Here is a 72,089-nt window from a genome sequence, read left to right as displayed (position 1 = left end):
CTGTACACTTCCTATGCGGCATGACTTTCTTTGTGAAAGTCATACCGATTTATTCAACCACCATTTCGTTTCTCGGTATGACTTTCTAAGAATGTCATACCGCTTGCTCGAGAATGACTTTCTCAAGAGCTCGGTATGACATTCCATAGGAAAGTCATACCGACCAACCCATACCCATATGACTTTATTCTCTTAAGTCATACCTACTACCACAATTCATCTTCTTCATCTTTTCATTACACACGAACTGCCATTGATACACACACTCGGTTTTCAAGTTTTAACCATAAAACTTGTTGGTTACATCTCTTTCAAGCTTGAATGCTTGCTGGTTACTACGATTAATCAAGAAAACAAGTCGAAGTGCTGTCAAAATTTCGATTACATCGAACCGAGTTCGACTGAGGCACCGAGTTTCACCGTTTCTGACCGAGTTTGAATGCTTTAGTACCGATTCCGTGACCCTGTGACCGTGTATTATCAGTATAGATCGATTTGCACTGATTTTAGTTCGACTGATTTAAAACCCTTGTTTCTTGGATTCGAAATTTAGGGTTTTTGAAGCTTAATGGGGGATTTTTGAATTGTGTGGAGCTTAAGACATTGTTTGGGTATTTGTAAAGCCATTTTGAGATTAATTAAATTTTAATTCGAATTTAACCCTTTAATTCGAATTATCAATTAATTAATTAATTGATATTTAATTATTAATTGAAACTTGCGACAAATTTGAGAATTAATATTTTATTTGAAAAATTCTCGCTTAATTCAATTTTTAATTCAAAAAATGGCTGGTCGTTTCGTGATTGAGGAGACTAATCTGAATGGATTCTTTGACCCGGAAGCAAGTTTGGCTCGTTTTAGATACTGGGTCCGTTTTCTAAATAGTCAGTCGCTCGTCAGCACTGCTATTACAGCTCCTGCAGAACTCCAGATTCAACCTATACAGGATTTCTACTCGTCAGCATTGAATACTACTTTGTTGGATAATCATCGTATGCCTGCAGAAGTACATGGTGGACGTACTATTCATATCAACACTGATGATGTGAATAGAATACTTGGGTTTCCGAGGGAAAATTTTGCTGATCTCCCCACTGAAGCTGAAATCACCCAATTCTTTCAGACAATTTATATCAGGGAGAAATCAACTTGCCTAGGATGTTGAAAGGCAATCTGAAGCCGGAGTGGGATCTTTTCTTCGACACTTTGGCGAAAGTGTTTGCTCCTACCACTCATAAGATCTTTAATGTTATATCTTCATTGCTTCAGAAGATTGGGTTCTGTATTGCTCATAATCGCCCGATCAACTTTGGTAAACTCATACTTCAAGCCATTCTTACAAAGTTGGGACCCCTAAAGAGCAGATCAGTCGAGCAGAATGCAAAAGTCTCATGCTTTTATCCAAGATTTATCATGTTATTTATGAATGATAAAATGACTGATGCTGAGAAGGACCATTACATTAATTCTCCAGTGGCACCAGTTCCTCGTGCCTGCACTAAGTTGATGACTCAGCTGGATAATGAGAATAAGTTTGCAGTTGTTCCTCTTATCACCGCTCCTCATATGCTGCAAATGTTCAACGCTCATCTGCATCCGTATCAGCTTCAAGTGGTTCCTCCTCCACAACAACAACAACAACAACAACAGCCGCAACAACCTCAACCCCTGCAGATTCAACAATTACAACAACAACAGCAATCACCTCAACAATCCCACGAAGAACAATCACCTCACCAATCATCAAACCAATTATCATATCACTCCCCTCTCCATCACCAACACCCTGACCTGTCATTTGAAGATGAAACCCTAGAATATGATTTCTTCGAGAATCAACCATCTTCATCTGAACCACTACCACACCAAACACACTCCCAAATCATACCACAACACGCTAGTGCAAGCCCAAACAGATTCACAGGTTAATATTTTTACTGAGTGCACAGATTTTCAAAATCAATGTCTTATGTATGAAAACTTTTCTGATCACTCTTTCTTTTCTGATCAGGCGGAACTTGGCAGCGTTCAAGTTAATCTGCCTTCACAGGCTTCCGGAGGACAATTTGTTCCTCCACTACCTTCCAACCCATCTCAGGGTCATTGGTAGTTTATACAGGTACAGCAGGAAGAGTGAATACTATGAGGGATGAAAGGCAAACACCAAGCGATACACATGCACGTGAGGCTAGTGAAACAGCTTTGAGTGTACGTGAGGTGAGTGCACACACTGACCCTGCTCTGTTCGAGGAACAAATGGCTAAGCTGAGAGCTGAATTAGCAAAGATGATAGCTGAAAATGAGAAATTGAAGGGTGCACAGTTGGTGACCCTAGCAGAGAAAGCTGATGAAAGGTCATCCAATTCTTACAGGGATGAGCTTAAAGAAGAGATTCATGAGTTAGCTGTCGAAATGCGATCCAATCATGAACTTTACATGGCTAAGTTTGATTCCATCGACAGCAAACTTGATCAACTCCTCAGGAATTCAAAGTCTGATGATCAACCCTCCAGAGAGGATCCCTCAACTAAGGGGGAGAATAGAGGAGACAAAAGAAACAGGGATGACAAAGGCAATAGCTCAAATCAAAGTAACAAGGGGAATACCACTTCTGGGTCTGCCCCTGACAAGGAATATGAAAAGTCTAAAGGCAAAGAACCGTTACATCAGTCCGACAATGTCTTCAACTCTGATAGTTATGATGAATATCCAAATAATATGGATGATGATGACGTCTTCGATGCTACTTACCGTCAAGCAGAAGAAGAAGGTAAATTTGATGAGAGTTATTTGTTTCAGGAAGAAGAACCTGTTGATCTAGAGCATGAGGAGAATGTCCGGAAGTTCAAAGCTGAAAATGAAGCTAGGAAGCGTAAGCTTCGTGATTATCAGAAACTTCTAGAGGACAAGCTGATCACAGAAGAGCAAATCAAGATCGAGAAACAGAAAATCTATGATGTTGCGTGCAAGCAGAAGAATCTTGATATCAAAAGAAAGGAAGGAAAAAGCTGGGACATTGCAAGAAGAATATTTAATGGAGCTCAAAGGGAATCTTTCGATGACAGAAAGTTCTTATCTCTGATTTATGATCTCCGAGAGGTAATCCCTGACGAGGATGTCTTTATGCATGCCTTTTCTTTAGAATTGGAATATGTAACTGTTGCAGTGAAGGGTTTGCTATAAGAATGGGAGCTGATTGTCTATACACAGAGGAATTGTTCATTCAGACTATCTGTTGAATTTCTCAAATCATTCTCTGTATCTGAGCTCTGGGTACTTCGCAACAAAGTCAAGCGTTGCTCCAACCTGAACGAACTCCTTCATGACAAACTGTTGGAATGTGTTATCTTCAACAGTCCTCATGTTGTCAAGAATCCATACTGTGTGAAGTTCGTTCACAAGGAGATCTTCTGCACTATCTATCTCAATGAAGAGGCTTTGCCAAAGTATCCTGCCAAGCGTCTGGCTCTAGCATCCACTTTACTAAGAACCAAGGGCTTCGCTTCTAAAGCCAAGTCTGATGCTGATGATGTAATCTTATCGTACTACACCCGAAGAAATATTTCTCAATACTTTCGGAGGATGAAGGGTGTCACTAAATCTCAGCCATCAGACTTCCGCGAAGATCCTGTGGAATTGGAAGTACTGCATCAACTGGCTCTGGCAAGGGAACAAAAAAAGCGTGGTGAATCCACTACATCTAAAGTGCCAACCAGGGAAGAACCGTCAACTCCTATCCTTCACAATTCTGATATCGAAGAAGGAGAAGTTGATCTTTAGATTCATTAGGGAATTGTAATATATGTTCAGTAAGAACATCCTTTTGTAATCTAATGTAATCTTTTGAATTCTGGTGAATGTTTAATTAAATACCAGAAACTTTTTGCTATTTACAATTCATGTTTAATACATTGTCTTATCAGTTAGTTGAGTTATCCTCTCGATAATTTGCATGTTATATTAACAAACAAATAGGAGGAGATTGAAAGGCACATGTTTAGCCTATTTGTAATGAAAGAGTTACCAACTCAACTCTGATAAGAAAGTAAGGTAATTAGCAAGTACTGTTGAAAGAATCCGTACGAAGAACGTCAAGTGATTTATTGAAATTATATGTCTGAAGAATTTCAGGATGCTGCTGCACACCACTGGAAGAAGTTCATTAATATGTTCAAGCCTCAGTGTACAAATAATCTTTTGTAGCACGTCCAGAAGTCCAGAAGGTATAAAGTTTTAATACTTTATTTATTCAGAAGATTCCATATTATTGTTACTTATGAAGAAGAACTACGAAGACAAAGACTCCACGAACAAGCCACGTCTCAAATGTTTATTTGATAAAGAATATTTGATTCAATTAGATACAGATGAACCAGACAGTACATTTGTGTGTCAGCTACTCAGATTAAGTGTTCTGCATCAACTATAAGTGGCCGTTCAATCAAGACGAAGATCTACAACGTTTAAACAAGCCTGGAGTCCCTGCTGCTGAAGGAATATAATTTTATAAGTATTTATTTAATTATTTCACTTATGAAAATAATTAAATTAGTTGTATAATTTATTTATTAAATTGATTCATCTTCGAATTAATTTAATTTATGAATCTATACAATTAATATAATTAAGTGAGTAATTATTGAATATTTATATAATTATTAAAACTGATTTTATGGACTAAAAGACTCGGTATGACATCCTGATGTTGGTGTAAGGACTAGAAGTGCTACATCAAATGAATGTATATTCTCTGTTTTTCTATCACAATTAGAACCAAAGAAAGTGGATGAAGCACTTGTTGATCCTGATTGGGTTCTTGCATGGCAAGAAGAACTCAATCAATTTGAGAGACAAGAAGTCTGGGCCCTGGTTCCAAGGCCTAAGGGTAAATCTATAATTGGAACTAGATGGGTCTACCGGAACAAGTTAGATGGTGATGGCATTGTTGTGAGAAACAAAGCCAGACTGGTCGCAAAAGGTTATTCCCAAGAAGAATGAATTGATTACGATGAAACCTATGCTCTAGTTGCTCGTCTTGAAGCCATCAGAATATTTCTTGCATTTGCTGCACACTCCAACTTCAAAGTTTATCAGATGGATGTGAAAAGTGCATTTCTGAATGGAAAGCTGGAAGAAGAAGTATATCTGGAACATCCCCCTGGCTTTGAAAATCCAGAGTTTGCTGATTTTGTATACTTCCTGTTTAAAGCTGTCTATGGACTCAAGCAGTCACCAAGGACTTGGTATGACACTCTCTCTGAGTTTTTAATTGAAAATAATTTCACTAGAGGTGTCATAGACAAAACTCTCTTTTACAAATTGCATGATAATTATATGATATTTGTTCAAATATATGTTGATGATATTATATTAGGTTCTACTAACGATAACTTGTGCAAGAGATTTGCTAAGTTAATGCAGAGTAATTATGAGATGAGTATGATGGGTGAGCTATCCTACTTTCTTAGTCTTCAAGTAAGCCAAAAGGAAGATGGAATCTTCATTTGCCAGTCAAAGTATGTCAGAGATCTTCTAAGGAAGTACAATCTAGAAGACTGCTCACCGGCAAAGACACCCATGGCCACTGCCACTAAGCTTGACCAGGATAAATTCTCACTGCTAGTAGACCATATATTATGTTTGCAACATGTTTGTATGCTAGGTTTCAGGCTGATCCTAAAGAATCACATCTTATAGCCGTCAAAAGAATCTTTAGATATCTTAAGGGTACACCTGGTTTAGGTATTTGGTATCCTAAGAATACTGCTTTTGACTTAACCGGCTATACAGATTCTGATTATGCAGGTTGCAGGATTGATAGAAAGAGTACGTCTGGAAGCTGTCAATTTCTAGGACGTCGGTTGGTTTCTTGGTACAGCAAGAAGCAACACTCAGTGTCCACTTCTACTGCTGAAGCTGAGTACATAGCTGCTGGCAGTTGCTGTGCTCAGATTCTCTGGATCAGAAACCAATTGAATGATTATGGTATCTCTGTCGACAAAATTCCAATATTTTGTGACAACACCAGTGCCATAGCCATTTCCAACAATCAAGTGCAACACTCCAGGACCAAACACATAGATATCAGGTATCATTTTATTCAAGAACATGTCATGAATGGTACTGTGGTGTTACATTTCGTACCCACGGCTGATCAGATTGCAGACATCTTCACTAAACCACTTGATGAATCCACTTTCTCTAAGTTGGTTTGTGAGCTAGGGATGTTAAATATGCCATGATTCTCTATGCATATATTTTATATGTATTTTATATATTATTATATATTTTTGTGAATTTTCTGTGTAATTATATCTATTTTATTAGATTTTATATAATTGTTTGTAAATTATGTGATAATTTTCTGTGTAATTATACATGTTCATATATGTCTCTATAATTTTCTAAGTGCTGCATACTCCCCTGTAATATTCTCTATGCATTTAGATAATTATATGTATTTATTTTGTATTTTTTAAAATTAATTAAGCATAAATATTTGATTTTAAGTTAATTCATTTTAATGGATTAAAGTTAAATTCATAAGTATTTATATTTAATTAAAGTTGAATTTTACAAAATATATGTGTAATATATTATATAGAGTTAATTGCAGTTTGTAACCCCTAGGATTGCTCCAAACGCACTTAAGATCCTGAACTATCAAACGTGACATAATGCACCCTGAACTTTACATTCCCGTGCAAGTTGTAACCCATAGTCACTATTCCGTCCAAATATGCCGTTAATTTTAACTGTTTGAGAGGTAACAGTGTGTATATTAGTTTCTAACAGCTACATTACTCCCTGTGACTCCTCAAAGTTTATGTATTATATTTTGAAATTATTTCTGAACACACACAACGATGTAAAAAATATTAAAATAATTTTTAAAATATGTATTTATTTTAAAATTTTAAAATAAGTTACATCGTTTATGTAAAAATAATAATAAATTTTCAGATTCTAAATCTAGATACATATTTTAAAACTTATTTTAAATTTTTTACATCGTTGTGTGTGTTCAGAAATAATTTTAAAATATAATACATAATTTTTGAGGGGTCACAAGAGGTAAAGTAGCTGTTAGAAACTAATATACACACTCTTACCTCTCAAACAGTTAAAGTTAACGGCATACTTGGACGGAATAGTGACTATGGGTTACAACTTGCACAAGAATGTAAAGTTCAGGGTGCATTATGTAACGTTTGATAGTTCAGGATCTTAAGTGCGTTTGGAGCAATCCTAGGGGTTACAAACTGTAATTAACTCTATTATATATTATGTGTAGTAGAATTTTGATTATTTGTGCAAAAGATTTTATTGTTTTTAATTAATCAAAAATCATAATATTCTATTTTATTTTATTAAAAATCTGTTTTAGAAGCGCGGTATGACTTTTTCAGAAAAAGCCATACCGCCTGTAGCTTCTTCTGTACACTTCCTATGCGGCATGACTTTCTTTGTGAAAGTCATACCGATTTATTCAACCACCATTTCGTTTCTCGGTATGACTTTCTAAGAATGTCATACCGCTTGCTCGAGAAATGACTTTCTCAAGAGCTCGGTATGACATTCCATAGGAAAGTCATACCGACCAACCCATACCCATATGACTTTATTCTCTTAAGTCATACCTACTACCACAATTCATCTTCTTCATCTTTTCATTACACACGAACTACCATTGATACACATGTTCGGTGAAATCTACACGCAAGCGTACGCGATCACAAGTAATATATTAAGTTCGATCCCACAGAGACTGGTGAATTAAGAATACGCACCTATGCAACAATGTATGATCAATTATCACTGCTAAGACAATTAACAAGGATTGGGTTCTTTTATACTAATAATTAAAATTACTAATCAAATTCAGAATAGGAAAACACATGGGATTCTAACTTCATTATCGAATTCATCTAGAATTGAAATTACTGATTAACATGCGACTGTTGATCCTAATCAGACAACACGGAAGTAATACATGCCAACTCTCGTTGCACACATATCATACCAATCAAAATCCACAATTAAGATAGAAATCTCATGGACACCAACAAAGCTCAGACCCTATATCTCTATAGCGGTAGTGTAAGCAGAGAGGTTTAATAACAAGTCGTCTATCGTGATTACACAGGGTGATAAAAATAGTTCAAGTCTACCACAAATTATGTTTCATTCACATAATCCTATGTTTACATGGCATAGTTCTAAATTCAATCATCCACTCTCGCTTCAGAAAGAATTAACAAACAACTTAGAAGTTAGCTACGCTCCTAAGAAGAATAAGCACGGCTCATGCAAAGAAATCAACGTATGTCACAAAATCACGTAATTATAATCGTTACTAGACTACATCGATAAATCCATTAGAATCCCATGAAGGCGGTTAGTTCATAATCGAACTAATCGACATCATGGGTTCTAATGAAAGCATGATAAAGAAAAGACGAGAATTAAATAGAATAAAAATGCTTGAATTAATAATAATAAGGATCACACGTTACAGATTTGATGTTCACGATCTCGCTCGAAACTGTCACTTCCTCGCAAGAACGATCCAATACAACTGATAATGTGCTTCGAATAAAACTAAAACTATGATTACGATATTAGACTCTACTCTAACTACGACTATGAGGCTAGGGTTTTTACATATGAGAAATAAAAATGCATTGACTACGTCAACCGGGCCTCGACCGCTGCGAAAATCCATCAGAAAAGCTGTAAAAATCGGCCCGGGGAGTTTCTGCGGAGCGCCACCGCGCTACACTAGCGCGGGCGCGCTAGTTGACCCGAGGATAGCGCGGGCGCGCTGCCCTGTAGCGCGGGCGCGCTACTGTCTGTGACAGTGGCCCCGTTTCTTCGTTTCTTGCTCTTTCTCGCGTGCATGTCCTTCCTCGCTTCTAGTACCACTTCCGTAGGTGATCACGGTTGCATTTAGCATATGCAACAAGCCCTTTAAACCCCTAGATAGCTCTAGTGGACGAGTGTGTTCTCGTGAGGGTTTGTAGAAGATATACCCACAAAATCCCAAGTCTCGGTGAATCCACAATTCTCTATTCTCGCAAAGAATGCACCAAAACCAACCTAAAATGATAGAAAATCACTTCATCACCTCAACTCGTGACCTGCACAGAAAAACAATAAAAACACATCAAAAGACACTACACACTTAAGTACAATCAACCAATTTAAGTGGAAATGAAGGCCTATAAGTGTGTATAAATACCACTTATCACACCCCCAAACTTAAACTGATGCTTGTCCTCAAGCGTCAACGACACTATACAATAATACAATGCAATGCATGAATGCAACTACGTGATGAATGAATAAACTATGAAGTCATTGCCTTGTCAATTTTTAATACCTCAGATTGTGCTAATGTTCTCGATTTTCATCTCTCTCGCTACCAAGTCAATCACTCTTCTATTTACAAGTGTGGAGTGCCCGTGTGTGCAAGCATGCTCTTTTATTGAGACAAGACAAAAACTACTACTCCCACAGAATCCCAATCAAGAATCGTAAAAGTCTAAACTAACACCCCGTCACTCAAGTCCAACTAAAAGCCAAGGTCCCAAAGAATGTCCACACCCTTCTATTTTATTCACTATATTATTATTTTTTTTCTCTTTTTTTTTTTTTTTTTTTCATTGGTGATTAATTGCTTGGTCTAAGGTCAGAGCGCTTCGCAGTGTAAATGCGTTACGAACACCACAAGACTTCACACACCAATTATTCACTTTATTCTAGTGGTTTATTTAACCGTGCAATGGTTGAGATCCCTAAAGATTTATGCACTAGTACCCATGTAGCGAGCGTTGGGTCAACAATCCCAAACCACGAAGGGCTTTAGGTTGTTAGGCACAAAGTCCCCTCAGACTTAATTACTCGAGTACTAATGAGCTCAACCTAGTTAATTCTACCACTTATTTTTTTTGTGAATTTATTTACTACTATATTTTTTTTTTCTTTTTCTATATTATTCTTTTTAGAAAGGTATATCTACTCCTCAGTTCCCCCAAACTTAAGATTTACAGACCTAAGCTGAAGGGTGTTCAATTCAATCCTAGAATTCATGGAATTTCGTCTAAATCCTATCTCAAGAACATATGTGAATTACAATTTCCAACACAAGCAATTTCCAAGTACTAACCTAGCATTGCAATTGAAACTACTAATCAAGAACTACGCACATAATTCATCATAGGCAATTAACTTGGCTTAACTTCATAATTCATGCAAATGCTCGTGATACTAACTATGACAGTTACTATGCAAAATAAAAAAACGTGAGTAAAATAAAAAAACGTGAGAAATAATCAAATCAACATAAAATAAACGTGAACTACATGAACTAACTAACACATGCAATAATAAAAAAAAACTATCTAATAATATGCTCTTCCTTAGATTACCACCCCCAAACTTAAAATTTTCAATGTCCCCATTGAAAGTGATAAAAAGGCTAGAGCACCCACATACCTACTCGGAGTCCGAGTCCTCCCCCTCCTCTGCTGGAGGTGAATCTGGTGGAGGATACTGCATCCCCGCTCCGAATACTGGCCACTGAACTGTGACCCCTTGTGCCTGAAAAGCACTGCCTAGAGCCTGTGTCAAATCAAAAGCAAACCTCTGGTGGATGTCATGCATGGCGTCCATCCGTCTCGCTAATCGGCGATAATGAACATCTCCCATAGGCTCGGAGCTCCTCTCCGTCTGCGACGTACCAGCTCCAGAAGCTCTAGGCTGCTCCCTCCTAACAAACTCGGGACGTCCCCCTGGCATCTCATCATATAAGTACCCGAGACCTCGAGGGTGGGGAACTCCTCCTTCCCACTCCGTCATCCGACTGATCGCCGAATGATCAATAGGTGTCCCTGGCAACTGTAATTGCTCGTTGGATGGCCAACGAACACCACTCGATCGACAGAGCTTGGTAACAATTGTGCCATGGGGAATGGCACCAGTGGTTCCTCCTCGCAAGAACCTCAGAATCCCCTGATGAATAACATGTCCCAGGTCAATATACTTGCCCAAGACAATCCCATAGAGCAGAATCGCTCTCTCCACTATCACCTCATGCCCATGTGACGATGGCATGATGTTGGCACATATGAAGGCGTTCCACGCCTTTGCATACCGGTTCAACGCGGCTGCTGGAAACGAAACATGTGCCGGCAAAGGCGGTGCAGTCATCTTCCAACGTGTATCCGGCACACACATATCATAGACTAGCCGCTCTAAATCAACCGGATCATCATCAAATCGGCGTTTTGCACGCCCAATCCTCTCCACCACCCAATCTTCTTCATCAGGGCGCCTGGCACGCCCCCCAATGACTCTACGGATTGCATCCGCACTGTAATCCACCCGGATTCCCCGAACAACCGTGAATCCATCACGATTCTCCTTGGCATTAGCATAAAATTCTCGAACAATAGCCAAGGGAACCGCCTCCGGAGCCTCGCAAAAAGATTCCCAACCACGTTCTTGAATCATGTTCAAGAGCTCACCATCTTCCGCCGTGGGCAAGAATCCCCTCTCCTTAACTAACGACTTATTCATAAGCCGTTGAAACTCGTTTCTCGCACCATCCGAGGTAAACTCAACCTCGCCCATCGAGGAAGAATCGCTAGATGCGGCGGCTCGGGTGCTTGGTCCTTGTGATCTTCTTGCTCTTTTGGGTGCCATTGGTAGAGATTTAGATTTGTAAGAGGTTTGTGTGTATTGGGTTGGAGAGATTGAATGAAGGTTGTGTGTATGAATGTGTATATATAGGTAGGGTTTAGAGAATTATAATGGGAATTGGAGATATGTTTGTGTTTATATAGGGATTGGAGGGCTGAGTTAGGGTTTTAGAGGGTGTATTTCGGGCTAGGCATGCAAAATTAGGATTGTGGGCTTTTAAAAACGAAAAAAAACTATTTTTGGGGGAAAAATCCGCTGGTCCGGCAGTCAGTAGCGCGGCCGCGCTAAGTATAGCGCGGGCGCGCCGTGCAACTTAGCGCGGTCGCGCCTGACACTAGCGCGGGCGCGCTAGTGTCTGACACCGGAGGCTGAAATTTTTCGATTTTTGTGTTTTTGAGGTTTACAATGGTACAATGTGGTTCCAATGCGTGGGTTGCCTCCCACGAAGCGCTTGTTTAACGTCGTTAGCTCGACGTGAAGTCCAGAATTAATCAGATTCCGATGAAGTATCCTGTGGAGGATACCTCGTTCCATAACCAAACGAATCCCAAGTAACATTGACGTCTAGTGCCAAGAACGCTTCAGCAAGAGAATCCGTTAGTACATCAGCAAAGCGACCAATTCGTTCCTCCAACACGTCAATACGCCTGATTATTCTTCGGTACTGTGCTTCATTCAGTGTTGAATCAGCAGGTGATTGAATTGCAGATTGGTTACTCGCACTGGCAGAGAATAGAGGACAAGTGTCTCCACATGCATTAAAGTTTGAGTCTGAGTGAGCTCTGATTCTGTGCCAATTAGTCATCTGGACTTCCTGAGTGACTTCGACCGCTTCATCCTCCTCCGATTCTTCCTCTTTTGGAATCTTCCACTTTAGATCTTTGTGCTCAGCAGCGGCCAGGTTCTCTATCAGTTCGTAAGCATCATCGAAGTTTTTGTTCCACAAACTTCCTCCAGCTGCTACGTCTAACTCTGCTCTACATTGACTATTAAGACCCCTGTAGAAGTAATTAATTGCCATTCCAGGAGGCATGTCATCTTCCTTGAGGTTTTCGAGAATCTTCTTGAATCGGTCCCAAGCTAGGCAAAGATATTCTCCCGAGAATTGAGAGAATTTGCCTTCAGTGTTTTTGATAGCTGATACTTTGATTAGAGGATAAAACCTTGTACAGAATATTTTCTCCAACTTGTTCCAGCTATTAGTAGTGCTTGCCGAGAGAGAGATAAACCACGATCGTGCTACATCACGTAGCGTGAATGGAAAGAGTCTCAGTTTCACTAGATCCTTAGGTCCGATATTGAAGTCCAATGCAGTAATGAATTTCTCGAAATTCCTTAGATGTAGATTTGGGTCCTCAAGAACAGAACCCCCAAATTGAATGGTATCTTGCAGCTTGAGAATGATTGATGGCTTGATACGAATGCCACTGGCGGATATTGCTGGTTCTATTGTGTCAGCCTGATTATCATTGATTTTCAAACGAGAAAATTCACGGGATGCCCCACCAGCTGCTGTCCTAGCATAATCCATTGTTTCAGAATCAGAAGAAAAAGATGAATCCATTGCTTCTTACGGGTTCGAAACTCGTTAGTAAAAACGCGATCCAAGTACCTGAAATAAAGAAAAGAAGAAAAGTGAGAAGAGAATAGAATCCTAGTCAGTGAATTTTAATGCACACTGATGACAAGTGCATAAACTAATTAATTAACACCGAGTCCCCGGCAGCGGCGCCAAAAACTTGTTCGGTGAAATCTACACGCAAGCGTACGCGATCACAAGTAATATATTAAGTTCGATCCCACAGAGACTGGTGAATTAAGAATACGCACCTATGCAACAATGTATGATCAATTATCACTGCTAAGACAATTAACAAGGATTGGGTTCTTTTATACTAATAATTAAAATTACTAATCAAATTCAGAATAGGAAAACACATGGGATTCTAACTTCATTATCGAATTCATCTAGAATTGAAATTACTGATTAACATGCGACTGTTGATCCTAATCAGACAACACGGAAGTAATACATGCCAACTCTCGTTGCACACATATCATACCAATCAAAATCCACAATTAAGATAGAAATCTCATGGACACCAACAAAGCTCAGACCCTATATCTCTATAGCGGTAGTGTAAGCAGAGAGGTTTAATAACAAGTCGTCTATCGTGATTACACAGGGTGATAAAAATAGTTCAAGTCTACCACAAATTATGTTTCATTCACATAATCCTATGTTTACATGGCATAGTTCTAAATTCAATCATCCACTCTCGCTTCAGAAAGAATTAACAAACAACTTAGAAGTTAGCTACGCTCCTAAGAAGAATAAGCACGGCTCATGCAAAGAAATCAACGTATGTCACAAAATCACGTAATTATAATCGTTACTAGACTACATCGATAAATCCATTAGAATCCCATGAAGGCGGTTAGTTCATAATCGAACTAATCGACATCATGGGTTCTAATGAAAGCATGATAAAGAAAAGACGAGAATTAAATAGAATAAAAATGCTTGAATTAATAATAATAAGGATCACACGTTACAGATTTGATGTTCACGATCTCGCTCGAAACTGTCACTTCCTCGCAAGAACGATCCAATACAACTGATAATGTGCTTCGAATAAAACTAAAACTATGATTACGATATTAGACTCTACTCTAACTACGACTATGAGGCTAGGGTTTTTACATATGAGAAATAAAAATGCATTGACTACGTCAACCGGGCCTCGACCGCTGCGAAAATCCATCAGAAAAGCTGTAAAAATCGGCCCGGGGAGTTTCTGCGGAGCGCCACCGCGCTACACTAGCGCGGGCGCGCTAGTTGACCCGAGGATAGCGCGGGCGCGCTGCCCTGTAGCGCGGGCGCGCTACTGTCTGTGACAGTGGCCCCGTTTCTTCGTTTCTTGCTCTTTCTCGCGTGCATGTCCTTCCTCGCTTCTAGTACCACTTCCGTAGGTGATCACGGTTGCATTTAGCATATGCAACAAGCCCTTTAAACCCCTAGATAGCTCTAGTGGACGAGTGTGTTCTCGTGAGGGTTTGTAGAAGATATACCCACAAAATCCCAAGTCTCGGTGAATCCACAATTCTCTATTCTCGCAAAGAATGCACCAAAACCAACCTAAAATGATAGAAAATCACTTCATCACCTCAACTCGTGACCTGCACAGAAAAACAATAAAAACACATCAAAAGACACTACACACTTAAGTACAATCAACCAATTTAAGTGGAAATGAAGGCCTATAAGTGTGTATAAATACCACTTATCAACACACACTCGGTTTTCAAGTTTTAACCATAAAACTTGCTGGTTACATCTCTTTCAAGCTTGAATGCTTGCTGGTTACTACGATTAATCAAGAAAACAAGTCGAAGTGCTGTCAAAATTTCGATTACATCGAACCGAGTTCGACTGAGTCACCGAGTTTCACCGTTTCTGACCGAGTTTGAACGATTTAGTACCGATTCCGTGACCCTGTGACCGTGTATTATCAGTATAGATCGATTTGCACTGATTTTAGTTCGACTGATTTAAAACCCTTGTTTCTTGGATTCGAAATTTAGGGTTTTTGAAGCTTAATGGGGGATTTTTGAATTGTGTGGAGCTTAAGACATTGTTTGGGTATTTGTAAAGCCATTTTGAGATTAATTAAATTTTAATTCGAATTTAACCCTTTAATTCGAATTATCAATTAATTAATTAATTGATATTTAATTATTAATTGAAATTTGCGAGAAATTTGAGAATTAATATTTTATTTGAAAAATTCTCGCTTAATTCAATTTTTAATTCTAAAAATGGCTGGTCGTTTCGTGATTGAGGAGACTAATCTGAATGGATTCTTTGACCCGGAAGCAAGTTTGGCTCGTTTTAGATACTGGGTCCGTTTTCTAAATAGTCAGTCGCTCGTCAGCACTGCTATTACAGCTCCTGCAGAACTCCATATTCAACCTATACAGGATTTCTACTCGTCAGCATTGAATACTACTTTGTTGGATAATCATCGTATGCCTGCAGAAGTACATGGTGGACGTACTATTCATATCAACACTGATGATGTGAATAGAATACTTGGGTTTTCGAGGGAAAATTTTGTTGATCTCCCCACTGAAGCTGAAATCACCCAATTCTTTCAGACAATTTATATCAGGGAGAAATCAACTTGCCTAGGATGTTGAAAGGCAATCTGAAGCCGGAGTGGGATCTTTTCTTCGACACTTTGGCGAAAGTGTTTGCTCCTACCACTCACAAGAACTTTAATGTTATATCTTCATTGCTTCAGAAGATTGGGTTCTGTATTGCTCATAATCGCCCGATCAACTTTGGTAAACTCATACTTTAAGCCATTCTTACAAAGTTGGGACCCCTAAAGAGCAGATCAGTCGAGCAGAATGCAAAAGTCTCATGCTTTTATCCAAGATTTATCATGTTATTTATGAATGATAAAATGACTGATGCTGAGAAGGACCATTACATCAATTCTCCAGTGGCACCAGTTCCTCGTGCCTGCACTAAGTTGATGACTCAGCTGGATAATGAGAATAAGTTTGCAGCTGTTCCTCTTATCACCGCTCCTCATATGCTGCAAATGTTCAACGCTCATCTGCAGCCGTATCAGCTTCAAGTGGTTCCTCCTCCACAACAACAACAACAACAACAGCCGCAACAACCTCAACCCCTACAGATTCAACAATTACAACAACAACAGCAATCACCTCAACAATCCCAGGAAGAACAATCACCTCACCAATCATCAAACCAATTATCATATCACTCCCCTCTCCATCACCAACACCCTGACCTGTCATTTGAAGATGAAACCCTAGAATATGATTTCTTCGAGAATCAACCATCTTCATCTGAACCACTACCACACCAAACACACTCCCAAATCATACCACAACACGCTAGTGCAAGCCCAAACAGATTCACAGGTTAATATGTTTACTGAGTGCACAGATTTTTAAAATCAATGTCTTATGTATGAAAACTTTTCTGATCACTCTTTCTTTTCTGATCAGGCGGAACTTGGCAGCGTTCAAGTTAATCTGCCTTCACGGGCTTCCGGAGGACAATTTGTTCCTCCACTACCTTTCAACCCATCTCAGGGGACATTGGTAGTTTATAAAGGTACAGCAGGAAGAGTGAATACTATGAGGGATGAAAGGCAAACACCAAGCGATACACATGCACGTGAGGCTAGTGAAACAACTTTGAGTGTACGTGAGGTGAGTGCACACACTGACCCTGCTCTGTTCGAGGAACAAATGGCTAAGCTGAGAGCTGAATTAGCAAAGATGATAGCTGAAAATGAGAAATTGAAGGGTGCACAGTTGGTGACCCTAGCAGAGAAAGCTGATGAAAGGTCATCCAGTTCTTACAGGGATGAGCTTAAAGAAGAGATTCATGAGTTAGCTGTCGAAATGCGATCCAATCATGAACTTTACATGGCTAAGTTTGATTCCATCGACAACAAACTTGATCAACTCCTCAGGAATTCAAAGTCTGATGATCAACCCTCCAGAGAGGATCCCTCAACTAAGGGGGAGAATAGAGGAGACAAAAGAAACAGGGATGACAAAGGCAATAGCTCAAATCAAAGTAACAAGGGGAATACCACTTCTGGGTCTGCCCCTGACAAGGAATATGAAAAGTCTAAAGGCAAAGAACCGTTACATCAGTCCGACAATGTCTTCAACTCTGATAGTTATGATGAATATCCAAATAATATGGATGATGATGACGTCTTCGATGCTACTTACCATCAAGCAGAAGAAGAAGGTAAATTTGATGAGAGTTATTTGTTTCAGGAAGAAGAACCTGTTGATCTAGAGCATGAGGAGAATGTCCGGAAGTTCAAAGCTGAAAATGAAGCTAGGAAACGTAAGCTTCGTGATTATCAGAAACTTCTAGAGGACAAGCTGATCACAGAAGAGCAAATCAAGATCGAGAAACAGAAAATCTATGATGTTGTGTGCAAGCAGAAGAATCTTGATATCAAAAGAAAGGAAGGAAAAAGCTGGGACATTGCAAGAAGAATATTTAATGGACCTCAAAGGGAAACTTTCGATGACAGAAAGTTCTTATCTCTGATCTATGATCTCTGAGAGGTAAACCCTGACGAGGATGTCTTTATGCATGCCTTTTCTTTAGAATTGGAATATGTAACTGTTGCAGTGAAGGGTTTGCTAGAAGAATGGGAGCTGATTGTCTATACACAGAGGAATGGTTCATTCAGACTATCTGTTGAATTTCTCAAATCATTCTCTGTATCTGAGCTCTGGGTACTTCGCAACAAAGTCAAGCGTTGCTCCAACCTGAACGAACTCCTTCATGACAAACTGTTGGAATGTGCTATCTTCAACAGTCCTCAGGTTGTCAAGAATCCATACTGTGTGAAGTTCATTCACAAGGAGATCTTCTGCACTATCTATCTCAATGAAGAGGCTTTGCCAAAGTATCCTGCCAAGCGTCTGGCTCTAGCATCCACTTTACTAAGAACCAAGGGCTTCGCTTCTAAAGCCAAGTCTGATGCTGATGATGTAATCTTATCGTACTACACCCGAAGAAATATTTCTCAATACTTTCGGAGGATGAAGGGTGTCACTAAATCTCAGCCATCAGACTTCCGCGAAGATCCTGTGGAATTGGAAGTACTGCATCAACTGGCTCTGGCAAGGGAACAAAAAAAGCGTGGTGAATCCACTACATCTAAAGTGCCAACCAGGGAAGAACCGTCAACTCCTATCCTTCACAATTCTGATATCGAAGAAGGAGAAGTTGATCTTTAGATTCATTAGGGAATTGTAATATATGTTCAGTAAGAACATCCTTTTGTAATCTAATGTAATCTTTTGAATTCTGGTGAATGTTTAATTAAATACCAGAAACTTTTTGCTATTTACAATTCATGTTTAATCCATTGTCTTATCAGTTAGTTGAGTTATCCTCTCGATAATTTGCATGTTATATTAACAAACAAATAGGGGGAGATTGAAAGGCACATGTTTAGCCTATTTGTAATGAAAGAGTTACCAACTCAACTCTGATAAGAAAGCAAGGTAAATAGCAAGTACTGTTGAAAGAATCCGTACGAAGAACGTCAAATGATTTATTGAAATTATATGTCTGAAGAATTTCAGGATGCTGCTGCACACCACTGGAAGAAGTTCATTAATATGTTCAAGCCTCAGTGTACAAATAATCTTTTGTAGCACGTCCAGAAGTCCAGAAGGTATAAAGTTTTAATACTTTATTTATTCAGAATATTCCATATTATTGTTACTTATGAAGAAGAACTACGAAGACAAAGACTCGACGAACAAGCCACGTCTCAAATGTTTATTTGATAAAGAATATTTGATTCAGTTAGATACAGATGAACCAGACAGTACATTTGTGTGTCAGCTACTCAGATTAAGTGTTCTGCATCAACTATAAGTGGCCGTTCAATCAAGACGAAGATCTACAACGTTTAAACAAGCCTGGAGTCCCTGCTGCTGAAGGAATATAATTTTATAAGTATTTATTTAATTATTTCACTTATCAAAATAATTAAATTAGTTGTATAATTTATTTATTAAATTGATTCATCTTCGAATTAATTTAATTTATGAATCTATACAATTAATATAATTAAGTGAGTAATTATTGAATATTTATATAATTATTAAAACTGATTTTATGGACTAAAAGACTCGGTATGACATTCTTTAAGAAAGTCATACCATGTCCTCCTATATGTCTTTTCCAGCCATGACTTAAAAATGTCATTCTGATGCATTTAACATGGTTTAATCAATCGGTGTGAGTTTCCTTAGGAAAGTCATACCGTGTGCTTGCATATGAAATCCTTTGGTATGACTTAAGAAAGTCATACCGTGTCGTCCAGAATGACATTCTTGTTTTGTCATTATGTCTTGTGTTGTATGACTTATAATGTCATACCCTTTGATGCTTTATGACTTATTAAGTCATACCACTTGATTCCTTATGACTTTGGCTATTTAAGTCATGCCAATTGACCCTTAAAGGTCAAGGAAATAATGTCATACCGTTTGTATCAGTATGACATTCCTTTTATATGTCATTCCTTCCTTCCTTTTGGCATGTCTTTGCTTTGTAATGTCATTCCTAAGCTAGAAAGTCATTCCTTTCAATGGCATACCTAGTTCCAAGTGATTTGCCTATAAATATGGCTTCACTTCTTCATTTGTAAAGTGTTCAAGTATTGTAAAAGCTTTCAAGTTGTTTGTAACTTGCTATTGTTATATCCACAGTTTTATGTGCTTTGATCACTCGGTTGTTTTAATCACTATGTCGAATTTATTCTACGAACTTTAGTGGACATTAAAACGAACCATATTAATTATATAACGACTTAAAACATTGTTATATTAATTAATTAAAATCTGATTAACAAGTTATATTCTAATCAGATTATTCCGCCGCGATTTTTAGTGACGATTGTATTCAACCTCCCCTTCTACAATCGTTTCAGGACCTAACAAAATCTTCTTACAGATTGTCTACAGATGTGTAGAGGTTCGACAAATATAGCCAACATCATGAGGTTTGCTATATTTAGACAAGAGGAATGCCCTATTAGAGCTGATTTTTTTTACAAGATCACTATATTTTTTTATTTATGCATGGCATGTATTTATGATTTTTAGCTAATTGTTTTACATGATTGGAGATGCTTTAACAATGTAAGAGCATCTCCAAAGACGTTGGCTATAATCGTTGGCTAAATTAGACCTGTAAGACATTTTACTTAACAATGTAAGAGCATCTCCAAAGGCGTTGCCTATAATCATTGGCTAAATTGGACATGTAAAACATTATGTAAAATTTGCTTAACGCGTAAGACATTTTGCTTCAATGGTGTTGGCTATATTTGTTAGTTATAATTTAAAAATAGTATGTTATTAATATTTTAAATTGTTAAAATAGAATATATCAGTTTAATATGGTAATAAATAATGTGCAATTTCCTACGGACATGTAGAGGTTCGACAAATTTAGTCATCCATAGGAGGTTGACTAAAATTATAGACAACGGCCGGGTATGGTTGGAGTATGAGTTTTTAGAGAGGTTGGCTAAATTTTTTATTTTTAGTATGCCAACTCACATTTTACCTAAGGATTTTCGATGGTGGGAGATGCTCTAATAATACAAACATTTTCATTAATTATCTAAAAAATCACTTTCATGAAAAAATACATATTATTCTAATATATATATATAATTAAATTATATATAAAAATATAATATTAAATAAAAAATATTATGAGCATAAATATAAAAATATAAGACCTCTTCTAAACAGTTTATATGATAATAATATAAATGTGTAATGAAATTTTTTTACAGTCAAAACCATATTTGTAGTTTCATGGCTGTTAAACGTTATCCATATTCAAATCCTCCCCACCAATCCAAACCCTCCAGAAGAAAAAGTCCAAACCACACACACAGATGACAGGCCAAAGAACAACATAACATGAAGAAATAAAAGTGTAGAATTTTTCTCTAGATATCTCAACTCTTGTTTGTCATATATCACCATTTCTTGATCTCATGGAAACAATCCTATCCCCTCACTCTTTCACTCCACTCTTTACAAACACCAAAACACTCAGTTCTCAATCCTACAAGCCCAACAAGTCAAATTCATTATATTTCTCAAACCCCATTTCTTGTTCAATAAAAAATGACCCTTTTAAGTCTTTGGCAACACCCACAAGTTTGTTTTCCAGTTTGCAAAATGGTTTAGCAGCTTTAGCTATCTCTCTGGCACTCAGTTTTAGCCCTGTTTTACCCTCATTGGCTTCTGAGTTTGATGTACTTAATGATGGGCCACCAAAGGAGACATATGTGGTTGATGATGCTGGAGTTCTTAACAGAGTTACCAAATCTGATTTGAAGAGGTTGTTGTCGGATTTGGAGTCGAGAAAGAATTTTCGGATCAATTTCATTACTGTCCGCAAACTGACAGTAAGTTTAGTATTTTTCGAGATTTTATTAAAAATGTCCGAGTAGTATGTTGATATTGAGGTAGCATGTTACACCTACAATGTACAAAAATGGAAGTGAAAATGGTAACATACAATAGGAATGCTGGATTTTTTTTGTTAATTTTGGTATGTTCCAGGTTGATTTGTAACTTGCAAATTGCAATTAACATTTCGAAGCTAGCAATTGCTTTGGAAAATTTCACATTATTGAGGAAGTGGAATTTTCCACATTTTCCAAAATGTGTTTTAAAATTTATCAAAAGACCAACAAGTGTTTCATCCCTTAGCAGAATGAGGACCAACATTATGATTATAGCTGTTGTCGATGAATCAATTATCAATGCCATGTCACTAGAAATCTAAAATGTAATGGCAATATGTTAAGTCATTGGCTTTCCTAAACCAAACAAGTTTGTTTGATAAAATTCCTCAGACAACCTTCTTTATCTCAAGGTATTATGATCCACGGAAATGAATCAAAAATATGATTTCTATACAATTCTATGAAATTATGATCCCTTAAATTTAGGGAAAATAATGATGTTATCCGGGATTATGATCCCTTGAAACAAACATGGGTGTCAGGAGAAGGATTTTATAGGATAATGTAGTATATCTAACGCTCCCCCTTGACTAGGATGATCTCTGGAGTAATTCGAAACTTCAACCTGAGCTCTCTAGATGTCAGGCGGATGAGATCATACAATATATCTTAACACAGCCGTCTTCTTTAGGAGAAGGACTATTAAAAGATACTTTGGAAAATGGTTTGAGAACTAAAGTGCTATTTATTTTTCTTAGTGAAGGACTAACTCCCAAAAGCCGTAGTGATTCGGGAGCCAGATATATGATTTTTTTGAATTTTGTAGGAATGTAAGTTATAATCAGAAAATTAAATGATATGACCAGGTTCTAGGTAAGAACATAGATTTGCACTATACAAAGGAACCATATGTTAATCACAGAGGATGTCAACATTTACAAAGATTGATTTGGATGTTGGTATTTCTCTTGCTGCATAACTTCATTCGTACATCGTGAAAGCGTTTGTATTCAACTGTCCTGTTATCCAAAGCATTGGTATGCAACTGTACTACTGGTTTTGCACTGTTGATTCGAAAAGTCTTGGTCTTTTACTTGTAGAGCAAAGCTGATGCTTTTGAGTACGCTGACCAAGTATTAGAGCGATGGTATCCTAGCGTCGAAGATGGGAATAATAAGGGTATTGTTGTTCTGGTCACCAGTCAAAAAGAAGGTGCAGTGACAGGTGGCCCAGACTTTGTTAAGGCAGTTGGTGATACAATTCTTGATGCCACCGTATCAGAGAACCTTCCAGGTAATAATACATTTTTTTAATTGATATGGGAACACTAAGCTTTGATGCTATTTTCTATATTGAATCCAGCAAGGTATGCAAAAATTTGATCCTAAGAAATTACACTTACTCAGCCAACAAGAAAGTTCGAGAAAGATCATGAACTTGGATCTAGTTGCACATTTATTCTTAGAGTGTAAACAAATTTACCAAATGTTAGCCTAGTTCTCTTAAAATGGCACGTCTTCCTTTGCAATGGAAAATGTCTACTTGGTTGAGAAATTTAACTGTAAAGGTCGGCCACTGGAAGTTAATATGTAGAACTATTGGTTTTCTGAAAGAAAAAGGAAAATGTATGGTGATTAACTTCTGCGTCGAGTCTATTTTGCCATGTTGATGAAAGAATTGACCAAGATTATTCACCGCTTCTTTAGGCACCCCAATCCCTCTAACTTTACTGGGTCCTTCTTCTTATCGAGACTCTGAAAAGCCCTTTGTGACTGCTCTCCTCTTGGAAAGAGAATTGACCAAAATGGGATATACTGAGACAGCCTAAATCTCCCAAGTCCAGTCAAAAATAAGCCTAATATAGTTGTATTTAACAGTATGCAAAAGCAAAACAATCTGTTGATGTCCCAAAAAATCAAAGCAACAGGTTATTACCTTTTCATCTTACAGTTTGGCAATAGTATACCGAATCTTCAACCGTTTGACAGCTAATGACTCCTTGTTAACTTACACTTTTGAATGATGATGGGCTAACCATTAGTTATAAGACCACCATTCTGTCTCGTCATCTGTAATTTGGTTAAAAAAATAAAATCTTATTCGCAAGAAAAGGGAGGAAGAGTTTTAACACATCATTTAGCATTTTCACAAACTAAAATATAAAATTTGTATTAGAGTTAGCAACTGATCACAAGTTTTTTTTAAGTACTTCATTAGAAGTATTGCTTGAATACGTTACCTTTGTTATTGATTCTGAGCTACCTAACTGCAGTACTAGCCGTGGATGAGAAGTACAATGAAGCAGTTTACAGTAGCGCTAAACGGCTAGTAGCTGCCATTGATGGGCTTCCAGACCCTGGTGGCCCTGCTCTTAAAGACAGCAAGCGAGAATCCAATTTCAAAACAAAGGAGGAGACTGAAGAGAAACGGGGACAATTTAGTCTTGTTGTTGGAGGTCTGTTAGTGATTGCTTTTGTTGTTCCAATGGCGCAATACTATGCTTATGTTTCTCGGAAGTAATATTTTTCGAATTTATGTTATTGATAACTACATATTGTATAAAATGCTGTACAAATTTTAACAGTTTGTTGACACGGAACTGGGATCCAGATGATAAACATAGTTTTGGATTTCATGTGAGCTTAAGTTATATCAAGCTGCTTGTTTATATATGGCCTTTTGTCTGTACTCTAAAACTATTGATGAATGATGATTTCAATTACTTTCCAGTGAACTATCATTTATCAATTTTACTGCAGATAATTGTAATAGCTACAGTTCCCTGTAATACTTTGAAAACCACTAACACAATCAATTCCCTCTGTTAAAAATTTGCTTCGCCAATCAACTAAAATATCACTTTGGGGTAACAGATAGTGATAACAGTATAGATCAATTCGTTAGAACTTAAGCTTAATGAGGAAAGGCATTTTGTCTGCGAAGGGCGGATCAGAAAATTTCCCAGTGAGTATTTGTGATGAGACATGTAGATTTGCAGCATCTGTGTAATGAATCCCGTCCCAGTTGACATATTCAGTGTTATCGCTGCATTCTGTTGTGTTAACTGAATTCCCATTCAAAACTTTGGTTTGACCACAGGCGATGCGACTATCATAGTTTAATGGAGGTCCACCATATCCACAACAAGTTTCCAGGGGTTGTGTAAATCCTGCAAATATCAGACTTCCATATCAGTATTAACACACAATTAAGCATAGCTGTCATGTGTGTGCGTGTATTTGGTGTTTTCTCTGCAGTGTTTATGTCGAAGTCATTAACTTTTGAATCAGTACAGAAATCAGCACATTATTTTCCAGACATGTATAAATCCTAAAGCAAACAGCTCGATGGTCTTCGTAGTTAAATATAGTTAAGAAATCACCAACCGTATTTTGAGTAGTTTGCAATGAGGTTAGACTTAATTGTGAAAATGTCGACAAATGTGACAGTTGCATCTGTATATTGCATCCTTAATTTTGTGCAAAGTGCATGAAGCTGCAGGTTGAATAGTTTAGAAGCTTGATTATGTGTGGCGACGCATCCTAGCTCGTCAAGCTTCAATGGATCTGTTCCGAATTTTGCAATATTCTGTGGTAAGCAACCTAGCGGACCTGTATTATGAATCCAAAAAGTTCTTGCCCCTTCATCGTATAGTTTCTGAGCAATAAAAAGAACCACAACTTTAACAGAATTTCTTTTTATCCAAACACAAGAAAATAATGGAAAATCATTAACTGAACTATAGAACCTGGATTCCAGATTCAAATTCTGATAGAATTGTGGGAATTGAACCAAGAACTTGATCCAAAGGCTTTGAGTAGAAACCACCAGCAAGGTCATTCTGTCCAATGTCAACCATGTAAAGCCCCTTCTGAAAAGAGTCTGCTGTCGGAAGGTACTTGTTAAGCTTTCTGGCTGCAGGAAAATCAGGACAACAGAAGTTCTGTTACAAATTTGGTACCTCTAGTCTTGGTAAGGAAAATAGTAGGACAGTATTATGAGGACTTGACCGATGTAATGTAACATATACACGTACTTTTCATTTGGATTTCAAGAACACGAGCCTTGAATCTGACAAACTGAGCAACCTGAACCGCGAAAGAAAATGGACTAACAGAGGATTCAGTGGCCGGAAGTATAGTAGAACCAGCTACTGCGAAATTGCATCCTTTTTTGAAATTTGGCATGCCTATAGCATCCAAGTATGCATTTAAAAACGGCATATCCATGGCATCCACTGAAACAAATTATCTCAAACAATCAGAATTCTAATATAGCATGTAATTGCATCAAGACACTAGATAAAATTCCATTGAAGTTAACACTCAAAGATGCATATGCGGATGAGTTGAACTCATGAACTACTTACTTAAGAAGTCTATAATTAAGCGGCCATCGCTGAACCTCCCAGAAGGGTTCTTGAAGTAAGTCTGTCCATTTGGGGGGTCAAGGCGTTCGCCAACACCAGCAATTAGGCCTCCTGTGTCTGAATTTGAATCCCCAAAGTTGAAAACTGCTTGATAGTTGAAATCAATGGAATAAGAAAGAGGCAGGCAGATCAAGTATATGGTAATGATATGGCTGCAGTACGAAGATCTGGGAGGCATGTTTAGAGAAGAAATCCAGCTTTGTGGTCGAAAACATAACTAACTTGCTTTCATATTAATACACATTTGGTGGTGTGTTTATTTGCATTCTAAGTTACAGCTTAATACTTTGATTTAAAAGAACGGTTAGCTTTATACTTGGGACACACGATTCAATTTAAATACCAGAAAGTCCTTTTCCATAATTAAGAATCATATGAGTATACAACTGCTTTGTGGTTAGAGACAAGGACTCATCAGGTGTATTGGTCATTCACTGTTTATTCTGAATCATGTATAAAACATGGCTGTGAAAACTCATCATACTAATTCTGCTTCTTTTACCCTCTGCAGAACATATACTCCCTCCGTCCCTCCCATTTCTTAACGTTTGGGTTGGGCACGGAGGTTAAGAAATATGTATAAAGTAGTGGAAAAGAGAAAGAAAAGTGGGTGAAGTGGTGGGACCCATTAATTTTTAATGTATTAAAAGAAGATAGTGGAGTAAAAGTAGTGTGAAAAAGAAAGAAAAGTGAAGAAGTAGTGGGACCCATTAACTATTTTGGGTAAGTTTTGAAATGTAAAGAATTGGATGGGACACCCCAAAAAGGAAAGTGTAAAGAAATGGAAGGGACGGAGGGAGTATAAAAGAAGGAGATATGTGGACTCCTCGCAAACAGATTGCATAGTTTGTGAATCCCCTTACGAATTGCCTACATATCATATATGGGAATCAGTCCTGCTTTATTTTAGTTTTTTTTTTTTTGAAAGAAAGATGTTTATATCAGAATCAAGAAAGGGTCTCCAACAAAAAACTCGGAGGAGACCTGAAAATGTTGTAGCAATTTAGCAAACAAGGTATTATGACCATTTTACAAGCCACATTATTTGCTTGCTTTCCAACAAATGCAACAGAGATACTAATTAACGAAAGAAGATGGCGATAACTTTCTAAGACCATTCCAGCCGTGAAAGACTCACCGCCACCCCACACCCCACGAGACAGTGAATTTTGAATCTCTCTTTAGATGAGGCCGTGCTCATCTTACCCAAGAGCCATTTAAGGCAAATTCAATTGATTGCATATCGTATCCTACATAACTCCAGCACTGAGCAGCGAAGTGGCAATTAACGAAAACATGCAAATGGTGTTCAATATCCACTTGACACATGGGACAGATGATAGGAAGAGAAACACCAACCCAACAAAAGAAATGAGATATCAACCTTAAATACCAAGTTTCAACTGAAAAACAATGTTTAAAAGAGCATCACCAACATAAATCTATTTATTTCATAAATAAGTGACCGTAAATAAAAAATATTAAATAAAGAAATGAGATATCAACGTTGAATACCAGGTACTGATAAAAAAGTTTTAAAAGCGCATCACTAACATGAACGTCTATTTATTTTCATAAATAAGTTACGGTTAAGAAATATTAAATAATTGTTGAATATATAATACTTACAAAGTAATATGAATATAATCTTTTCTTAAAATAAGTCATTATCTTCATCGTAATATGTTCTTTATAATTAATTAAATTTGTTTTATTATTGCTAGCTAAAGATTTGAACCTAACATATTTCTTATCCGTTTGGACTTTCAATCCGTAAAAGTCAAAAGAAAAACATTAAGTACTCTAACAAACACAATTTAAATCATAATAATAATATAGAATTGACTTTTCTCACACAGACACAATAATAGTGAGAAAAAAATTCAGGAACAGGAGCAAAATTTATATTACATAACATTATTAATTTCAGAGAAAATAGATTTTTTTGTCAGTCAACTTACTGTATCTTTAGACTTACCACTCAACTAATATTCTTTTCCTTTTACTCACTAATTTTATGTTTGAATTATTTTTTTTGTCACTAACTTGGGTTCGGATTTGATTAGTAGCATTATGATAATTTTTTGTAGTATCATTAATACATAGTGATAATATATAATATTTTGATGATGTGACGTGTGTTTATATATTTATATAAAACAATAATAATATAAAATAAATCAGAAAAAATCATAATTAGAGTTCTAGAAACATTGCTCTCCGTAGATCTCACCTGCCAAACGACGCCTTACTTAAAACCAAAATGTTTTCAAACCGCCGTAATTTGAGCTAAAACCCCTCTCTGTATTACCCAACAGCCAAACAAGCAAAAGCAATGGCCAACACAGAGCTCACGCACTTGGATCCTCCACACACGCACTTAGTCTCTGCGTTTCTCGCTATGGAATCACCCGATTGGTTGCTATCTCTGGCTCGGTAACACTTTAACTATCTCATCTTTCTACATATAAATATAAACTCATTAGTTTTGTTAAAAATATTTTGGATTTTAATTTGTGTTTTCTAGGGTGTGTGGTGGAGGTTCGGTTACGGAGAGCGTGCAGCGGTTTATTTGGGACCACTGTATCAGTAAAGCGGTAAGTTATTGTCATTTTACCCAAACTCGATAAATATACCAAAGCTGTAGAGGTTTTACTGTGCTGAGTTTTGTTTAATTGTACATGTCGTTTTGGGGTGAAATCGGAAAACTAGCTGTTAATACTTAATAAGTGTTAATACATAAATAGTGAAAATGATGGGGGTGTAAATGAGCCAAACGTGTTTGCGAGCTGTTTGAGGTTGGCTTGCAAAGTATATGAATTCGAATTGACAATAGTTGATCAAAGCTCGAGGAATTCGAATGTTTAATCGACTTGGACTTCAAGTTGCTCTCGTGAGGGTCACGAGCCTAATTGAACTTATGCATATTTTTATATTCATATAGGGTTAATCATTCGAATGTATCAAGTGGATCACCGACAAATTTTAAGTCTAATATGAATCATCTATACAAAATTAGAGTACGCTTTGTTAAATTTATATAAAATTGGCTTTAAAATAAACTTTTTTTGTTTAATTTCATTGATGTGGATTGTCCATATAGCAAAATGATGATTAAATAAAAGAGAATTGAAGGAAAATCAACAACCAATCCCATATATCATCTTATATCTTAACTCTCTTTTATTTTATCGTCATTTTGACTTGTTCATGTTAACTTGTTAAGTCATAGACAAATCCATGTCATGGAATTTAACAAAAAAAAAATGTTTATCTTAATGTCAATCTTATGTTAGTTGTACAATTTTAACTAATATTGTGTCCAGTGATACAAAGGAGACCAAAACTATGTCAATTATACACCTGAGACGTCAGCATAAAATAAGTGAGTTAGTTGATTAACCCTATTCATATATTTTAAAAATATATACTTCTATATAGATATATGTTTATTTATATCTGTTTACATGTATATATTTTACATACTTAATCTAGTTGAACTTGAAATAAAATCGAGCCGAACCTATCATATTCAAGATTTAGACAATATTTGAAGAGCAGATTCGAATTTCCGAGCCGACCTTGAACAAATGGAACATTTGTCCACCCAGACTTTGATATTGAAATTTGGGCTTAATCGAACTCGAGCCGAATTGGAACTCCTTGTTTGAGTCGGCTCTGTTCGGTTACAGCCCAAGCTCCAGCAATACAAATAACCAGTTTGTAGGTTAAATGAGTTTGTATTTAAAGGAACATCTATATATTTCAGATTTTAATTTCTATAGATGAGGTGAATGTTGTGAGTTTTTTCCATTGAATTATCTACAGGAGTTTTCTATAAGGATTGAAAATGAATCTAAAGATGATGAATAGGTACTATGCTATAGTGATTGCGGTTCCTAACGGTTTACACAGGCCTGTTCATACTGGATTGCAGCAGGCATTGTTAAGTATCTCTGCCTGGGATCCATTCTGGACATCCAAAGTTTATATTTACTTGACAGTATTATGCACTTATATAATAAGAATTTTATATCAAGTGCCCACCGTTCTTGCCAAAAACTAATAAGTGATTACTGGACTCCACGGGGACTCATTTTAGCCACTAGAACAACTATATATATATCACTATGTTAAATCTTGAAAAATAATTAGCAGAACACTTAATGGAATCCAGACAGACTGAACTAAGGCAGAGCTAAGAGCAATCGAGAAGCCAAAACTAAAATTAAAGAAGAAGAATTGGACATTTATTCTAAACTGGACACTAAGCAACATTCATTCATTCTAAACAAAAATAACAGAAAATAGCAAATGAACAAATATTACCAGAAAATAACAAACACATAGTCTAACTCTGTATATATATTACTATCTTAAAAAATATAATATATATATATATATATAAATTTAAAATTTGATATAAATATTATAATATATAAATCTTATTTATTTATTTTAATTATTGGTTCTGTTCGGTTTTTCTCGGATCGGTTTGAACATAAAAACGAAACCAAACAAGAGGATCGGTTTTTAATTTTCCGGTTTCGGTTTCAGTTTCGGATCAGTTTCATTCAGATCGGTTTTACCCGGTTTTTCCCGGTTTCGGTTTCGGTTTCGGTTTCATTTCGGGTTTTTGCTCAGCCCTAAGCTCCGGTATAATCTCAATTTTAACAGGATACATGTTTTTTTTTTGAAATATAGAAGTTGACATTGTCATTCCTGAAATTATGACAGAGTACCTGCTTCTCATATTTGAAATCTGTACAAATATATATTAGAAATTTAGATTTGAGTTTGCTAAAAGCAAACAAGATTGTGATTTCTTTTGTGGAGGAGACTGAAATTATTTCGAAAAGAACATAGTGATAATTATGTTCTGAGTGTTTGGCAATCTGGATCTAGGTTTCTGAGCAGGATGGGAATTTCTACAGACCTTACTTAAAAAGGTTTCTGAAAAAGCTAATTGCGGAAGTTGAGTCAACAGGCGCATATGTTCTTGAAGAGTTGTATGAACAATATGCTACTTTCATGATTTCTGTAAAGGTAAATTTTTGTTGTAATTTTGCATGATCCGTGATTAGCACTAAAATATATATATATAGAACAGAACATGAAGAGATTTTGCAAGTAGAAATGAATTGACTTACTGGTAAACAAACGCCATATCTCATTTTATGCTGTTTTCTGTTTGAGAATAGTCCTAGTTATCCTACCCACTGCCCTGTCATCTACTAATTTTATTACAGTTCCTTATATATTTAGTGACTAATTTTGTCTTTGCTATTGGCACCCTTTATTTAACCTCGTATGCGAAGATTATTATCCTCTTGAACACATCTTTGGTCCTTCAAGCCTTATTCTGCTCACTCCATACATCCTTGACAGTCCATTCTCCATCAGATTTTCTGTACCCGTCTTGTCCTGTACATAATGGCATAATTGGTGCCAATTACTCTAATGTTAAGGATCATTTGATTCTCGTTATATATATTGCTCATGTGTCTTTTTATCTATTTTTATAAAGATATCCATGTCGATTTATTTTTACCCAGAGTTGTTGGTCTAGACGGTAGTCTGAGGTTTTTGTTTCCATTAAACTCATGGGATCCCCAGCAGTGTTTATATGTTAACATCATTAATTTAGATTTTTATTGTGATTATGATAAGTTTTGTTCTCCTCGTCCACATGTTAAGAAACTCTTGCTTATTGATTATTTGAATGTTGGATCAACCTGATCTAATCAATTTGTTTCTAAGTTGAATTTTTGGGATTGCTGGTGGCTGGTCACTATCAGATTGCTGATCAATTTTTGTGAATACGAACTGGTGTTTGCTATGTAACCTAATTATGACCACTTCTGCTACCATAATCCCTATACAAAAATTCTATACTGAATTATGACTTTCCAATAATTGAGTAAGTGAGGATAAATAGCTGTTTGATAAAGGATTTTAAGATAGCCTAGCAACAAGGTATTCCTCTCCCTGCATGCTTAAAGAATATGATGCATTGAAAACGTGTCACATGCCAAAAGTGTATATATATATACAGATTTTTGATGAAGTAATGGATCTCTTGATGTACAAAGTAAGGATTACAAGTTCATCAATCTGACAGATTAGTAAAGCTTGTAACAAGGACTTATATCAGATTCACTTTTAAGATTATATTAGAAAGTGACTGCTAATTCAAACTTTAATTAAGCTGGGACGTCTGGGCAGAGTTTGTTACTTTTTCTGAAATTATAAATAATCAAATTCAATAAAATTTGCTAGTAACTGCACGAGTAGATATGGTACAGATAAATGAGAGGATTGAACATTATGTTAACAGAATATTACCATGTTAATGAAGGAATATATTACCTCTAGATATTCTCAATGGTCAGAAAATTGCCTTTTGGATGTGTCAATTCGCCTACCGAAGTACCACATTCTTGTCAGATGGCCTAAAACCCGGATTTTAAGTCGATTTTTTTTTTTTTTTTTGCATTTTCTATTGCTTATTTGCAATTTAATGAATTAGAGAGTCCAATCGAATTGGTTAACACTACTGTTTTTCTTATGACTTTCTGCTAGTTTTTGAATATTTGGAAATAAGCTGAGAAGACCATCATAAATTGCTACACTAGATTATTCAGAAGTTCGAGCAAGTGTTTGAGTTGCAGCAAAATTTTGGATTGAAATATGAAGAAATAGTGAGGAGAATTCACAATTTTAATTTGAGTTTCGAGTTTAGACTATAGATAAATCACAGTTACATTGAGGTAAATCAATTTGGAATTCTGTTATGCTAAAGTATAAATGTTATGATTTGAGATGAAATTTTAAGAGAAAACAGTTCAAATTACGATATCTGAAACTGTGGCAAATAAAGAATGATGAAGTATTGGGAACACAAATGTCATCTTTCTCTGTTACATCACATTCTTTGAAGTATTATGACTTCATGCAACAACTAGTGACTTTACACTAATTTATACTTTACTATTCCCTGATGCTAACAGAAATTGTTCGCTAATTCATGATTTTTATGTAATTATATTCTTGAGCTTCTTTTTTTTGTTATTTTTTAAGTTCACAACTTAAGTATGTTTTTTGCTTCAGGATGATGATATGGCAAAGGGACTCTCAAAGATTCTGAAAAGAGTTTCTTTTCTTTTTCCTGATGGTCAGTTTATATGCCCCCTCATACATTTAAAATAATATCAACTACCATATTACAAGTATTTAGATTGCTTGGGTTTTTATTTTTGCTTTGGTTTTTCTTTTAGATTGTTCAAAATCTAAGAAGCTAGTGGTTCCATTGCAGTGCTCACTTAACTTGCTTGAAGGAGATACCGGGTATGTTAATTTTTAAGTAGTGTGTGTATAACTATAACATATCATAATGATTCCTATATATCTGTATAATGGATCATAAGATGATCAGTATGAGAAAATGTAAAGATATAAGGGTTTCATTTGTTTGGTGAATCATGACAAAACACAATACATTGATTCCTATCTACATAATGCACCATTAGATTCAGTATTAGTAAGTGCAAAGAAATGGGAGTTCCATTTCCTTCGTGGATTAATGACCGAACCTTGTAGAGTTTGTAAGTAAGCCTTTTTCAGTAGTTATAATTTTATTATAAGTAAAGCATTACTTTTACTAGAACAATGAATTATTCAGTAAAATCAACTTTTTCATGACCAGTTAATTAAATTGGTGAATGCGATGACGTGACATACAAGCTAACTTGGATGTATGCTTGTTGTTTAACAGAAGTTTGTAGTATTTAGCTTTATTTTGATTGACATTTTGCCATTATTTAATCTTTAACGTTTCTCAAGCTATTGCTCCTGAACACTGCACAACATGTATCTTATACTATATGAAAGGGGTGGGAATAATCCCCGCAGAAAGAATTACTAAACCTCATTCAGTGACTGCAGGAAGGCAACTACACACTAAACATTGTTATGTGCAAGTTTTTTGGAGTGGGTGCTTGATTACTTTATATATTGAAATTGTCAGTTATTTCATTACTCTGAACACCCTTGTTCTTTTTTCATGTACAAGTATGATATCAGAGGAGAGTGATGTATTAGTTATGTTGCTTGTAATTATCAGTTGATAAATTTAGTGTTCCATAATTTCATAATATCTGTTATTTAATTCTAAATGGATTGATTGCATTTTTTTGGTTACAGTTGTTCTATCTGGCCGTCAAGCCTTTTCCTGTCGGAGTTTATTTTGTCGTTTCCTGAGATATTCTCTGGTAAATCTTGCTTTGAGGTAAGCCATGCATTTCTTCTTCATTTCTTAAGGTGCCTCGTGAATCATTGATGAGTTTAGCTGTGTTCGGCTTTATCTGAAGTAACAATGCCCCAGACTGACATGATGGATAGTATTATGGTTCTTTCTGTTCATATGTTTTCATGTGAAAATTTATTTTCTGGTTTTGATTATTTATTTTTATGAAACTTAAGGACTATTATGTCTAAGCTCTTTGCTTTAATATGTTAAATAACGTAAGGTTTTTTAAATAGTTTTTGTACTGTCCTGCTTTATATGTATTATTACTAATTTCATGTTATCATACATCTCTTAATTCGTTTTCAACTTATTCCTTTTTTCTGTGGTTTACCATGTGAAGAACAGGTAGGTTCAGGTGTTGGTTTAGTTGGCATATGTTTGGCCCATGTAAGAGCTTCGAAGGCAAGTATCTCTTATGCTGCATCTGTAATGCCTGTAGCTGTTTGATATTAAATATTTGAAAATAATAAATTTTGTATAACTTGTAATTAGGAAGTTATGCATGCTATCATGTTAATTTTTATAATGAATACGTGATGAGTGATGACACTACACTGCTAGTCTCTAGACTACACAAAAAATATTGACCAAGGCCATTTGGCAAATTTGAATATAAAATATATGATTGATAATTTTATATTATATAATTAATAATTTAAATGAGCAATGAATAATAGTGTTTGGTAATTTTTTTAAAGATATCTGACTGATATAAATATTATATTTTATTTCTGTCAATATCATATGTTCTATTTAGTTAATATCACATAACAATAAAAAGTAAGTCATATTTATTTATTATTTGGTAATAAATAATCATTACTATCAGAATTCATTATTTATCTACTATAAACTATAAAATTTTAAAATTCTAATATATGCTAAAATATGTTTTGCCATATTAAATTAGCAAAACAACTTACAGTTATCTGTATATATACAGAGTGGGTGTTTGGGTAAGGCACTTGTGGGCTTAAAAGTGGTAAAAGCCCACTTCCTCTTATCTCATGTCTGTTTGGCAAATTTTGAGAAGCGCTTAATTAAAGTAAAAGAAGCCCAGGAAAAAAGCTACTAAACCTAGCTTTTTCTTCGGGCTCAACTTCTTACTAACAGAAAACAAACTCAGCTTCTTCTGTAGTTCAGCGGCGCTTTTCGTCCTCCTCTCTTCTTCTCGTTGTTGCTCTATAATTAACAAATCACTGGTGGAAATAAATTATAATAATATAAAAGGTCTTATATTATTATAATTATTTTTTAGAAGAAACAAATTATTATATTACAAAATTATGAAACTATACCAACTTATAAGTTAAGTTATCCAAACACTTATAATAGCTTATAAGTCCAAACCAACTTCTCACTTCTAATCCACTTCTTTATTTTAAACAATAAGTCACTTCTTTTATGCTCATCCAAACGGCCCCAGAGTGTTATCCAAATACAAGCCAAAATTAACCTACAAACTAAAAACTATTTACTTATTTATAATCACTATTTTTAACTAAAGAAATCACTAATTTGTACATCACAAAACACTATTTAATATATAACATATCTCTCAAATATAAATTTATACATACATATATATGCAACGATCATCATCTTCACCCGTACTACAATAATGAACCTCCTGCCACCATTATCAACACCTTTTATGACTTGACACCACCGCCTACCATCACTAATAGCTACCGCCGCATGTCACCATAACTTACCACAACTTAGCAACTACTTACCACAATCACACACCTCTTCTCGTCACTTATGAGCATCATGGACCTCCCACAACTACAATTGATCATCAATAATCGACCTCCAATTGTTAACATAAGTAGATTTTCTTATGAAAATTAAAAATTGCTAATTTTACTGTCTAAAATAGTGATTAAATAAACTAGTGATTCATGTAGTTTTAAATAGTGACTGTGGAACTGTTTTTTACTCCCTCTGTCCAGGTTTATGTGACCTGATCAATAATGCACAAAGTTTAAGAAACTTACATGTGGCCAACTTTTTCTTTAAAAATATCATTTGATTTGTGAGTGAAAGAATGAGCGGCAATATTCCCTCTCTTTTGGTCAAGTAACAGAGTAAAAATAAATATGGCGCCATTATTTCATAAAAGATCAGCATATACTCTCCCTTCCAATTACTTAAAATTTCTACCAAACCCATTTCATACATGTCAAACCCATTTCTATATATTAACCCAACTCATTTTATTCATCTACTTATATCCTTAGATGGTAAAACGGTTGACGGAAACTGAAAGGCGAGTTGTGTTTCATTTCTTATTAGAGAGATCAACAAATGGGAAATTAAAAAATGGTTCGATGATTGAAGCTAGTCATAAATTTTCATGTTCTACGAGTACTGTCCAACGAATATGGGTGCAAGCTAAAAACTCTTTTGGTAGAGGACTGCCACTTGATGTATCATCTAAACTAAAGGGCAGAGTAGGCCGGAAAAAGATTGAAATTGATCGGGATGAGGTCTCACAAGTTCCATTACGTCGCCGAACAAATATACGCTCCTTGGCATGTGCTATAAACATGGCTAAATCAACACTTCACCGACGAATCAAAGAAGGAGGTAATATTCGATCTCATACTAATGCCATTAAACCTCATCTTACTAATGAAAATAAAATGACTAGGCTTGCATTTTGTTTAAAAAAACTCAAACGAGAATCATTGGATACAAAGCCTGAGTTTGAGGAGATGTTTGATGTTGTGCACATTGATGAAAAATGGTTTTTTCAAACCAAAGAAACAGAGAGATACTATCTATTGCCGGAGGAAACCGATCCCGTAAGAACTTGCAAGAGTAAAAGATTTATTACAAAAATAATGTTTCTCGCGGCGGTTGCTCGTCCTCAATTTGATGGGGATAACAATATATTGTTTGATGGTAAGATCGAAATTTTTCCGTTTGTGTACAAAGAGCCAGCTCAAAGAAGTAGTTAAAATCGGATCGCCGGCACACTTGAAACGAAGGCATGCACATCGGTTACCAAAGATGTTTATAGATCATGTTTGCTCCATCAAGTCTTACCTCAAATTCGACAGAAATGGCCCCTTTTATCCTCACCAACTATATACATCCAACAAGATAATGCTAGACCTCATATAAGAATTGATGATGATGAATTTATACGTGCGGAAAAGCAAGATGGGTTTGATATTAACTTGGTTTGTCAACCACCAAATAGCCCAGATTTAAATGTACTGGATCTTGGTTTTTTTAGATCGATACAAACACTTCAGCACCAAGAAGCTCCAAAAAATATTGATGAATTACAAGCTGCTGTAGAAAAGGCTTTCAATGAGTTATCTCCACATTGCCTTAATAATGTGTTTTTGTCACTCCAGTCATGCATGGTTCAGATTATCAAGTCTTTTGGCGACAATAGGTATAAAGTGCCTCACATGGGTAAGGGTCAGTTAGCTCGTGTGGGTAATCTTCCTGTGATCATGACTTGTGATGTTGTTGATGTCCAACAAGCTGCTGTTGTTTTACAAACCCAGTAGATACACTAGTAAGAGAACGTAACTTTTGCTATAAACATGTCTTTGGTGGAGGCATGACTTTTGTGTTCTCGAAGAGCATTGTAAAAATATTTGTGTGCTATGGAAAGTCAAGTGTAAGTAAGTTGTTTGTATGGTTTTGGTACTAAAGTATGATAGACTCTTATTCTTGTGCTTGTACGTGTTTTAGTTTAAATGCATGTACAGTAACCACTTGTCTAAGACGATGTGTACTTTTAAAGTACATGATAGTACATTTTATATATTAAAGTTCTTTTCATGAATAGTAGAGGTCACTTTTTTTGGGACATCCCAAAAAGGAAAGTAGGTCACATAAAATGGGACGGAGGGAGTAGTTTATATTTAAGAATTGGTTTGTATTTGATCACTAGCCTACACACACACTGTGAAGTGAAATAGTAAACACGTCAATAGGTTATTAGGTGATATATTGTTCTCTTTCTTAATCATTTGGCTAATTTTCCTCCTAGCACTAATGATGTGCTCCAGAGATTTGTGCCGAAGAGAAGAGAACAGAAATAAAAGAAGCAAAAAAAGTTTAAGAAATTTTCTCTGGTATGCTCCTTAGTTTTTTGTACAATAGAACAGAAAATTTTGAAAAAAAAGGATAGAGGGGTAATATTTTAGAAAGTTATGTGCGAAAAAAAGGGGGGCTAAAATTTCCATGGAACACAAAGATAATAAGATTAAAAACATATAATAAAGTTAAGAGTATAAAATATTTAACCTTTATATTAAGAATTGATGCTACCAGATAATAATAATAATATTTTATAAATGCTCAAATACTGAGGCAGATATTGACATAGAATATAAATGTATTTATATGAGAATAGCGGGAACGTGATATTAAATTGTGTTACTCCGACTCGCCTGCTCTGGCGACTGTACCTGTATTGGCACGACACGACATGGGACACGACACGGGATACGGGTGGTATTCATCCATTGAAAATTCGATAATATTATTCTGTCGCTGGAAAAGTTGAAGGTCGTCGGAGCAATCTAAATTAATACTCGCTAGAAATAAGTCGTTTTGAGGAGAGACGAGATGTTAAAGATCGAAAAGAGGAAAAAAAGATTTGAGAGATGAAAAGAAAAAATGGATGAAGAAGAAGATGCATATGTATATGCGTGTGGATACTAGCTGCATAAATATCATAATGTATTTGGACTTGATTTAGTCCACATTCATTTTGAATATTATAAGTGGAAACCAGCTGGCATCCACTTACACTTGCCTTTTAAACTCTTGTACAATTAAAATATGTTATTTTTGTTTTTGAAAGTATTAAGATGCATATGTGTTTTTTTGAAAATAACATTGAATATAATAACAATGAATAAAAAAAATTATTTATTCTTAACATATAAAAAATATATCATTTATTTAAAATTTACTGTGTCCCCGTACATGTGTCTAAAATTTGGACAGTTTCCCTGTGTCCTCAATTTTCGACATTAACGAATCCGACAGTCGAATATGTGTCGTGTCGTACACTACGAACCCGAGTCTGAGTAACTTAGATATTAAGTGTAGCATAATGTTGTTGTACTTCCAACGTGTTATCAAATATCAAATAATATATATATAAATCAAATAAATTAATCTGTTTGAATTTATATGATACATTAAATAATAAAAATTAAATCTATGGTATATTAATAAAATATGTGCTCCATGGCGTGCAAGCCTACAAACCAGACATAAAAATTTGTAGATGCTAAGAATTATGATAATTTGTCCAACCTATTACCTATGTAAAATGTGCTATATTTTCTGATTTTTGTACCATATTATAACTGTGGTCATACTGGTTCAAACTTAAAGTATAACTAATTACACTTGCAAATTTTTGTATGGATAACTGATGGGATGCTTTTCTTTTTTTATTTGTGCTGAGTACTGATGGCATGCTTTGATGCCACCAATAGCTAATAATATTTTGCTGATTAATGCTAGGGGTACCAAATGTGGTACCAAAAAAGTTCCCAAATGTCATGGCGTTGGTGACATTGCAGTATGTTTTATTTGACTATACTTATATGAACAAGGGGGGCTCATCACATTTGATAGAGCTGTGGCCAATTAAATTATGCCACATGCCATTTGGGATCCATTTCGGAACCAGTTTAACACCTTGAACATTTTCCTTTGCACAAGTACAGTTTATAATTATAAACATGAAGCAAAACAATGTCGTAATAGAAAGAAAAAATTGAATGCTACTTCCATTTAATTTTCGTCATATAGGGAGATAGAGCTGTTTTCAAAAGAATAAGCATGATTTATGCAAATGCAAAAATGACTAGTAAATGATCCAGCACTTCATGTAGGTTTCCAGACTAGTGATGATAGCGCAGCATCTTTAACATTCACGGTGATGCATAGCTTGTACTTAATCGTTTGTGAAATAATTATTTTGTATTACTGTTAATAATTATAAATCAGTGTTAGGATTTGAAATTTGAATAGATATCAGTTAGTAGTTACCAGAATCCGTACCAAAGCATAATAGATGTGTAAAATATTTGTGACTGCTAATTTTTACAGGTTACACTAAGTGATGGTGACTTGTCCAGCCTTGCAAATATGAGGCTTAATCTCGACCTGAATCAGTTAAATCTGAATATTGGTTTGCTACAATCAACTACAGAGGTGAGAATATTGGTTAGGCTGATTAGATATCTTGATTATGACATTTATGGAGCTCGGAGATAATCTTACGACATGTGATACGTGAGAAAAGAGATAAATTCTATTATCAACTCACTTGTTAATTTTACTATAAAGGTTGACCAACAAACTGATAATATTACAATATGCCCTAGTCAAAGCTTATATAGCAGAGCAACTGAAGAAGGGCAGAGAAGTGACTACAACTTTTTTCAGGTGAAATGCAAGTATCTTCCCTGGGAATCTGCATCAGAGTATGAACTCCAGGTCATCATGCCAGATTTAATGTAAGTACTTAGTTTTATATCTGTAATGTAGGATTTATGATATGTTTTCACAAGTTTTTGATATGTAGGATTTTTGATATATCCTAAGTTAGTGTCTTTTGACATATTTTGAACTTTTCGTTATGGCTGACACATTAAACTACATGCCCTCTTTTCTGAAGTAGATTACCCATGCTGTTGTGTTGTCACAAAGTAAAGGCGTCTTCAACTCTGTGATGGAGGAAGTAGAAAATGGACTAAGATGCAACAAACGCAATGTGACCTATTGATTCTGAAAAAGAAATTAAATTATAATCAACTGAGGCAGTTTAATACTTTAAATGAGTGTTGATGACATTAACATCCACATGGTATGGACTACATCTGTTATTTGGTTATCAATTTTCACTTTAAAAGTAGTGTAGTGCGAAGAGGCTTATTCGGCAAACATTGTCCAGCAGTTTCTATGGATCACTAGAACTTGAGGTCTATATTTTAAATAAGGTATATAAATCTTTTTATAATTATGCAGTATCTTAATTTGCTGCTACATTTAGTGATAAATATGAACTCACCAACATCTATGCATCATTGAACTTGTTATTATGAGTGAATTATTGCAATTTTTCACTTGCTCTTTTCACAGTTTGGGTGCAGATGTGATATATGATCCGTTGTGCATTCCACATCTTATTCGGGTGCTTTCTATTGTTCTGAGCCAAAGAAAAGCACACTCCCATGCACCTGACGAAAATTCTGAGCACTTGCATGATGAAAAAATCGCTGATTGTGAAGAACAAGAAACTCTTGATAAGCATTTAAGAGAGTTTGATTCTATGAATGGCATGTCCCTATGCACAAGTGACAGGAGTTCAGATCATTGCTTTCAAGCATCTAAACAAGGACCAGTAGCATATATTGCTTCTGTAATACGTAATATTGACACTTTTAATTATTTTCTTACAGTAGCAGAACAAGCAGATCTCACTGTAACAGACCTGAGCGAGAAAATTCAGGTGCTTAATCTACTTCCATACATGCAGTCATATCAGCGATCCAATGTAAAGTTATTCAGCATATCTTATTCAGGTTAGTGACTGTATCAACTAAACTGCTTTACAGTTCGCTAAAACTGGATTGTTATACTGGTTAGTCTGAAGATGGCATTTGTATTGCATTTAAGTTAATCAACTGCAGACTTCCGTAGTTCCTTTTGGTAAATAAACATTAATTGACTATTAAAATATTATATCATTGATGCCACACTCTATTTATTTATTTAGCGGTGTCATAGTATTTTTGGATTGCCTGGTATCATTGAAAATATCATAAATTGTAATTAACTTTACAAATTACTGGCTAATGAAAATGACACTGAGCAGTAAACTGATACGTACAGGTTGCTAATGGGTTTAAGTTAAGAACATACTGACATTACTAAAAAAATATTAGTAGTATGATAGTGTTATGAATATTCCTTGTGTAATTATTGTTTGATAGAATTGATGATACAAATTCTACATCAGTGGAGTTGAAGATTCTGATGAAATATAGTGAAAAATTTTAAAAGGGGTCCAAGTTAATTCTATCGCCCTCCTTCCCAAATCCTAACCTCCACTGAAGATTTTTGAGGGGTTCCCGTCGATTTTCACTGGTCCCCAAAGAAAAAACTTCAATCTTTCATTTTTCGTTTTCTTGTTTGAATTCTTATTTTCCTTTGAGTAAGTTCTCAATTTATTTGGGTTTTGTTAGTCTCTCCTTGTGAGAGTTCGTTTTTATTTTGGTGTGTTTTGATATTCTCCATCAGCAAGCTTATCAATTGTCATGATTTTCATGAATTTGATTCAAGTTTGAAGTTTATTATGGGATCGTATCTATGATCGATTGTTCAGAACAGTCATGTGAAAACAAATACATATATTAAAACCATATTCAAATCGCTTAGTTGAAGGAAGGATTAACAACGATATTTTTCGGCGTCTGTCCAATTTCGATTGTATTTTTAAATGTTGTATAGCTTTTAATTAATGAATTGATTCCATTTTATAAAAAAAATGAAAATGTCTTTAAAAAAATTATATGTCGAAATAAGAAATTATCAAATAATAAAGATTAAATATGAATATTTTAACTTGTTTATGATTAAAATTTAAAAAAAAAACATGATGAACAAGTGAAATGAACATTATTTTCAAAACATGTGAAATAAACATTATTTATAGTAGAGGTTTTAAGGTAAAACCGAAACCGCATATCCTCGGTTTTTAAAAATCAAAACCGAAACCGCCGGTTTGTTTACTATTATTTCGGTTTCGGTTACAAAACTACATACACAAAAATAAATAACGGAAATCTTCTTTCATTCAAAATACGAGCCACCGATATTATAATATTTTTACTTCTGAAATAAAAATAAAAGATTCATAACAGAGTAGTAAAATAAAATCTCTACAACACAAAAAATCTCCTGAAAAAAAATTGTAAAGCACAAGCTGCTCATGATTTCAAGGCAAAAACATCTGCAAGTCTTTCTCATTAATTTGTCCTCTGCAACTCTTAGGGGCCATTTGATAACAAGTGAATGAGTAAAATGAGTGTCTCGTCCAGATTTTTATCCAGTTAAAATCATTTGATTAACTTCTAGTTGGGCTGGACCACATAAAAAAATAGATGGACGACGCGGGCTCATATTTTTCTCTCTGTCGTTCAGATGGTTTATCCCAGTTAAAGGCTTGCTTTTAAACTTATCTTCTTCCCCTCTGTACGTGCCTGATTATTAAAACACCAATTTAACATTTGTATTATAAAATTATATATTTAAAATATGTATTGTATTAACAAAAAGTTAAAATTTAAAATAAACAAAATTCATTAGATATAAATATATGGATGACAAAAAATACTATTTATTTTTAAATATTATATTATATTAGTATATAATAGATCATACGTAAAAGAAATTGTGATGGTTGACCCTGCTCTAACTAGAAAAATATTTATATTAAATAATATATGGTATAGATAATAATTAATAAATCAAATTTATCTGAAAAAAAATATTAAATTCATGAATTTTGTCATTCAGATGAAATCGACTAACAAACAACAATTTTTATCCACCGTCCAGATTATTCATTCATTCAGATGTTCAACCGTTCAGAAAAAATCGTCCAGATTTAACAAATGACCCCTTAGTTTGTCACTTACTGCCAGTCTGCCCAACTACCAGAAACTGATCTTACACTTCGAATAACCCATAAACTCATAAACTAATATTTGATATATATATATATATATATATATATATATATATATATATATATATATATATATATATATAGGATCAAATAAAAACTTTTTTAAGTTACAAACTTACAAACTTTTTTTTATTCTCCCATCATGGTAATCCTTAGTTATATAAAGTATCCATGTTGAAAACTTTTCAAAAAACATCACAATTTTTAAAAATAACGCATAAATAAATCGCGTTTTCAACACATTTATAACTGGGGTTCAACATCGGGTGTTGAACACTAATTATCATTGTGTTGAATATATCTAAAAAGATGTTTAAACTATACCTCTAGGGTTTGGGTAGGGTCTAGAAACATAAATATTAGTTATAAAACATGTTTACCTTAGTTCTTACATTTCAAAATTGGTTTCCGTACTTCTCCACCACTATTTTAATCGATGTTCAACAAAATATGTTAAAAGAATGTTGAACTCAAGTTATATATGTGTTGAACAAAAAAAGTTTGTAAGTTTGTACCAGAACCCTCCCCTATATATATATATATATATATATATATATATACAGGGTAGCACTCCATAGCATACCCTCTTATCAAGGAGTTACGTAGCACACCATTATAAATATACACATAATATATATTCTATTATATTTTTTATGAAATATAATTGCAAATTTTGATTATTAAACCGAAAACGAAGATATACAATTTTTTTATTCCAAGAATCATCTAAAATTATGCAATATCTCAACATGATTCTATAACAGAATAATAATCATCCTGAATTATTGTGTTGTAGAATCAGTTTCGAAAATATATTTTTTTTGATCAAATTTTAAGTTTTAAATTACTTAAAATAGATATATTTTATAGTATTCTATATTAGAATCACGTTTTATATGTATTTTATAACAGAATTTATAATAAAATTGATGATTTATAGTGGCGCACTATTTAACTCCATGTAAGGAGTCCCTCTCTTGAATGTTGGCATATATATATATATATATATATATATATATATATATATATATATATATATATATATAGGAGTAAGATCCTGGGAGAACTCATACTATCAAGAGAACCGAGAGAACTCATGCATCTGCCGTTGAGTAAGAATCTTACTATAATTATATTCTGAAATAATATCTTTACAAAATCAATCAAATCTAGTGATGTTGGGGGTATTTCTGTACCATCAAAAAATAAGAAATCAATGACAATTTATTGTCATATATATTGAGATTCTTTTTTAATGCTTCCATATGTTACATATCTTTGATTTAATACTTCTATATCTTTCTATGTGTTTTTCATATTTTTCTCTTAAATGAAATATGGAAAAACACTTCACAGAATCTTAGTAAAATATCCATTGGTAAAATATTTTCTTTCTTTACTAATTCTAGATTACGTAAAAGATTTAAAATACTTTACTATTTTCATTTTTTATTATTTTACTAAGATTCTTATAAGTATTTTATCCGTATTTATTGAGATTCATATTTAATGCTTTCATATCTTCCTTATGTTTGATTTAATGCTTCTGTATCTTCTGTATTTTTTCTCAATTGAAACATAAAATTTATATATAATGCTCCATATATATCCTTCTCTTAATTGAAATATAAAAAAACACTTAACGGAATCTTAGTAAAATATTTTCATTATTTACTATTTTCAGAATCCGTAGAAGATTTAAAATATTAGAAGACTTTGTACAAAATATTCAGAGTTACTTTGTAAAACACTTTGGAACATAGTTAATAGATTTTTTTTATTATCTGATTTAACATATTAGAACACCTAGCAAGATTTTTTTAATATAATATTATTGTGTGTGAGACATTTTTAATATTATATTATTAAAATTATAATAAGTGTTCTACCAACAATATAAAAGTTAATATAATTATGTAAATTACGTGATCAAGTGTAAGTAAAAAGTGCATTGAGATTCCACTAAAATTTTTATTAAGTGTTTCGTTAGTTGATCATATTTAACATATAAATTTGTTATGTGTTCTTTTCAAATAAAGTAGAATTTAGTTGAATATAATTTAGTGGTACATCAATGAAGATTCTACTAAAAAATTTATTAGGTGTTTCATTATTAATTTTATTAGGTGGTACATCAATAAAAAAATTAATTGAATATAATTTAGATGTATTTTAATAAGTACATTAAGATTCTACTTACTGATGTATTTTAGATGTATTTAATTGAATATAATTTAGATGTATTTAATTGAATATAATTTAGATGTATTTTAATAAGTACATTAAGATTCTACTTACTGATGTATTAAACTTTCTATTTTGATAATTAAGATTTATGATATATTTCTAATGTGTATTTGATTCTAGTAAATTAAGATTCTAGTAAAAAATTTATTGATACTCTGCTGAGTGTCACATTGATAATATTAATATACTATTAAGTGTTTCACTATAATTCTACTATTTTAATATTAAATATATTTTATGTGTATTAGAGATTTATTTAGAAATTATATTGATATTGTAATAAAGGTTCCGTTAACAATATAAAATTTAATATAACTATTTTAACTATATGATTAAGTTTTTAATAAATATTTTAAGATTCTACAAAAAATTTTAGGGGTAAGATAAATCAAATATTTGATTAGGTTTATTTAATAGATACAAGATTCTACAAAAACTTTTATTAGATGTTTCTTTAATTATTAACATATAATATACGATTTTGTTATGTGTTCTTTTTAAATAAGGTAGGATTTGATTTAAATTAATTTAAAATATCTTAAGGTTGTCTGTGAATTGGGAATAGATATACACAAAAATATGTGAATTGATTTAAGTTAATGATGGATAGGTTGAGTTGGCAGGAATACCAAAAATAGAAGATATTTTAAAAATACAAAATTTGGATTCCAGATTCTGTAATAATTTGCGTTATTTACTTTACAGCTTGAGATGTGGAAAATACCAAACTTAGAAGATATGAAAATATTGACAAACAGATTTTGTCCGAAATTACCTTTGTTGATATTAGATTTGGATATATTCTGATTGAATTTAAAAATGATAATAAATATATTCTATCTAATGAATTAACGGCATCTAAGGGAGTTCGCTCGGTTCTCTTGATAGTGAGGTTCTCCCTCGAACCTTACTCATAGGGTCAGGTTCTAGACAGAACCGTTTAAACTTGGAACCTTAGAACCACATTAATAGTCATTAAATGAAAGTAATTTTAATGTATGAAATTAAACATATGAATTGTTTTAATATGGTACATATTTAAATATACATGCCTTCAATTAATGCACATTCTTAATTTATATTTGATCATTTTACAATAAAATACATTTGATATTTAATTCATATATCTTATTAAAATACGAAGAGTTCGAATGTGTATGTTTTGATTTTATATGTACTGCTGCAGAATTTCGTATTTTGTAATATTATATAAGCTAGATATGTACTGCATCAGAATATCGTGTTGTGTAATATTATATGAGCTAGATATGTACTGCAGCAGAATCTTGTGTTTTGTAATATATTTTAGTTAGATATGTACTACAACATAATCTTGTTTTTTGTAATATTACATGTACTGCAGCAGAATCACGTGTTTTGTAATCTATTTTAGTTAGATATATACTACAACATCTCATTTTTGTAATATTACATGTACTGCAACAGAATCTCGTGTTTTACAATATTATATTATTAAAATTGATTGAGAATCACAAGTTGTAGATTTGATTTGCATTTATATCAAAGTGCATATGTATATTAACTGATTATTATAATGAGTAGGCAGCATTTAATGATTATTATGATTTGTAATAATGATTTACATATAAGATAAGGTATATATTAAATAGCATGACCATTGAATTCAAATTCCTCTGATGGATGTGTGTGGTCCTAAGTTCTAATTTTAATATTGGTTCTAATATAATAATTTTGATACAATTTCGAAAATTTCCATCAATTTACATTCAATTTATCATGATTATCATGATTGTGCTACACTTCAAACACATTTGTTGCAACTAATTAAAATATCATCAAATAAACTAACTGATTGATAGGTAATCTTCGGTCTTATTAAGCTTAATTATCATTACTGAAACAAGAATTGATAGGCTTACACAACAGTTTATGCTAATGATTCTAGTGTCCAATCTGACAACAACAAAATCGTGCAGGAGGACGAATCGGTATCACTTGGCCGAGACACGCCCCGGTCTTAAATTTATGTTGTACGCAGTAAGCTTTGCATTGGGGATTATCAAAGTTCGATTTGCATTCGATTTTTGTGCACTGGGGTTCAGCATCTGCATTTGTCATACACAAAACTTAAAAATTGTTGACAAATTAAATATAACATTTTTGTCGTAAGTAAATCTAGAAAACAAGGATAAAAATAAACGATTTGTTTGGTGTGGGAACATGGGCACATGCTAAGCGCGGAATTTTATATATTTGGGAGATTCTGATTGGTGTGATGGTTGTATACGCAGGGGTTCATCATTATTAAGATATGAAAGCCAATAAAAATGAGTCAAATTTTTAAAATTCTGCACTTATCATGTGTTCATGACCACACAACAGAAAAGCTGAAAAATAAATATATGTGTACCTGCGACGACATGATATGAAGAGTCAGCCGCACATAGAATAACAAAGCATGCCAGAAGGAGTAGTTTTGCCATGGTATAGTAGCACAAAAATGAGGTTTTGTTGAGCCAATATCTTTTACTTTTATAGAGCCCCAAATACATACATGTAGGGAAAATAAACTTTTAAGGGGATATAAATAATTGCGTCTTTAAAGGAATAAAATGTACTGTCAGAATTTTAAATTCTAAATTACGAAAAAAGTGTATGTGCTTTCTACTAAAAAGAATATAAAGATACTATCAAACTATCTAAATATATGTGTGAAGGGAGATACTCAAATTAGAATCTATGTTAGAATCAAAATGATTATGATTTAAAAAACATTTATAAGAAATCGTTTAGTTTATTCCCTGATCAAGACACATATTATGCTTTACATTATATTGAATAATAAATTACGTATCAGAGTAAAGTTCTATGGAGTACACAAAATATTGGAGTATTGGAGTACAAAGTTGGATAAAATGTAATATATTCATCTAAATTTCAATTTTTTTGTTCAATAATATTGGTAAACATTTAATGACCTGCACATTATGTTCTACACAACATAAACATTGTAATCAAAAGGTAGAATAATGACTTTTATAAATTACAGGACTCTATGTTCTGCAATATAACTGATAAGCAGAACAATAATTTTAATACTTGTTAAAGTTGAAAGATACTAACGATTGATAGACAATTATGTGCAAGACAACTTATAAATGATAGATTGTATATATATTTGTATAATCAAATATATTATTTATGATTAAACTAAAAAATTAAGACTTGTACTCCAATACTCCAATGTTTTTGTGTACTCCATAGAATTTAACTCTTACGGATCATATTGCACTATTTCGGGAAATATATCACACACAATCTTTTATAATTAATTCACTGAATATTTGATGAGATGAATTTTTTTTTAGCAAAAGAAATCCATCAGAAATAATAAATTTTCAATCGGAATGTATCGATCAAAACTAAATCAACCCAATCCTCTGATAATCAAGCCGGATAACTAATCAGGAACGGATGATGTATTTATCTTTTTTTTAGACCGGTAACTTTTCATACAACACGAAAATGACATGAATATTTACGGGGTGTATTCGATTGAGATTTTAATGGATTGTCTTTAGTGTATGAATTTTAATGGATTGTGTGTAATTTTGATTTTGTGCGGATTCTTGATAAAATGTCGCAGAGTTGATAGGATATAAGCACAATACTTCAAAATCCCATAGATTTTGGTGGGATTTCAAAAAATTTAAAATACATCGAAGAATGTCACAAAATTCATCATTTTACGAAATCCAAAAAAATCCATCAATATTTGAATATCATCATATTTTAATGGATTTTCAACAATCCAAATTGAATATTATCAGATTTAAAGCATAATTTAAAAATCCCAATTGAATACCACCAAATTTTGTAACATAATTTAAATTCCCAATTGAATACCTCAAGATTTTAATAAATTTCAAACAATCCCAATCAAATACCCTCGGATTTCATGAATGCAAAAAAATGCTTTAAAATCTCAATCCAATAAACTCCCTCTTAACGTTTGTGTTTGTATTTTGAGTACACGACACAAAAAATACACAGGACACGAAGTACACGACTGAGATTTAGTGTTGGTTTATGTCCACCCTTTGGGTACACAACACGACACGAGGTACATGAAATAAATATAATTTTGTAATTAAATATCGATATTGAAATATTCTCTTTTAAAATAATGCATAGTTTATAATATTGTAAGTATAAATGATTTAAATCTATATATTTCATATAATTTTGTAAAATTTTTACTTAGAAATCTGATATTTATATTAATTTATATATTTATTTACATTTATATTTATATTCGATTTTACACGAAACACGACACCAGAACGATACGAAAACGAAAATACACCAACACGAAAATACATAACTCTAAATGGGTCGATTTTGTATTTGGTCCTTGAGTACACGATACGAAAAGAATACGTACGAACTTTCAAGTCTACTTTTTTGAAATTTTAAAATTTTGGTGGGATTACTTTATATTATAATTTTAAAATTTTTCTAAAATTTGTGAGAATTACTTTAATCTAATTTTAAAATTTAGAAAATAATTTCTATAATGTTGTAAATTTTGTAATATATACTATTAAACTATACAAAGGTAGAAAAGAAACTATCCTGGAAAGTATAAAGAGAATAGAAGATGTGGAGAGAAAGTAGTTGTATTTCAGAATATTTCAGAATAGAATTCATTTCAACTGAACCAGCTATTTATAGAGGTTGGTTGATGAATCTTCCTAACTAAGATTTGCAATACTTCTAGGTTAAGTATTACGATTCTTCTCGAGTAAGTATCGTAAGTCTTCCTCGATAAGCTATGCGAGTCTTCCTTAGTAAGTTTCGCCAGACTTCCTTGATAAGTTTTGCGAGTCTTCCTTAGTAAGTTTCAGCAAACTTACTTGATAAGATTTGCGAGTCTTGTTGACTAAGCTTTTGACAATCACTTAATATATTATTTTATAACACTCCCCCTTGATTGTCAAATGCGAGTTATCATAGAGATTGACTGCCTCGTTAAAACCTTGCAAGGAAAAACCCAGTGGGATAAAAACCTTGTCGAAGGAAAAAGAGTACAGTCTCCCCCTGAATTAAATTACTCACATTGCGACATCTTGATCCAGTAGACTTTTTAATCTCCGTATACCCATATTACTTCGTAACTTCTCAAATGTTGTTGTCGGAAATGACTTTGCAGGTTTATCAACCAGGTTATCGGATGAACGAACTTGTTGTACATCAATATCATCATTTTCTTGAAACTCCTGAGTATAGAAGAATTCTGACAATATGTGTTTTTGCTCGATCTCCTTAGACATGTCTTTCCTTAAGTTGTCTTAAACAAATACATCATTTTCTTGCTTTATGAATTTATAGTAACTTTGTTTGTGATCGCCCAAAGTGAAGATCTCACATGTATCAGCATCTTTTAGTTGGATCAGAATTGAATCTCGCCAACAGGTTCACAACAAATGCAATATAAGGGCTCCAATTGCACGAAGGTAGGAAAATTCAAGTCCGATTGCTTCTTCATCCTGTTTCCTAGGATGGAAGGGATCCTTTTCAACTTCAAGTGATCGAACAACCATTGGTGTGGTTAGTGGATGAGCTTTGTCCATGTAGAACCGATCAGGGACCTTTTCAGTGTAGCTTGATTGATAAACAAATATGCCTGAAGATAAGTGCTCCACCTGTATACCTAAACAAAATCTTGTCTTTCCAAAATCTTCATTTCAAACTCATTTTTCAAATAGTTAATAGCATTGGTAATATCTTCAGAAGTACCAACAATATTCAAATCATCCACATATATAGCAATAATATCAAAAACAGTTGGTGAACGTTCAATAAAAATGCAAGGACGTACCTGGTTATTAACATATCCATCATTCAATAATTATTTCAACCATATAATGATAGTTGTGATATAACATAATATAAATGTCGAGGCTTAGTGTCCTCTATCTTTAATCCTTCAGGGATTTTCATATAAATATCACTATCAAGTGATCCATATAAGTATGCTATCACAACGTCCATCAGACGTGTTACCAAAGCCATACTCATTAGAAAATGAAAAGTAACTCCATCCATTACAGGAGAGTATATTTCCTGGTGATTAAAGTTTATACCCATTAAGAAACAAAAGTGACTCTATCCCTTATAGGAGAGTATGTTTCCTGATAATCAAATCCAAGTCTCTGAGAGAATCCTTGGGCTATCAGCCAAGCTGTATATCTCACAATTTCATTTCTCTCATTTCATTTTCATAAAAATACTCATCTATTCCCAACAGGGACTCCACCAACTGGAGTTTGAACTATAGGTCCATATACATTTCCCTTGCGCAAGGATTGCAATTCTTCCGGGATTGCAAATTGTCATTTTGGCCAATCATATCATTGTCGGCACTCTTCCACACTTTGTGGTTCAGGATCGGAGTATATAATAATATCACATACATATCATCAATCTCAATACTCCCACGATCCAATTATCTCATTGTCGACACTTCTCCACACTTTGCGGTTTAGGATCGGAGTTTATAATAATATCACATATCACGGAAAAAACATACACATCATCAATCTTAGTACTCTCACGATCCAATAATTTCTCTTTATGTACATAATTCATTGAGATCTCATAACTTTCAGGCACCTTTGCTTCTATGGAAGCATTTGCCACTTCTGGGGCATTTGCCCCTTCTAGGGTATGTGCCACTTCTGAGGCAATTTCCTCTTCAGGAGGATTTGTTACAGCCACTTCAGGGGCTTGAACCTCTTCAGGAGGCAATACCACTGCTGGGGTATGTATTTGTCACTTCTGGGACAACATCATCTTTCAGAGAGAATCCCATTTCTAGGGATTTTGTTTCAGCCACTTCAGGGGCTCAAACCTCTTCAGGAGGTAATACCACTTCTGGGATATTTTATGGAATGGTTGCCACTTCTTGGCAAGTCTAATTAATTTCCGTTTCATAATACAATAACCTCTACAAGGGGTAATACCGCTTTTCGGGTATATATCAAAAAGCTTTCCGCTTCTGGGGCAAGTACAATCAATTTGTAATTTCATAGTACAATATCTTATGTATGAATAGATTTCCCACGCTTCCAGCGTGCTTATTATACTCTAACCAATTCTTCAAGAATTGCTTTATAAATCAGGATTTCAATCCTTACCAAAGCATTAATAGCATGTATGTGTGCTAATATGTCTAAAAATTAGTAAAAGAATTCGGCATTTGATTATCAATATTTTGCATATAAATAACTCTTTGAAGTTATGACCCATATTATTAGTAGATCAATATAATTCAAAACAGATGCATTCGAAGATATCACATAATTTATGCAAAATATTTTCTCCCCCTCAATTTAGGGAATGCGGATACATCAAAATAATGATCAACATATCAAGCATAGTAGATAGTTCAATATATCTCATGATAAAAAAATGAATCAATACCAACATATATACTAATTGTGGTCTCAGTGTAATTCTTTGTGATAGTTCAATAAGGACACATTCTTCAATCATCAAAATTCCCCCACTAGTATCTCTAATATATTTTTAATGACCAGTTAACAGAAAGATTGTCTATGACAATCATATGATTCAATTTTATTAATGAAGTACTATTTGACAAGATACTAAATAATTGTAGGTCACATAGCTCTTTACTCTATTGATTATTTAGGCAAGTAATTTGGTAAAGGCATATAAGGGACCATCGAGTTGACGCATCAATCAAAACCATAAAGTATCTAAATGTGCTAAAAGATGGATGAATAGGACCACAAATGTCACCTTGAATTCTTTCTAAGGATTTCGGGGATTCAGTTTGAAGCTTAAACGGGGATGATCAGACAATCAATTTTCTTAAGAAACATACTGAACAAGAAAGTTCATCTTGGGGTATTACCTTTTGAGTTTTAAAAGGATGTCCTATAGAATTTTCAATAATACGACGCATCATAGATATTCCTAGATGACCAAGACTTTCGTGCCAAGGGAAAAGTAGTTTTGGGTTTGTGACTTTTGGGAATGTTGACACTATGAGATTCACTAACTCTTATTCTTGTAACATATAATCCTGAAGAAATTGAGTGAAATTTTTCTTGGACCTTTTTATTGTCAATTGTGTCTGAGGTGAGAGAAGATATTCTTTTTCATTCTCATTAGTAGTTTCAATGTGAAACCCTATTACAAACGAGTATCTTTAAACCTCAATAGGTTTCTAGTTGACTTTTTAGAGTATAGAGCACCTTATGTGCGTCTTATTTGGCAGAATAAAAGTAGCTTTCTCAAAACCCTCTATTATATATGATGTAGCCGATACCGTCCAGACATGTGAGTTGATTTCATTAGTCAACAGTGAAAGTATTTCTAACTTTGTAAAATAGTGTGTGTGGTTGTGTAATCAATAATGCATATATCTTCCATCTTTATACATAAATGAAAAACATCTTTTAAAAACACACCAAGTATATTAAACAACAACATGAAAAAAAAAACATATAAAGAAAAAAGTAAAACATAAAGGAAATAAGTAAAGCAAGACAATAAATATGAAGTCTAGTCGTCTAAACCATAATAAAAGTTAGCATCAGTATCTATTTCATTTGAGGCCTTATTGACTGGTTCATTGACTAGATTATAATTATCAAAGTTTGTTTCTACTCTCTTTCCATTATTCCTTTTGAATAACTCATAAATATCAACAAGATGTCAGGTGTGCGATAGGTACATTGCCAATGTCCCTCATATCCGCACCAATGACATATGCCTCGGTTCTCTCCTTCTTGGGGTGCCTTTCTTTTGGCACTTCACATTGCCATTTCTAGTGGCCTGAGTTGTAACTATCACGTTACCACTTCAGGTGGCCAGAATGATATTGATCTCGAAACCGACTACGGAAATTTCCACGTCCACGGTTCCTTCCATAACCTCGTCCTCCTCTATGCCCTTTCCCACGTTCATTCTTCAGGAATGACGTGTTATGTACTTCAGGTAACTGGGCAGAGCCTATGGGACGTATCTGATGGTTTTTCAATAGCAACTCATTATTCTTTTCAACCACAAGAAGGAGATATATCAGCGCGCCATATTTTTAGAAACTCCGCTCTCTATATCGTTGTGCCAGAATCATAATATTTGGGTGAGAAGTCGATAGGGTCTTTTCAATTATTTCAGCATTAATAATATTTTCACCATACAAAATCAATTTTGAGCTTATCTTGAAAAAAAAACAGAATTATATTCAGCTACAGATTTGAAATCTTGTAATCTCAAATCAACCAGTCAGAACGAGCATATGGTAAGTGAATAGGTTTTTGGTGATCAAATCTATCCTTGAGATTATTCTAAAGGGTGAGGGGATTTCTGATAATGAGATATTCAGATTTTAGGTCTTCATGGATGTAATGTCTAAGAAAGATAATTGGTTTGGCATTTTGTGAAACAGCGGGGATTATTTTCTTAATCAATAGTGTCTTTTAGGCTGTTAGCACCAAGGTGTAATATCACATCAAGGAACCAGGACATATAATTATTCCCGAAAATATCTAAGGCAACAAACTCTAATTTTACAAGGTTCGCCATTCTGAATGTAAAATAAATATATAAAACATGACCTATCAATATTTCAAGTTAATACACAATCAATATAATATTTATGCAGTATAATATAACTAAAAAGTGTTAACGGCATTGTCGGCACTAACAAATCAAGCAATAGTAAAGTCATAAGCAATAACGATAGTAATAATTGTAAAATGAGTAGAGATAGATCGTACCTTATTTCTGTGAAAGTCACAATTTTCAGAGTTGGTTAGATTGTACCTGTTTATGATGTACCTTGTTTGACTTATCTCAGTTTGGTAGAGTCTTTGTTTGGCTTATCTCAGTTCGGCAGAGTCTCGTGCTGATAACGTGTTGTAAATTTTGTAATATATACTATTAAACTATACAAAGGTAGAAAAGAAACTATCCTGGAAAGTATAAAGAGAATAGAAGATGTGGAGAGAAAGTAGTTGTATTTCAGAATATTTCAGAATAGAATTCATTTCAACTGAACCAGCTATTTATAGAGGTTGGTTGATGAATCTTCCTAACTAAGATTTGCAATACTTCTAGGTTAAGTATTACGATTCTTCTCGAGTAAGTATCGTAAGTCTTCCTCGATAAGCTATGCGAGTCTTCCTTAGTAAGTGTTATGGCCAAATATCAACTCGGAAGATGATTGCATAAATCTCGCCTTAATTCACGGAAAGGACGGATCTCCGGGATCGTCCTCGCCCATTACGTGGACCTCGCCATCTATATGGTCCAGGGCACAAGGCCCAGCAACAGATGAATCCGGGTCAACAGAAGGGTCCTCGCCCAGTAAGGGTCCTCGCCCGATACGGACCCTCGTCCTAGGTACGTGTCAGACCTCGCGGCCCAATGACTGGAGGCCCTAGTCTTCAAGGAGTCCTCGCCCTCTGTAATGAGGCATCGCCCAATGCTTACCTTCCTCGCCATTAGCATGGTCCAGGGCACAAGGCCCAGCGTCAGGAAAGACCCGGTCTTTAGCCGAGTCCTCGCCCGATATGGAATCTCGCCCGATGTGGATCCTCGCCCTTAGCGTGGGTCAATACTTGCGGCCCAGTATCCAGCAGCCAGGGTCTTCGATAGGGTCCTCGCCCTCAGCAATTGAGTCCTCGCCCAATATGCTTCTTCCTCGCCCAATGCAGAAAGGACCTGATACGCCTGGTCCGCAGGCCTGATTATTATTGTTTTATCTTGGGCCCAAGCCCACCATCAGCCTCGCCCTAAGAGAGGACGGAGGGCTAGCCCATACAGGTGAGTCTGAGGAGGTCCACGTGGGCTAGTGCTGGTCAGCCCACCTAGTTCCATGCTCCTCGGAGGAGGCTGGGCTCCAGAAGCCCACGTCCGTCTGATCTAAGGCGGTGGCCCATCGCTGGAACCAAGGAATGAGAAACCTATTCTGATTAGGTTACTTGTTCCTCAAGAACTACGTCTGGCTTGATCCCTATATATAGGGTACGTAGGCACATTGTTTGGGGAGAGGTCGCAACCCTTGCAAGAGCGAATACTCCTTCGATCTTGTGAGAAAACCCTAACTTCCCAAACGATCCCAGCCAAAACCAAAATCACAACCCATACTCCGTCGTCCGCCGTCGTCGTCCACCACAAGTTCCAGCAACCCTCCCCGAATCTTGTTATCACCAGATTCCTCCGTTAACAATTGGCGCTAGAAGGAGGGCTTTTTGACATCTATTGGAGGAAAGATGTCGCATGAGACGAAGAACGACACCGTTAATCTAAGAAGTGAAGGAAGACCTCGGAGACTCCGGCTACCAATCAGCTACCGTCGCCTCCCTTGACGTCCGGAACCAGCTATCAGGAACATCTTGAAGGAATGGATATTCTTAGGACATGGAACGCTGGACATCAGAATTATTATCAGGAAAGTTCATATTCTCCTTCTTTAAATTAGTGGTTATATTTTCTTTTTTGATATTTGCGTAACAGTCCTGGAATCGATGAGATGATCACTCCCAAGACTCGTGGATAGCAATGACCAGGGACAACCTCCCTGCTGCTTTGGAATACGTCTTCATGTGTAATCGAGGCACATGTTTGACACCCTCGGGATGCCTGGACAACCATCTTCATAAGATGGTTCGAAAGAATTCCTATGCCCTGGTGGCCCGTACTTCCGGTAAACCATCAGGAAGACCCTCAGGGGTGCAGCTTTGGAAAACCCTCAGGGGTTGGAGTTTTTATACGAAAATATTTTTTATTTGTTTTTCCCCAAGTGTGGTGGAGGGCAACGACCCACCTACTTGGATGCCTAGGATCTAAGTGGATGATGTCCCTACTGTCCTAGATGCCTGGGATCTAAGTGGATGATGTCCCTACTGTCCCGGAGGTTTATGTTCCCCAAGTGTGGTGGAGGGCGACGACCCACCTACTTGGATGCCTAGGATCTAAGTGGATGATGTCCCTACTGTCCTAGATGCCTGGGATTTAAGTAGATGATTTCCCTACTGTCCCGGAGGTTGTTCGTCCCCAAGTGCGGTGGAGAGCGACGACCCACCTACTTGGATGCCTGGGATCTAAGTGGATGATGTCCCTACTGTCCCAGAGGTTTATGTTCCCCAAGTGTGGTGGAGGGCGACGACCCACCTACTTGGATGCCTAGGATCTAAGTGGATGATGTCCCTACTGTCCTAGATGCCTGGGATTTAAGTAGATGATTTCCCTACTGTCCCAGAGGTTGTTCGTCCCCAAGTGCGATGGAGAGCGACGACCCACCTATTTGGATGCCTAGGATCTAAGTGGATGATGTCCCTACTGTCCTAGATGCCTGGGATCTAAGTGGATGATGTCCCTACTGTCCCAGAGGTTTATGTTCCCCAAGTGTGGTGGAGGGCGACGACCCACCTACTTGGATGCCTAGGATCTAAGTGGATGATGTCCCTACTGTCCTAGATGCCTGGGATTTAAGTAGATGATTTCCCTACTGTCCCGGAGGTTGTTCGTCCCGAAGTGCGGTGGAGAGCGACGACCCACCTACTTGGATGCTTGGGATCTAAGTGGATGATGTCCCTACTGTCCCAGAAGTTTATGTTCCCCAAGTGTGGTGGAGGAGGACGACCCACCTACTTGGATGCCTAGGATCTAAGTGGATGATGTCCCTACTATCCTAAATGCCTGGGATCTAAGTGGATGATGTCTCTACTATCCCAGAGGTTTATGTTCCCCAAGTGTGGTGGAGGGCGACGACCCACCTACTTGGATGCCTAGGATCTAAGTGGATGATGTCCCTACTGTCCTAGATGCCTGGGATTTAAGTAGATGATTTCCCTACTGTCCCGGAGGTTGATCGTCCCCAAGTGCGGTGGAGGGCGACGACCCACCTACTTGGATGCCTAGGATCTAAGTGGATGATGTCCCTACTGTCCTAGATGCCTGGGATCTAAGTGGATGATGTCCCTACTGTCCCAGAGGTTTATTTTCCCCAAGTGTGGTGGAGGGCAACGACCCACCTACTTGGATGCCTAGGATCTAAGTGGATGATGTCCCTACTGTCCTAGATGCCTGGGATTTAAGTAGATGATTTCCCTACTGTCCCGGAGGTTGATCGTCCCCAAGTGTGGTGGAGGGCGACGACCCACCTACTTGGATGCCTAGGATTTAAGTGGATGATGTACCTACTGTCCTAGATGCCTGGGATTTAAGTAGATGATTTCCCTACTGTCCCAGAGGAGGTACGTCTGAACTTTTTGTATTCTGAACTCGTTTTCAACAAAAGGTCACGACTTTTCAAGGGAAGTCGACCGTTGAGTAACTTGAGAAGCTTTTAAACGAAGAAGAAGAACCTCGCCCCCTGCCACAGGCGAGGACGAGGGAAAAGACGAAGTAAGTAAGCAAGAATAAGACCCAAGGACCGAGGCACAGTCCTCGCCCGTTAAAGGGTCCTCGCTCTGAATGCTAGCGAAGCAATGTTCGAATGCATGAGGACGGCGACTGCATATGAGCACAAGGGAGAACTTCACCTTTTGCTAAAGGCGAGGACGAGAACACTCGGATATGGGAGATGCGTGAAGTGAGAATGAAAGTAAACAAGGGGAAGGACAGTCCTCGCCCTCGTAGATTTCACGAGAAAGAAAATTGAAGTCCGCGCCCCATCAAGGTCCTCACCATATCTGTCTATCTCAAACGTAGGAAAGCAACCAAGGACAAGAAGAGTCCTCGCCTGATTCAAAGACCTCGCCCTGTGCATCTATCTTAATGATGAGTGGTCAAGGGAGGGGTGAATCCTCGTCTTCATTTATGAGCATACAAGGAAGAATAAAAATAAGAGGCTAAGAGCCTCGCCCGAGGATGGATCCTCGCCCTGTGCAGCTATCTTAAAGATGAGTGGTCAAGGGAAGGATGAACCCTCGAGGTGCAAGCAGTTATAAAAATTATCAAAACGACATGGCGAAGACGAAGCAAGATAAATTAAAAGCACGGGACTACGACAGCAAAAGAGTTAGAATTCAAATACAACTGGCAAGACCAATTACGGAGGGCTCGCACTCCAAATGTATTTAGGACTGTTCAAAATAAAAAGTTCATTCTTTCGGCTGCTCAGTGGTGGTGGCCTCACCGTCGCCCTTGTCTCCTGCCTCGCCCTGTGTGGTCTCGCCACCTTTCTTGGCCAACGCTTCCTTCTCTGAAAGGATCTTCGCCTCAAGATCCTTCATCGCCTTCTCAATGGTGGTAGCATTAGCCTCTTTGAAGCCCGCCATAAAAGCAGGAGTAGAAGGGGCGAAGAACGTCGTCCAGTCGTAGTTAAGATCCGCAGCCAAGAAATTGGTAAGATATTCCGAGAACCCAAGGCGGTATGCATCGCTCAGCTCCTCGGATTTGGAGGCTTTCTTGCCCTCAAGCTCAGACTGGAGACCTGCGATGGTAGAGTTGGCGAGGTTGGCAGCTGAAGTTGAGGACTCAGTGAGTTCATTGAGGGTATCCTGAACACTCTTGATCTGGGTATCCCTTGTCTTGATATCGTCTTTGTATTTATTATGGAGGTCTTTCCGTCGATCCGCGGACGTTGTAGCCTCGCTCTTTAGCTTCGTGTTCGCCTCTTCCAGCTCTGCTATGTGAGCATTTTTGGCGGCAAGGACGTTGAGGCCCTGATAAAACGCCTCGCCCAATCCGAACTTGAATCCATGCTCAGCTTCATCAGCTTTCTTTGATGACCAGACTTTGACGTCCTCAGCATCATAGTTGTCTTCGGCCAAAACACTGAAGGCGACAGACACAGCAAAGGGGGTTGACTCCTCGCCCTTTCTTAGTTTCTTTTTTGAGGCTGCAACTTCCTCTTCGTTTCCCCGTTTTCGCTTGTTCCTCGCTCTCAATTCTTTCTCCGGTCGAGGGGTCTGGTTCCGGCGAGGAGTAGGAGTGGCATTCACGGAGATGGTGGGGCGAGGCTGAGAAACAGGAACTTGCCTGCCAGCAAAAGGGTTATTACCAAAAGGGAGTTCGGTCATCTTTCCTGAAAAGAAACCAAGTGTAAACATTAGGCGACGAATATATGATTGGTAAGGAACATGTATTAAGGAAAAAAGATAAAGGGCGAGACGCAAGCAGACAAAGGGCGACGCTTCTACCTTTACCAGTCAAGGACACTAATGACCTTTTAAGGCACTCTAGAGCTTTCTTCGACCTATTCCTCTTGTCGAATTTTATCAAAGGAACTTGGCCAAAACCCTTGTTATAAAAGCCATATTCGCGAAGCGACTCCGGAGTAACAATCTCATCGAGCTTCTTCTGGGCGGCATCAAGATTGTCAACAGCCTGGGCACGAGTCAAGAGCTCGCCCTTGAGGTCGGCTTGTTGAGGTTTATCTGATAAGGAGTTAAAGTTAAGTACAGATGATAGGCAAGAAGGTGAGAAGAAGGCGATGAAGATTATACTTACAAGGATCAAGATTAAAAGACACCCTTTGGCGAGGAATGTCGTAGAGGTAGAAGTAATCTGGCTTCCAGAATTTCATGTTGCTAGGATTTCCAACGGAGAAGCCTTTCTTGTGATGGCAAGGATGGAGCGTTAGATAGAAAAAGTCGTAATCATCGCCTGTCTTCCTCAATGAGAGGAAGTGATCCATCTCAAGCATTGAGGGTTCGGGGAACCCAAGGCGGCGATACACTATGTAGATACCTATGGCCAGCCTCCAGCCGTTGGGACCGACTTGGATTGGGGCGACGTCATAATGGTTTGCCAACTTTAGCAACCACGGGTGCATAGGCCATCCGAAACCCAGCTCCGCAAGCTTATTAGTTACCACCATGCGAGGACATGGGAGACCGTCAAAGTTGAACCTGTGCATCCTCATGAAACGGCGAGGCCTATACCACTTGCCTTGGAGATTGTAGTACTCAATCATCCACATTATTTCGTCCGAGGAAATTTGCGAAGAGAGTCCCGCACAGGTTACTGTCTTATTGACATTGTGCTGTCGATTCCTCTCTTTCTCTGGGACGTCTTCGTCAAAGTCAAAATCATAGTCGTGATTGAAGGTCTCTGGAACAAAAGGGTTGTTAGCAGGCGAAGGGCGTTCCATCTCATAACGATTTGGCGAGGCAGATATAGCATATGCATCATCCTCGCCCTTAGATAAGTGTTTACTACGGCTTGATTCCCCAGTTTTAGTTTCATTATTGTCCTCGTCCTCTATGTCTTCCTCGCCCTTTGAGTGATCAGCGTAGGCATCTCTGACCACTTGAAGCTGTTTCCCCTTGCCAACTCCCAAGAGGGGGCGAGAATGACCGGAACGTTCGAGGTTTTTGAAGAGGGAATCTGGAGAATCGTCATCCCTCTGGGGATTGTACACACTCTCTTCGTCGCTCGAAGAGATGCTGAGAACTTCGAGTGGATCTGGCCGGCGAGAAGGACCGGCCTCGTCCTGATGAGCCCTCAGCCACGCCTGATCTAAGTCGTGGCCAGCTTTCGGGTCGACGTCAAGAGATGACCACGAATCGACCTGGGCATTAGCATTGGGAGGAGATTGTTGAGAGTTCGTCATCTGAAAGAGAGATGGCGGGGAAGGAATCAATGGTGATATTTAGTATGGGGCTACAGATAAGGAAGAAAAGAGAAAATAAAGTCACGAAGGGCGACGACGCTGGTGATAGGTCCTCGCCCTAAGCAAGCATGTTATCGATTTAACAGAGCCTTCGCCTGCAATTACTCTAACTCTTGCGAGCGACGCTTATGTTAATAATTGGGAAATCCTAGGTGCCTACGTGGACAAATAAAATTGAATTTGAAAAGGAAGTAAGAGAACATGCGTACCTGCAATTTCTGAAAGCGATAGAAGGTGCGAGGCTTTGAGAAGAACGTCGCCTGATGCTACCAATTCAGGAGAATAATCCAGCAGCACTTCGTGTGTATACTTGTGGAATGAAAAGAGCTGCCCTTATATAGAGGAAGGAAGAGGCGGGAAAATCACTAACATCAGAGCCACGTGGCACGCCCCGACTGGCCAGTTTTCTCATGCTTCGAGGCAGGACTTTTGAATCCTACTGGCGTCTCTTGTGTAGCCAATATGATTTTACCATCTTCCTCGCCCGATGCTTCTTTAAACCCTTTCACACTTATGTTACAAGGAACTGGGGGGTAGTCGTTATAGCGTCGTCTACCTCAGCTGATGAGCTTCGTCTACCTCAGTTGATAAGCTTCCTCTCACTCAGATGATGATCGTCCTCGCCCTCAGCTGATGATCGTCGTCTACCTCGGCGGAAGATCGTCCTCGCCCTCAGCTGATGATCGTCGTCTACCTCAGCTGATGAGCTTCGTCTACTTCAGCCGATGATCGTGGTCTACCACAGCTGATGAGCTTCGTCTACCTCAGCTGATGATCGTCGTCTACCTCAGCTGATGAGCTTCGTCTACCTCAGCCGATGATCGTGGTCTACCACAGCTGATGATCTTCGTGTACCTCAGCAGATGATCGTCCTCGCCCTCAGCAAATGATCGTCCTCTCACTCAGCTGATGATCGTCCTCTACCTCGGCGGAAGATCGTCCTCGCCCTGAGCTGATGATCGTCCTCGCCCTCAGCTGATGATCGTCCTCTACCTCGGCGGAAGATCGTCCTCGCCCTGAGCTGATGATCGTCCTCGCCCTCAGCAGATGATCGTCCTCTCACTCAGCTGATGAGCTTCGTCTACCTCAGCTGATGATCGTCCTCGCCCACAGCTGATGATCTTCGTGTACCTCAGCAGATGATTGTCCTCGCCCTTAGCAGATGATCGTCCTCTCACTCAGCTGATGATCATCCTCGCCCTCAGTAGATGATCGTCCTCTCACTCAGCTGATGATCGTCCTCGCCCTCAGCAGATGATCGTCCTCTCACTCAGCTGATGAGCTTCGTCTACCTCAGCTGATGATCGTCCTCGCCCTCAGCAGATGATCGTCCTCTCAATCAGCTGATGATCATCCTCGCCCTCAGCAGATGATCGTCCTCTCACTCAGCTGATGATCGTCCTCGCCCTCAGCAGATGATCGTCCTCTCACTCAGCTGATGAGCTTCGTCTACCTCAGCTGATGATCATCCTCGCCCTCAGCAGATGATCGTCCTCTCCCTCAGCTGATGAGCTTCGTCTACCTCAGCTGATGATCGTCCTCGCCCTCAGCAGATGATCGTCCTCTCACTCAGTTATTGATCGTCCTCTCACTCAGCTGCTGACCGTCCTTTCACTCTACTGATCGTCTCGCTCAGCTAAGCCTCACCTTCAGCTCGACCCCTTAACGGAGTCCTCGCCTGAGGGGCGTCCCCGCCCGTTGCTGATTCTAGCAATTAGCTAACCGGAGTGGAAGACTTATACCATCCTCGCCTTCAATGAGTCCTCTCCTTGAGTCATGTCCAGAACGTGATACTTGATTATCTAAACGACTTGGTTCTTTGATGGAGTCCTCGCCCAAGGATGGAGCTCGCCAGAGTACTATTACCGGAAACCAGCCAACTAACCATCTTCCTAGCCTGAAGCTTCTTTAAACCCTTTCGCACTTATGCTTCAAGGGCTTGGGGGGTAGTTGTTATGGCCAAATATCAACTCGGAAGATGATTGCATAAATCTCGCCTTAATTCACGGAAAGGACGGATCTCCGGGATCGTCCTCGCCCATTACGTGGACCTCGCCATCTATATGGTCCAGGGCACAAGGCCCAGCAACAGATGAATCCGGGTCAACAGAAGGGTCCTCGCCCAGTAAGGGTCCTCGCCCGATACGGACCCTCGTCCTAGGTACGTGTCAGACCTCGCGGCCCAATGACTGGAGGCCCTAGTCTTCAAGGAGTCCTCGCCCTCTGTAATGAGGCCTCGCCCAATGCTTACCTTCCTCGCCATTAGCATGGTCCAGGGCACAAGGCCCAGCGTCAGGAAAGACCCGGTCTTTAGCCGAGTCCTCGCCCGATATGGAATCTCGCCCGATGTGGATCCTCGCCCTTAGCGTGGGTCAATACTTGCGGCCCAGTATCCAGCAGCCAGGGTCTTCGATAGGGTCCTCGCCCTCAGCAATTGAGTCCTCGCCCAATATGCTTCTTCCTCGCCCAATGCAGAAAGGACCTGATACGCCTGGTCCGCAGGCCTGATTATTATTGTTTTATCTTGGGCCCAAGCCCACCATCAGCCTCGCCCTAAGAGAGGACGGAGGGCTAGCCCATACAGGTGAGTCTGAGGAGGTCCACGTGGGCTAGTGCTGGTCAGCCCACCTAGTTCCATGCTCCTCGGAGGAGGCTGGGCTCCAGAAGCCCACGTCCGTCTGATCTAAGGCGGTGGCCCATCGCTGGAACCAAGGAATGAGAAACCTATTCTGATTAGGTTACTTGTTCCTCAAGAACTACGTCTGGCTTGATCCCTATATATAGGGTACGTAGGCACATTGTTTGGGGAGAGGTCGCAACCCTTGCAAGAGCGAATACTCCTTCGATCTTGTGAGAAAACCCTAACTTCCCAAACGATCCCAGCCAAAACCAAAATCACAACCCATACTCCGTCGTCCGCCGTCGTCGTCCACCACAAGTTCCAGCAACCCTCCCCGAATCTTGTTATCACCAGATTCCTCCGTTAACAGTAAGTTTCGCCAGACTTCCTTGATAAGTTTTGCGAGTCTTCCTTAGTAAGTTTCAGCAAACTTACTTGATAAGATTTGCGAGTCTTGTTGACTAAGCTTTTGACAATCACTTAATATATTATTTTATAACATATAAAACATATTATATTAATATTATAATTTTAAAGTTTTTCATTTATATTAAATTACATTGAACTGTTTTAATCACAGAAACTCAAACTGATCCAGTATTTAAAGGAAAAAAAATTACTTCCTCCATCCCAAATTAGATGACGCTTTTGAAAAAAAAAAATTTATTCTCAAAATAGTTGAGCCTCTCTCTTTTCAATGCTTATTTATCACCGATCTTTCATCCTTACCCTTTCTTATTTATCATTTTCAAAGTAACATTTTGTTAATACTATAGAAAGTCAACACAATAAATAAGGGCATAGATGAAAAAAAAATGAATCATTTAATACTCTTTAATATTGTGAAATGAGCAAAATGCTCATCAAAATTGGGATGGAGGGAGTACTAATTTTAGATTATTCGGTTACGGGCAGTGTTGTAAAAAGCGGGAATCGGACTTAATCGGTGAAGTCACGGAACATGGATTAATCGGTTATTAATTGAATTGATCGGGGATTAATCGAATTAATCAGTGATTAATCGGATATTTAATCAGTTCGGTAAGTTACGGAATAGGGATTAATCGGTGATTAATCACCGACTTTTAGAATAGAGGTTACGGGGTGTAAATGAACGTTTTCATTGGCAAAACAGAAAGGTTTCAGGATGAAGACACGTGCTGCACAAAAAGATACCACAATTATTTTGTGATAATTTTTATTTCATATAAAATTTAGACTTAATTATCAAAAAAACTATATAATTATCACGTTTTTTTCAATTTAGCCATAATAGTATATATGTTGCAGGATAATGCAAATAACTTTTAAAAAATTTATTATGAAAACCCAATCTCACTAGTTTATAACCATGATTAAGTTAAAATTAAAATGGTACCAAATATATTATCAAATTATTAATTAAATTATTTGGTACATAGGTTTTATTAATACTTTTACTATTTCATTAATGTTCAAAATCCTAATTCACAATCTACACAAACACAGAGTGTACTAAAATTTATGTTCGAAGGCGACGATGTCAGTGTGATTTTTTGAAATCACCGTCTACCAGGCACTATATATCGATTATTTTTCATGCGATTTATATAAATTTATAACGAATTGATAATTTTATTCGCCATCAAACTTATTGTGTATTTAGAAACTTAGCACTAAATTATGATTTTTTTTCTCACTGATTTTAGGTTCGGATTTTTTTGTCACTGATGTTAGATAGGATTTGATTATTAACACTATATTATTCTTTTTAGCATTATTAAAATATTATGGTAGTTTGCAATATTTTGGTCATCTGATAACGAGAGTTTGACATGCATTTTAATACTTTTAAAAAATTTAGTTTCATAAATTATTTTATTATTTTTCTAAATAAAAATTTATCATTTGAATTTTTATACACAAAAAGAAAGTGTAAATATAGCTGATTTTTTATGTATGTATAATAAATTATGTAAAATTTTAAAATTAAATTAAAAAATTGATGTCTTGTGATGCATGTGACATTCATGTCAGCTATGAATTAACAATGGTTAGAGATTCATTAAAATTGGGTTATTTCAAATTGATTTTGTATTACTTAGTTGCATTATTCTGCAACAAAAACAGTTTTATGGTTAAAATGAAAAAATCACATAATTTTAATAGTTTTTTTGGTAATTAAGTCTAAAATTTAAATAAGATGTAATATACACACACTAAAAATGACATAATATTTATATTAATATATATTCTATCAATTAATTAAATATGTAAAAGATAAAAGTGTAATATTTCATCATTAAAAAACTTAGACCAATAAATAGTAACGCGGAAATAGTTAAAACTGAGTGAGGAAAGACTAAATAAAATTCAAACATACTCTATTCACTGACCTAAATTTATATCAAAATTTGGCTTATTATTGATACAATAATAATAATATGGACCAAAATTGGTCCAAATTTACAGGTCCCTGTTGAGTTGTCCAAATATTCCCGGTATCGGTGAATCCTATACTTTAGCCATCGGAACATTTGTAACTCAAATTTAAAAAGAAAATCCAGACAAAGTATATAATATTAAAATTGTAAATTTATCGAGCGATAAAATTCAGCATTACTTTCTAAAGTAACTTCGATTCAAAATAAGCAGCTAACGCTCACGGACGTCACCCAGTATAAAGCAAAGGTAGCCACGTTAACACATTTAGCCAGCTCCGTTTATGCATGGATCGCATCCACTCCAAAGCTAAAACCATGAATCGCCAAAGGAACTTATATCCTGTTGGTCACAGATTCGATTTTCGAAAAAAATAGAATTTGTGATTATGCCTCCTGAATCAGAGCCTGTCGTTTAAGTGCGGTTTACCTGGATCACGTAATTTGCAGGCTATTACGAGAGCTCGTGGATAAAAAAAAGAAAAAAAAAGCCATAAATCTACTAAAAGAGACCATGGATGCCCAAAAAATAAAATAACAAAATCAACCGAATCCTATAAAAAAAATTGATTTTTATATGCTCATCAAGTGCTAAAACTGGAATTACACTACAATTTAGTGGCAACCCACATGATGAAAGTTTTTATATATACAAATAAAGGCTGTCAAATTCCTGTCCCCAACCGAACTTTATATTTTATACTGTAACAAAGTTCCAAAGCCTTGTGATGTTTATAAATTATAATACAATTCCCACCTAGCTGCTAGCTCAAATTTCAATCAAACAATACAATAAAACAATACAAGTGGAGTCTCTGGTATTTTCAACTTTGTGGGTCCTACTCTAACGTGAATTTTCCAACCACAACGTTTGTGTCTTGTCTGTGAACCAATTAAAATCATCCCTTATCTCACCACCAATTATTAAAGCCCTCAAAATTGATTCTTTTCTCACCTTAAACCGGCAACTTGGCCGAGTCATTGGCAACTAGACCGGCCTGATCACCCTTCGCCGCGGCGGAGGAGCTGCTTTCTCCGGTTCCTCTCGGCGTCCTCACCGACAAAGCTCTCGACAAAAACGACGGCATTTTGGAGAAAACCCACCGGTCTGACTTGACTACATTTTCCAAGCTCCCCAACCGCCTGTAAGATTTTCCCCGGCTCGAACCCTCTCCGGCTTGATGCCCTTTTCGTGAACCCGGTTCAGCGCAACTCCCGGTCCGGTTCAACAACGCCCTCCGAATTATCTCCTTCCTTACTTCCTCCGGCAATCGTAGAGTGTACCGGTCCACATTCTCTCCTAACTGCACCAGCGAATGACCCGTCGAATGAGACCGCGGAAACTTGTTCCCAAACCCAAAAATTCTCGACCGGACCGAACCCGACCGCGGCGGCCGGTTCGACCGCAAACTCCCGGTCCGGTTCATTACCCTCGAAACCGCCGGTTCTTGCGGATTCACATCCACTTGATCACCACCACTAGAAACAACCACAACTTCAATCTCCTCCCTATGATCCACCACATTTTCCTCCTCCGGTCGAGCCAGCAGCTCCGCAGACTCGACCGGTTTAGGCACGAGATCAGCCCGGCAGACCGGGCAAGTAACGTGCGACGCAAGCCACAAATCAATGCACTCGGGATGAAAAACGTGGTCACACTTAGGCAACAATCTTAAAGTCTCGTCATCCTCGAATTCATTCAAGCAAACCGCGCACTCCAACGCGCCTTTCCCAATCTTCAAATCCTTCACTTCTGAATAAGCCATAGTGGGGAAAGTGGTGATCACTTCCTCACTTAATCCCCGAGACGCCGCTTGGCGTCTCCGGAGGGAGAGCGCGGGGCGCATACTCCCTCCCGTCGTTGTGTCCGCACAACGACGAAGATAAATCGAGAAAAATCCCATGAAGAAAAGTGCCGTGACCAACACGGCAATTATTATCGCCATCGAAGGGCTGAATTTCGCGTACGGGTACTCCGGACCGATCGGGCTCGGTGGCGGCGGTGATTGTGAATTCACGAATCCTACGAACAACAGGAGGGATAAAATCAACCGGATCGACATGATTTCGAATGAAATTAGGATTGAGGTTCCGATTACCGTTATATCGAGATATTGGTCAACGAGCGTGTGTGTGTGGGTGCTGGTTGTATTGTAATAACTAATAAGTGACTTATGTTAAGGGAAGAAAGAACGTGGATAGTGAGACGGAGGCTTGTTTACTATGTAAGACTTTTTTAGGTAGGAGTGACAGATGAGTTTGAAATGATCAACTAGTTTAACGTTTTTGTCTTAATTTTAATAGATGCTGTGCTGTATTAATGCCGAATAGATTTTTATTTTATTCCCACGAGGATCAACTCATGGAGATATCACAGGATTTATTAATATTTGCAGAGAACTGATGAAAATTTGATATATTTGTCCACTACTAACATTAATTATTTTGTATTATGTGCATAATTTGTGTATTTTAGGTAAGCATTCAAATCTACACTCGTGACTTGATAATCTTATAATGTAAATGATATTAAAGTTTCAAGTATATTTTGGCAAAAAGAGAAGTTTTAATTATATAGACCGTATATTTTTGTTTGGTTTATTTTTGTTATAATTAAATTCTGAATAGTTATCATATGTTTATACATTATTGTGGTTTGATATAAATAAGTCAAATGAATTAAAATAAATTGAATTAGCAGTACTGCTAGAGAAGGGACGACTGGCCGCCAGGCAGCTTTGCTTTGCATAACTGCATTGAATGTTTATCTATGAGTAGCTTTTCTTTTACGCTCTTGTGTCATGGTCGTCACAAGTGTTGTTCCTAGATAACATAAGATGCAAGAGTAGATGAATTTGTGATCGTTTTTGCTAAACTTAATTTTTCAAAAATTAGAATCTATTTTTGAAAAAAATTATAAAATTATGGTCATGTTTGAAAATTAGAGATTTGGAGTAAAATATTAGAAGTTTGGGGTGATTTAGAGGTTTGACCATTACAATCCGCTGATATAAGTGTTTGGTAGTTAGCGGATTGAAATAGAAGTTTGGACCCAAAAAGCTAATTTGAGTAGCTTTTTGGGTCAGAGGTTTTGCATTGTATCAGAAAAAACTAATCAATCAGCTATTTACCAAACAGTTTTACGAGAAACAGCTAATTCAATTCGCTAGTCAAAACATCTATTTCAACTCGCTAGTCAAAACATCTAATTTAATCCGCTAACAGCTAATTATCAAACAGGCCTATATTTTCTAAAATAACTTCTTAACTTTTAATATCGAATATAAAACACCTCTATAATATTGATATCCAAAAAACTATATATTTTTTTATAAAAAAGTAAACTCATAAATTTGCTAAAAAGAAAAACCTAATCCAAACACGCCCATAGGTGTATAATGCCTAACAATATCAACTTTAAATTTTTATCGAGTATTTCAGCTTACTGTTTTTAATCAAACAATGATTATAGCAGGTTATTATACGAGAAGTATTAAAAACAGTAAAGTACGGAAAGGTAAATAAGATACAAACAATTTTAGTCAGGTTCGACCTATACAAACTTTTACCGAGTGTTTCAGCTTATTGTTTTTAATCAAAACAGGGATTATAGCAAGCTATTACCGAGTGCTATTATATGTATAATCATCAAAATTTGAGATTTGCGTTCTGGACTATAGTCTTGTATTGTCTCTTTTTTTTATAAGTTGTTTGGATATTTATTACAAATTTCTAAGATTTTTTGACTATAAGAATAAAATTATAGTTTTCTAAAAAAATTAGATGAAAATATAAAACTAATCTTGCAATTCATAAAATTTATAAAAGTAATCATTTCTAAGACTTCTCAAAAATACCCAAATTATAAATAAAAAATCAAA

General features: G+C 36.3%; 4 protein-coding genes across 4 annotated transcripts; 2 read left to right on the top strand and 2 right to left on the bottom strand.

Moving 5' to 3' along the window:
* The first annotated feature begins 21,126 nt into the window (after positions 1-21,126).
* LOC108202483 (UPF0603 protein At1g54780, chloroplastic) lies at positions 21,127-24,525 on the top strand. Its single transcript, XM_017370885.2, has 3 exons — positions 21,127-21,728; positions 22,892-23,084; positions 24,064-24,525. Exons 1-3 carry the CDS (start codon positions 21,312-21,314, stop codon positions 24,309-24,311), a joined length of 858 nt encoding a protein of 285 aa, XP_017226374.1. The 5' UTR covers positions 21,127-21,311; the 3' UTR covers positions 24,312-24,525.
* Positions 24,526-24,594: 69 nt separating this feature from the next.
* LOC108202481 (GDSL esterase/lipase At1g54790) lies at positions 24,595-26,501 on the bottom strand. Its single transcript, XM_017370884.2, has 5 exons — positions 26,161-26,501; positions 25,828-26,028; positions 25,540-25,706; positions 25,178-25,448; positions 24,595-24,960 (listed from the first exon to the last, which is right to left on the bottom strand). Exons 1-5 carry the CDS (start codon positions 26,396-26,398, stop codon positions 24,692-24,694), a joined length of 1,146 nt encoding a protein of 381 aa, XP_017226373.1. The 5' UTR covers positions 26,399-26,501; the 3' UTR covers positions 24,595-24,691.
* A 1,935-nt stretch (positions 26,502-28,436) lies between these two features.
* LOC108202480 (uncharacterized) lies at positions 28,437-42,225 on the top strand. Its single transcript, XM_017370883.2, has 10 exons — positions 28,437-28,656; positions 28,748-28,817; positions 31,126-31,266; positions 33,331-33,394; positions 33,498-33,567; positions 34,423-34,507; positions 34,874-34,930; positions 40,631-40,735; positions 40,970-41,040; positions 41,666-42,225. The coding sequence occupies exons 1-10, from the start codon at positions 28,556-28,558 to the stop codon at positions 42,111-42,113; spliced, it is 1,212 nt and encodes a 403-aa protein (XP_017226372.2). The 5' UTR covers positions 28,437-28,555; the 3' UTR covers positions 42,114-42,225.
* A 26,538-nt stretch (positions 42,226-68,763) lies between these two features.
* Positions 68,764-70,529, bottom strand: LOC108203101 (E3 ubiquitin-protein ligase ATL6). Its single transcript, XM_017371838.2, has one exon. It carries the CDS (start codon positions 70,269-70,271, stop codon positions 69,165-69,167), a length of 1,107 nt encoding a protein of 368 aa, XP_017227327.1. The 5' UTR covers positions 70,272-70,529; the 3' UTR covers positions 68,764-69,164.
* Between the last annotated feature and the right edge of the window lie 1,560 nt (positions 70,530-72,089).

This window comes from Daucus carota, chromosome 9, assembly GCF_001625215.2.
Source record: "Daucus carota subsp. sativus chromosome 9, DH1 v3.0, whole genome shotgun sequence".
Taxonomy (NCBI): Eukaryota; Viridiplantae; Streptophyta; class Magnoliopsida; order Apiales; family Apiaceae; genus Daucus; species Daucus carota.
This window is presented reverse-complemented; position numbering and strand designations above follow the sequence as displayed.

Coding starts and splice junctions, on each gene's coding strand:
- LOC108202483 (XM_017370885.2), top strand. CDS start 21,312: ATGGAAACAATCCTATCCCCTCACTCTTTCACTCCACTCTTTACAAAC. Junction 21,729..22,891: donor TTACTGTCCGCAAACTGACA/GTAAGTTTAGTA, acceptor TTTTACTTGTAG/AGCAAAGCTGATGCTTTTGA. Junction 23,085..24,063: donor CGTATCAGAGAACCTTCCAG/GTAATAATACAT, acceptor ACCTAACTGCAG/TACTAGCCGTGGATGAGAAG.
- LOC108202481 (XM_017370884.2), bottom strand. CDS start 26,398: ATGCCTCCCAGATCTTCGTACTGCAGCCATATCATTACCATATACTTG. Junction 25,707..25,827: donor TCTTGAAATCCAAATGAAAA/GTACGTGTATAT, acceptor ATTTTCCTGCAG/CCAGAAAGCTTAACAAGTAC. Junction 25,449..25,539: donor AATTTGAATCTGGAATCCAG/GTTCTATAGTTC, acceptor TTTATTGCTCAG/AAACTATACGATGAAGGGGC.
- LOC108202480 (XM_017370883.2), top strand. CDS start 28,556: ATGGCCAACACAGAGCTCACGCACTTGGATCCTCCACACACGCACTTA. Junction 28,818..31,125: donor ACCACTGTATCAGTAAAGCG/GTAAGTTATTGT, acceptor ATCTGGATCTAG/GTTTCTGAGCAGGATGGGAA. Junction 34,508..34,873: donor CTGGTAAATCTTGCTTTGAG/GTAAGCCATGCA, acceptor TGTGAAGAACAG/GTAGGTTCAGGTGTTGGTTT.
- LOC108203101 (XM_017371838.2), bottom strand. CDS start 70,271: ATGTCGATCCGGTTGATTTTATCCCTCCTGTTGTTCGTAGGATTCGTG.